We start from the raw sequence: 60,948 nt of genomic DNA on the forward strand, positions 1-60,948 counted from the left end.
AGAGGAGGGTCTTCCTGGGAGGGTGTCAGCTTGACAAATGCACCTGTGACAAAAATGCTGTCCATTTGTAGAGCAAGATACAGTTTCGTATATAATCACATCTTGATTCTCATAGCAACCCACCTTCTGGGTCCTAAGACAGTGATCTAAAGCAGGGCTTCTCTAACTATCCCTGGTGATGAATCACTTGATTTTTCTGTTTCCAATCCATTGTATATCAATACTTTTATAAAATAATGAATTATTTCTTCATTTTTATAATAAAAATGTACAAAGTATAAGCCCACACCTTTATTATTATATTCAACAGATATAAAAATAGGCTCAAATTGCTTTAAAAGTCTCTGAATATCTGCTGTTAAAATCTGGACTTGTCATATACCAGTAACGGTTGCAGACTGGTACCAGTCAGGGATAAACACTGAGTAGCAATGGTCTAAAAAGCATGCTGGAAAACCCCTTAGCACACCAGACAAACTCTCTTTCTCTTTCCCTCTGGGCACTCTGCTTGAGAAAAAAGTCATACACACAAGAAACACAAAATGCCTAAGGATTCATTTTTTAGAAGGGGATAAGAATATATTAATAAATCACATCGGTTTTATGACATGAATCCAGCTTGAATATCATGTGAGTTTCAGTGACCTACATCTGTCACTAAACGATCAAGGAAAGGTCAGTCCTTGGAATATGGGTGATTTGGTCTCTAGGGACATATTAACAATATATTTAGATCACCATACCAGGGATCATCACGGAGAGTGTGAACTTGTTTAATAGTGTCACATGCTTAAGTCCAAGGCAATTCCCAAAACAAAAGCATCCATCATTCCGAAAAGAACTCTGACCTTCCCCTGTTCCCCCTCCTGCTTTGCGTCTGAGACACTCTGGCCATTTCAAAGTTCACACCATGAACAGGAAAGATTTCATGTTCCCATCTATGCCAAAGATCCTGCAAACTGTTCAACATATTTTCCTTCCAAAGGTAGAAGAGCCAGGGCATAATTCCTAACCCACTGGCTTCTTCGAACACCTCTGTTCATCAAACGATTTTCTCTTCTTCTTGGACTAGTTTACATTCCTCCCTGCAGGATGGGACAATGGAACTTGGATAGAAGAGATGTGTATATTACTTCCGGTCCTGTCCAATAGACACCTGCCAAAGCCTGGTCCTTCACGCTCTTTTCCTCTTCCGGCAAGGTTGGAAGCTGCCTGCTGTAGATGAAGAAGCCACAAACCGAAGGAGCCAGAGTCCCTGAATCCGAGCTTAGAGAAGCCTCTCCCCAATCAGTAACATTCATTCCAGACACTGAGAGTGAATCTGAAATGGGGTTATGCCTTTGGGATTTGGGGGTTTGTACATTATAGCAGCAGATGTTGCCTTAGTTAATACGCCTTCATAGTCAAATATTTCAACTATTTTTCTCCATCATTGTGCAAATTGGCTGGTGAGTTAGAACTTCTTTATTCATCCACTGTTGTCGTGATCCATTCAATGGGCTTGTTCTGGATCTTTTCATTCAAAAATTATTTATTGAGCACCTACTATGTGTCTTCATTGGACACATTCAAAAATTATTTATTGAGCACTTACTTTGTGTCTTCATTGGGCACAATTATAAGTCTGGGTATTCCTCATTTGGTGTCACAGCCCTGAGACAGAGCTTAGCAGGAGAGCAAAAGGACCCAGAGTTTTAGAGCATATCTGAATGTGGCATTCCGATGTACAGAATTAAATGGGATTTACCTGTGCACCTTACTCCAGATTCAACTCCCAAGCAGGCGTGTTCCCTGTCCTGTTTCATCACGCATTTGCCTCCTAGCTAGATGTTCTGCAGCCTTTGCAGAAAGTCTGTTTCACATGGACCTTCCTACACAGCTGAGGGGCTCCCTCACAAGCCATCAGATTTGTTTACTTGAAATGGAAAGTAGGTGTTTGCAAATCTATTTTGATTTGAGTTTTTATAAGTAAAAAATGAAGTTTAGATGACTATAACCCAGTATATTTTTATTCTTTCCTGCCCCTTAAAACCAACCTATGGTCCTATTTCTCCAAGGAAAGAGTCTTTTATTGCCCCATTGTCCCATCCATACCACTCCCTACTTCACTGTATGTAAAAATACTGCTGGGAAATTAAAACAAGAAATGCTATTTTCCAAAGAAACCGAAGCATATCTGAGCTTAGGCAAATGATGCTGTTTTAAGTGATATTGGCAACTCAGAACCACGTCCTGTACCGTGTTTTGCCCTTTGTAAATGGTTAATTATGGTGATGGAAATTATGCAGACACCCACAGACTTATCAGGAAAAAGGAAAAGAAAGAAAGCCTCGGGTTTCCAGACTGCAGACCTAAATCAGGGACCAATGCTCGCTCAGAATACGGATTTCAGGAAACTTCCAATCACCCTCCATCTGCAGGATTTAAGCCCCCAAGGCCAGAACCTTCTATTTTTCATATTTGGGCTGTGACCTGGGCCTGAAATCAGATACCACCCCCCCTTCTCCTTACCACCCTCCCTTGTGCCTCAGTAACTCTGTTATTTCTCCTATTAATATCTCATCAACATCGGGCAGGTGCTTCCTGTACGGAGGTTCTTCATTAACGAGTTGTCAGTAGGACAAAGCCAGATCCCCACTGCTGAAGGAAGCTGGCGTGAGCCCTGGCAGGAGGAGGCCAGAGAACATCCTGCATGATGATGACACTTTCTATCGAGTCCATGTTTTCCTGTCACACTTAAATTTGGACTCATCTATCTGACTTCCAAAAACTTTCCTGGCACTTCCTCCTTAAGCAAACATTCGTTCTCAGATTAAATCTATTTAGATGCTCCATGTCATATCTGAATCAGCAGTTTTTAAATACTCGATATATCTTTAAATGCCAACAGACAAGTATAGCAGGTGTTTAATTGTGGTTTAAAGATCCACATTGTTCACATTTTACAATCACAATTAAAATTAAGCAATAACACCAAAGGAGTTCCGGTAGACAGCAATAATACTTACCCGTATAGTGAAACTGAAGGATCCAGATATAATGATGCCCATTGTAGTAACCCTGTGGTGACTGATTGCTATTCTGCCGTTAGGAAACAACCAAGAAATACTTTATTTTTTCAGAATTATCAATTTGTTTCTAGGGTATGTGAACAATGGAAACCTTAAGGGAGAATGCAATAGTTAGTGAGGTATTAAAACAGTTATATAACTAATAAAAACACTAAATCAACTTAGATATGCAGCAGTGTGTCATTTCCATTTTAATAAAAAAGTACATTATTCTCTTCCCGAAATTACAAAATTTTATTTTATTTTTTTACTCCGTGCCAACATACTTAGAAAGTTAAAAAGTCATAAATCTACAGTTTCTGGAATTGTCATTTATGTGATTCTCTAGTCCTTAAAAAAGATAAAAGAAAAACGGGCACTTTCATAAAACGATTGGTTTGAAAAATTATTTGCATTCGCTGCTTGCAATTTTTTTTTCTTTGGGAGGTTGGGACGGGGAGCACGGGGAGTTATAAATAAAACACACTTGATTTTCATAGCATCCCTGTATGCTGAGCGTTAAGATCTCTAGATGGGCCTGCTCAAACAGGCAGTGTGTGGAAATGCTTTATAGAGGGGAGCTTTCACATCCTTTGCAGTGCAGCCTGCGCGGTAACAAAGGCTCAGGCAGAAGGTCAGACTCTTGTTCAATTAAATCCAGGCACTGGCCAGATGGGAGACAATAGGGAAACTGAGCCAGAGGCAGCAGCAGCCTCTCATCTTTGCAGGCCTGAGGTGTCTTGGAACTCCCAGTTCCAAAACTGAGCCGAGCTGGCCAGACGTTCCACCAAGAAATTTAGACGTGGGACTTCCCTGGTGGTCCAGTGGCTAAGACTCCATGCTCCCAATGCAGGGGACCCAGGTTCAACCCCTGGTCAGGGAGCTAAGACCCCACATGCCGCAACTAAGAGTTTCCATGCCACAACTAAAGATCCCGCATGCTACAACTAAAGATCCCGCATGCTGCGACTAAAAAAGATCCTGCATGCCACAACTAAGACCCAGTGCAGCCAAATAAATAAATTAATTAATATTTTTTAAAAAAAGAAATTTAGATGCATGCATTTTTCTTCTCTGAAAACATAGAGACAAGCTTACCAGCAGGGGCTGCAGGATGGTTTCCAAGCACCCTTGACAATTCTCCTGAGTTTACTGCCTGAATTGTTGCGAAAACCCTCCCACAGGAAGAGCCGAAAGTAGCTGTTGAAAGACCTAGCTGTAGAACTGTAGGACTGCAAGATCGTTTGAGAAGAACTGAGCAAGAGGAAAAAGGTGAAAACTAGAAAGGACCTTTGAATTCATCCAGGGCACTGAGTCTCATATTTCCACCAAAATACCCCAGAACAGTTGTCTCTGCCTTGCCTGCACTTTAGTATCCCGTGGAGCGCTTTTAAATATGTACATATATTGATACACATTTAAAATATATACATAGATTCCAGGCCAGTTGAAGCCAAATCCCTTGGGAACAGAGCCTGGGTGATTCTGACACACACGCACATCACCAAGGAACTTGAGGGTGGATCCTCTTGCCTTAAAATGTGTGCACATTTTGTAATTCGACTCAATAAGGCATTTTTGTTTCATTAATTAGATAGGTTTTCTTTTCCACGAATATTCAAGTAAAATCAATGAACCAGGAAGGCGTGCCATATCTCCCCTGTGACTTGCCCTGCACCCGAGAGTGTTACAAATGCCAGGGAAGCAAGGGTCTAACTCACTGCATAAATGAAGAAACTGAGGCTTGGAGAGGTAAAGTCCTTTGGGATTTCTGATGACACTCTACCATCTGCTCCTTTGTACCATATGTAAAGGGCAACTTAGTGATGAAATACTCTGGATTCTATTCAAAAGAACATAAGAAAATATGAAATGGCTGGAAAGTCTGATAAGAGAACCCAATAACAAAGGCAGTTACGATTTACTGAGCCCTGCTAAATATCAGAAATTTGCATATTCATGCATTCATTCAACAAATTTTATTGAATATTATTATAGGAAAAGCACTGATCTGGACAGCTGAGGATACAACAGATATTAACATGAGATGTGATCCCTGATTTCCTGGAACTTCAGGCTACTGGGGGGAGACCAAGATTAAGCAAAAATCACAGTAATGAGGAAATAACTAGGACCTGTGATAAATGCTCTGTGGTTCCATGAGAACAACAAGAAAGACAATCGATGCAGGAGACTCAGGAAAGGAAGAGACCCCTGAGCTGACAGCCTGAAGGATGTAGTTCAACAAATGGTGGGAGATGACAGAGTGAGGAACAAGCATTCCTCACAGAGAGAACAGCGTGTGCAAAAGTCCTGTGGTGAGAGAAAGCAAAGCACTTCAGAAGATGTGAGGGAGGGTTAGAGTGGCTGGAATGGAGACAGCACGTAGAGCAGCAGACAGGAGAGGTGGGCAACAGCCAGGTCAATCTTTATAACCATCTTACATGGAGGATGTCTTGGTTCCAGAGTCTAAATAACACAAGCCAAGGTCACATCACTAGTAAGTGGCTGAATGGAAATGAAGCACATCTGCTTCCCTGAATTACCCCTTTTGCTGTCCTGCCACTGCTCATAAATGCTCCGAGGTTGCCTATCACACTTCCTGTGGACTTCATGCATCGCATAGTGAGCACCAGACTCAAGGACTTAGTCGGCAGGGTCTGCCAGTGCTGAATGGAGGACAAAGGAAGCTCATAGGACAAGACCCAACTTGGCCTCTGAATGACCCAGAGTCAAAGAGCAGTGAAACAAAGACAGAGAAGCTACAGAACAGCTGAGGCAGCCAGTGCCACCCTGAAATCTATGTGAAATGTTTATGTTCTTACAAACAACTTCTTTGGTATTATTTTGTATTTTTTTTTTCTGCACCCCACAGAAAACTCATCTTTAAATGATTTAAGCAATGAGGATAGTTTGTTGTTTCACATAACACGAGTTCCAAAGGAGGATAGCTCCAAGGATGATTTCTTCTGAGGCTCAGTGAAACCATCGAGGACCAAGCCTTTTCTGCTCTACCCTCCTTAGCTTGTCTGCTTTGTCCTCAATGAGCTTTCATCATGGTCACAAGATGGTTGCCACAACTTAAGTTTCACCTGTAGACAGGACAACCACCAGCCAGACGAGGGTCTGTTTCTTCCTTGTGTCTCCTTTTACAGAGTGAGGAAATATCTTTCCAAATGTCTCTGCACCAGAAGATTGATCCTCAGATCCCAGTAGCCAGAACTGGGTCCTATGCCCACCCCACACCGTTAACCGTCTAGAGCAATGAAAAGACCACACGAGGTTTAGACTAATCAGGATTTACTCCCAAGCTGGGGATACAGTCACCTGAAAGGCACTCATATGAACAAAACTGGAGTTCTTTCAGCGGAGAGGTAGGGGAACTTATTTGAGGTAAGGAACCAGTAGTATTCTTTCAACTCTGCTTGACCTGATCAGAAGAAGTCCCACCCTCTGGGCAGCAGGAATTGAATGATTTCAGGTAGATGACACCTTTAAGATCATTTAAAAATCTAAATGGAGTAACTGTGGTTCAGGCATCCGAAATGGAGCCACATGGCCGTTGTGGATGTGGTTTCTGACACATACCTGCATCACTGAGAACTTGAATTTTCTCTGAACTGTATCAAACTCAAGGACACCACCAGCCATTTTCAAAACAATATCTGCTAGTAGCTGCCAACTGCAACCTTTAAGTTTCAAAGACCACCCCCCACCCCGTGACTATGTAATCATTTCAGACCCCAGTTAATCCTTGCTTAGCAAGCATTCTTACTTCTTGCCAGCTCCAATCCTAATTCTTTTTTAAAAAATTGTATTGGGGCTTCCCTGGTAGCACAGTGGTTGAGAGTCCGCCTGCCGATGCAGAGGACGCGGGTTCGTGCCCCAGTCCGGGAAGATCCCACATGCCGTGGAGCGGCTGGGCCCGTGAGCCAAGGCCGCTGAGCCTGCGCGTCCGGGGCCTGTGCTCCGCAACGGGAGAGGCCACAACGGTGAGAGGCCCGCGTACCGCAAAAAAAAAAAAAAAAAAAAAAAAAAAAAAAAATTGTATTGAAGTATAGTTGATTCACAATGTTGTGTTAATTTCTGCTGTACAGCAAAGTGACTCAGTTATACATATTTTTTTCATATTCTTTTCCATTATGGTTTATCACAGGATGTTGAATACAGTTCCTTGCACTATACAGTAGGACCTTGTTGTTTATCAATACTATATATAATTGTTTGCATTTGCTAATCCCAAGCTCCCAATCCATCCCCCACCCCCTACCACCTTGGCAACCACAAGTCTGTTCTCTATATCTGTTGTATCTGTTTTCATTTCATAAATAGGTTCATTTGTGTTGTATTTTAGATTCCATATAAGTGGTATTATATGGCATTTGTCTTTCTCTTTCTGACTAACTTCACTTAGTATGATCATCTCTAGGTCCATCCATGTTGCTGCAAATAGCATTATTTCATTCTTTTTTATGGCTGAGTAATACTCCATTGTGTATATGTACCACATCTTCTTTATCCATTCATCTGTCAATGAACATTAAGGTTGTTTCCCCTTGGCTATTGTAAATAGTGCTGCTATGAACATAGGGGTGCATGTATCTTTTTTTTTTTTTTTTTTTTGCGGTACGCAGGCCTCTCACTGTTGTGGCCTCTCCCGTTGCGGAGCACAGGCTCCGGACGCGCAGGCTCAGCGGCCATGGCTCACGGGCCCAGCCGCTCAGCAGCATGTGGGATCTTCCCGGACCGGGTCACGAACCCATGTCCCCTGCATCGGCAGGCGGACTCTCAACCACTGCACCACCAGGGAAGCCTGCATGTATCTTTTTGAATTATAGTTTTGTCTGCGTATATGCCCAGGTGTGGAATTGCTGGATCATATGACAACTCTGTTTTTAGGTTTTTGAGGAACCTCCACACTGTTTTCCATAGTGGTTGCTTTACATTGCCACCAACAGTGTAAGAAGGTTCCCTTTTTCCCACACCCTCTCCAGCATTTATTTGTAGACTTTTTAATGATGGCCATTCTGACCGGTGTGAGACAGTACCTCATTGTAGGTTTTTTGTTGTTGTTTTGTTTTGTTTTTTTTGCGGTACTCGGGCCTCTCACTGCCGTGGCCTCTGCCGCCGCGGAGCACAGGCTCTGGACGTGCAGGCCCAGCAGCCATGGCCCACGGGCCCAGCTGCTCCGCGGCATGTGGGATTCTCCCAGACTGGGGCACAAACCTGCGTCCTCTGCATCGGCAGGCAGACCCTCAACCACTGTGCCACCAGGGAAGCCCCTCATTGTAGTTTGTACTTTCATTTCTCTAATAATTAGTGATGATAAGCATATTTTCATGTGCCTCTTGGCCATCTGTATGTCTTCTTATGTCCTTGTTGGTTGCATCATTTGCAAATATTTTCTCCCAGTCTGTAGGTTGTCTTTTCATTTTGTTTATGGTTTCCTTTGCTGTGCAAAAGCTTGTAAGTTTGATTAGGTACCATTTGTTTATTTTTGCTTTTATTTCTATTGCCTTGGGAGACTGACCTAAGAAAACATTGGTACGATTTATGTCAGAGAATGTTTTGCCTATGTTCTCTTTCAGGAGTTTTGTGGCGTCTTGTCTTATATTTAAGTCTTTAAGCCATTTTGAGTTTATTTTTGTGTATGGTGTGAGGGTGTTTTCTAGCTTCATTGATTGACATGCAGCTGTCCAACTTTCCCAGCACTACTTGCTGAAGAGACTGTCTTTTCCCCACAGTATATTCTTGCCTCCTTTGTCAAAGATTAATTGTCCATAAGTTGTGGGTTTATATCTGGGCTCTCTATTCTGTTCCATTGACCCGTGTGTCTGTTTCTGTACCAATACCATGCTGTTTTGATTACTGTAGCTTTGTAGGATTGTCTGAAGTCTGGGAGGATTATGCCTCCTGCTTTGTTCTTTTTCCCCAGGATTGCTTTGGAAATTCTGGGTCTTTCAAATTTTAGGATTATCTGTTCTAGTTCTGTGGAAAATGTCACAGGTACTTTGATAGGTATTGCATTAAATCTATAGATTGCTTTGGGTAGTATGGCCTTTTTAACAATATTAATTCTTCCAATCCAAGACCATGGGATATCTTTCCATTTCTTTGAGTTATCCTTAGTTTTCTTTATTAATGGTTTGTACTTCTCAGCATATAAGTCTTTTACCTCCTTAGTGAGGTTTATTCTCAAGTTTTGTTGGGTTTTTTTTGATGTGATTATAAAAGGGATTGTTTGTTTATATTCCCTTTCTGATATTTCATTGTTAGTGTAAAGAAATGCAACCAGTTTCTGTATGTTAATTCTGTATCCTGCTACCTTGCTGAATTCGTTTAACAAGTCCTTAAATCCCACAATGTGATATTTCTCACCACAATCACTCTTTAAAGCTTCAATCATACACTCAACACACATTTTGTGTGGAATCTTTAGGGTTTTCTATATATAGTATCATGTCATCTGTGTATAATGACTATTTTACCTCTTCCCTACCAATTCCTACCCTAATTCTTGACAAACAATTTATGTAACCTTGTGGTTTTTGCCTTTTTAAGCCTCCCGCATTTTGTATTCTGGTGGAACATAATTCAAGTGCTTCTTGAATCTGCATCTCCGGGCTGCAGTCCTTAACAGACCACAAATAAACACCTCTTATTTCCATCAGGTCTCTGTTTCTGAAATTTTGGTTAACAAAGTTCATTGACGGTGCTTCTAATCAGCTCAACCTGGTAGAAATAAAGCAGTAAACAATGGGCAAAAAAAAAAAAAAGACTGGGCTTCCCTGGTGGCACAGTGGTTGAGAATCTGCCTGCCAATGCAGGGGACACAGGTTCGAGCCCTGGTCTGGGAAGATCCCAGATGCCGTGGAGCAATTGGGCCCGTGAGCCACAGCTACTGAGCCTGCGCGTCTGGAGCCTGTGCTCCGCAACGAGAGGCCGAGACAGTGAGAGGTCCGCGAACCGCGATTAAGAGTGGCCCCCGCTTGCCACAACTAGAGAAGCCCTCGCACAGAAACAAAGACCCAACACAGCCAAGAGTAAATAAATAATTTTTTTTAAAAAAGACAGTCCAACTTTGAATCCTGGATCCCTTCAAGCTGGGAGGGAGAGAACTGGACCCAATTCTGGGCAAGGCCTGACTGTGGCAGCTGTGAAGAAGTTATCCAACCTGCAGCTGTATCTCATGCACTCCACTGCCCAAGTTAACCTGCTCACACGTGAGGGTCAGTAACACTTTCAGGCCGGCCAGCCCTAAAACCAAGGACAGAGTTTAGTTATCCTCAGAGCCTATTATCAATCAGGGGGATGAAAATCATGGTGCAATCATTTGGCACATCGCTCCCTCTGTTTCCATCTCAGTGGACCAGAGTGAGCTATAAACATTAATTAGGAAAGATCCGTGACCCTCCTGAGATGATAGCAAGGTTGGAATCACAGATGCCCATCACAATTAGCTCAGAGGACAAACAGGCAGTCCACCTAGCACCTTTCCTGGGACTCAGTGACAAATGATCTTAAGATTCAACAACTCGTGGGTGACTCAGAAACCACTGGAAGACATATTTTTAAAAAAGGTCTTATGCATCTGAGTTGCTAACAGGACCACCAGCAAACTTGAAGTTAGGGCTCTTCAGTAATGTCGCATCCCCTGTCCTCTGCAGACAACATCTCCCTATTCAAACACCCTTGATAATTCCGGGCTTTCTGATAGAGGAGGAGTCATGACATAGGTACACCAAGGAGTAGGATCAGACAGCCACAAGACATGTGGGATGGAAGGGACTCTCAGAAAACAAGGATCCTGGGATAAGAAGGTGACAGAGGTGAAAGATGTCTCAAAAGAGTGTAGAAAGACCTCCTCATACCACGCTCCAGGCGTCATGGAATCTCTTGGTTCCCCCAGAAATTTAGAAAGATTAATGCCACTAAAAAATTCTAGAGACCCACTCCATGGCTGCAATATTATAAACAAGCCCTTAAATCCCATGATGTGATTTTTCTCACAACCATCACTCTTTTTTATTTTATTTATTTATTTATTTTTTTGCACTGTGTCGGGTCTTTGTTGCGACCTGCGGGATCTTCGTTGCAGCATGTGGGATTTTCCGTTGCGACGCTCCTTGCAGTGCACAGGCTTCTCTCTAGTTGTGGCGTGCAGGTTTTCTTTCTCTTCGCTAGCTGTGGCGTGGGCTCCAGAGCGCATGGGCTCTGTAGTTTGTGGCACGCTGGCTCTCTAGTTGAGGCGCACGAACTCAGTAGTTGTGGTGCTCGGGCTTTGTTGCCCCGTGGCATGTGGGATCTTAGTTCCCCAACCAGGGATCGAACCCACATCCCCTGCATTGGAAGGTGGCTTCTTTACCACTGGACCACCAGGGTAGTCCCCACCATCACTCTTTAAAGCTTTCATTATGCACTCAACACACATTTATTGGGTACCTACTATGGGCCAGTAGCTGTAAAGGTGACTTTAAGGCCCCACACTTGGCATTTTGCATATGTAATTACCCTTCCTGGCCATGACCCTAAGGAGAAGCTACTACTTACCCCATTTTAAAAGGCTGGTATATTTCAAAACCATAGCTGGTGAGTTTCAGAGATCAGATTGGAATCCTAGCCTATCTGTGTAGTGCCACAAAAATGCTGCCAACAAACCACCCCAAATATCAGTAGATTAAACCTACGTTCATTTATCCTCAGTGATCTGGAGGTCGTCTGAGGGCCATTTGATCCAGGCCGGGCTTGATTCAGGGTGACTCCAGATGCCTCTCACTTTTCTGGGAGCATCAGACTGCCTCAGGTGTGCTGCTGTCAAGACCACAGTAAGCACCGTTCAGACTTGGTTACATGGTCCATGCCAACATTCCATTGGTCAAAGAAAGCTACATGGACAAACTCAGGTAAGGGCAGAGGAATATATTCTACCTTTTAGTGAGAGAAACTGCAAAGTTATATGGCAAAGGGGCCATTTAGGTAATCCACCACAGTCTAACTTCAAAACCTATGTACACTGCTGCCAGTCTCTCCAGATAAACAAATAAATAAAATATGTGTAATCAAAATGCATCTAAGATGCTGGGAAACTTTGGTGAAAGGGAAACCTCACTCAGCCCAGAGGGTCAGGGAGGAGGTGCAGCAAGACTGCTAAAAAGAAAGTAAATTAAGCTCAAATGGCTTCTGACTGAAGTCAGGGAGAGGCGCAGGAATGAAAATGTCAAGCTCTGGCCTCAGCAAGTTGGTCCCAGCAGGAAGCATCCTAGGGAGTGGAAGAGGTTTTGATGACTCAGATTAACCCAGGAGACAAGCACACTGGAACTGAAACTTTCTGTGGTTTACCTAAGCCAGGCATCAGCTTTCTGGAGAGATGGACGTTATGATCAGTTAAACAATTTCATCAAACTTCACACTGTAACCCTTGGGCAAAACCAGAAATGATTATTCACTGGTAGGATTTTAATAGCAAGAGGTGGGCAAATCAAAACTCTGACGGAAGAGTGGCATCCAGTGGCCAGGGGTTAATTTGCAAGGAGCCACAGATGCAGGCATACAGATACGGCAGTTGCTGGCTAACCACATCCCAGGGGAGGTTCAGCAGACCACGAGGAGTGGCAGGCACCAGCCTGGGGCCCGCAGAGGAGAGAATCCAGTGAACGACAAAGACAGATATGGTCCCCCTCCTCCTGGAAGAACTCAGGAACCTTCTGAATTTCCTTCACTCCTGGTGTTCCCATCCAATCAGTTCTACCAAGCAAACTGTATCTTATATACTAGAATGTAGGTTTAATTACCTCGCAATGCACATCTCTAGTCCTGGACCCATTAAATTTCTTAAGTAGCTAACATAAATTTTATCTCTGATTTTTCAGAATAGTTTGGTCTGCTTTTCCTTTCGTTGCTGTAAAACAAAACATACCACCCATACATCAAAACCTTTAAAAAAAGGACTTCTATGCAAGTGATCCGCCTTCTCACTCTGGAAAGGTACATGGCTATTGGAGACTGATTTTCCTTTATAGCTGGAGATAATATCTGAGGTCTCAATCAAACTTTAGCTAATTTAAAACATACAAGCATATTCTCTGACCATAATAGAATTAAAGTATAAATCAATAAAAGAAGAATAACAGGAAAATTTCCAAATACTTAGAAATTAAACAAAACACAGTTAAATCCATGGATAAAAAGGAAAAAATTTCCTTAGGGAAGTAGAAAATATTTTGAACTGAACAAAATCCTTAGAGAGAAATTCATAGCATGAAATGCTTCTATTTTTTTTTAAAAGAACATTCTCTAAGTTTCCACCTCAAGAAAATAGGAAAGAGCAAAATGAGCCCCATTTAAGTTGGAAAAGGCACTAATAAAGATAAGAGCAGAAATCAACAAAACTGAAAACAGAAAAACAATAGAGAAAATTGATGAAACAAAAAGATTTTTTGAAGATCAATAAAACGGACAAACCTCTAACAATACTGAAGAGTGCAGAGAGATGAAACAAATTATCAGTATCAGAAATGAGATAGAGGATCTCACTATACACCCTCAAAATATTAAAAGGATCATAACAAACGACTATGTACACAAACTCAAAAACTTGGATGAAATGAACCTACTCCTTGAAAACCACAAACTACTGAAACTCACCCAAAATAAAATAGATAACCTGAAAATTCTAAAAATATTAAAGAAATTGAATTTGTAGTTTAAAACATTCTGGAAAGGAAATCTCCACACCCAGATAGTTTCACTGGCAAATTCTACTATATGTGTAAAGAAGAAATTACACCAATGCTACACTTTCTCCTCCAGAAGGTAGAAATGGAGGAAATATGTCACAAGTAATTTTACAAGTCCAGCATTACCTTTACACCAAAACCAAAGACATTAAAAGAAAATGAAACTACAGACAAGTATCCCTCAGAAAGACATAAAAATTCTCAACAAAATATCAGCAAATCAAATCCAGCAATATATCGAAAGAATAATACAACACAACCAAGGAAGTTTATTCTGGGGAAGTGAGACTGGTTTAATATTCAGAAATCAGTATAATTCACCATATTAACAGCCTAGAGAAGAAAAGCCATGTGGTTATATTAATAGATTTAGAAAAAATATTTGACAAAATACAATACCCATTCATGATTTCTTAAAATCTCTCAGCAAACTAGGAATAAAAGGGAAGTTCCTCAAAATTATAAAGGACACTTACAAAAAAAAAATTGCAGCTAATATCATACTTAATAATAAAAGACTGAATTCTCCCCCTGTCAGTCAGAAACAAGACAAGGGTGTTAACTCTCATCACTCCTACTCAGTATTGTCCTGGAACTCCTAGCCACTGCAATAAGGCAAGAAAAAGAAAGAAAAGATATACAGATTGGAAAAGACAAACTGATTGTCTATGTGGAAAATTCTAACAAATCTATAAGAAAGAAAGAAGGAAGAAAGAAAGAAAGAAAGAAAGAAAGAAAGAAAGAAAGAAAGAAAGAAAGAAAGAAAGAAAGAAAGAAAGAAAAAGAAAGAAGAGAAAGAAAGAAGAGAAAGAAAGAAGACAAGAAAATCCTAGAATTAATAAGTGAACTTAGCAGGGGTGCACTATACAAGGTCAACACAGAAAAATCTATTATATATTTTTTAAGTCCCAGTTTACTAATCTGTAAAACAGGGAAAATAATAAATTTTGCCTGTAAGTTTGTTATGAGAATTAAACATTTAATATATGCAAACCACATAGCATAGTGTCTTGTACATTGTAAGTGCTTGATAAAAGTTAGCTATCACTTACTATTGTTAAGTATAGGAAGGTAGATATGGATGCACATGAAGCTGATATGAAAAAGATCTATGGGTTTCATGGACGAAAATCTAAATGAGGTCAGTGGATCTAGCTGCCCAAAACTGCTAAGGCAACCTTAGGACTGCATTCTGAGCTCTGCAAAATAAGGATATATTAAGGCAATATGAGACCTCCAACTTGAGTTCTGTGTTCAGTTTTGGGTGCCATATCTTAACAGGTACATTGGGAAAAGCACTGACTTCCTAACAGAGTATGAACAGAAGGATGAATGTGCGGGAAACCACGCCATGATCGCAGCAAAGAGGGATGTTTACAATGGAAACATAATGGTTAACGGTTGTAAGATAGCTGTCCACAAATATCTGTCACGTGGAATGGGGCTAGACATTCTCCAAAGCATTAACCTATGACCAGAAGGTAGACAATATACACTTATTTAACTATTATATTAGAAATAATATTTAAAGCCCCTCTCAGCTAAAACGAGTAACCTTGTGGGGTGAACAGGGATTATAATTTGATCCGCATACTTATAGATAAGGAAAATTAAGGCTAAAGCTAAAGTACTTGACCAAGATCTCAAAGCTAGCCCGTACAGAGTCATGATTTAAATCATGGCCTCTTGACTCTATCCAGGGATTTTCGTGGTCCTTCAGTAAATCAGAGAGGCTAGGACTGGAGTCTAGAGTCTTTGGCTCTGCTATTTGGTCAAGTGGCCTGGGACTCATGAGTGAGGCTGAAGATAATATTCAACTGTTTTGAAGCAACATTCTAACTATGCTGAAGTTAGACCATAGTGCTGAGTTTAAATACAGAAGGATGCAGAATCTAACCACTCAGCTAGCTACAACCATCCCCCAAATGAATGTGGGGTAGGGTGATGGGGTGTGAGCAGATGCTATTGATGGTTTTTGCTGAGTGTTTGAAAACCCACTGTGAATATTGATGCCAAGAGCTTGTTGCTGGCTCTTAGAAACAAACAGAAGATGGAACAGCCATTTTTTTCCTTCGATACAGGATACTGTTAGCCAAATGCAGAATTTCAGTTTGATTAAGAAACACAAGTCCACCATACATTTGCTCCTATTGTTAAATTGTTGTTGTTGATGCTTTGGGGAGTAGACTCTCCTGAAAGAATTATACTAACCACAGTGTACAGAGGCCAAGGCAACTATGCCATATGTGTGATGATGCCCTATCCTGACAGCCAGATCAGCCAATGAATGGATTTTTTAATGATTATTCAATCTCTTCCAACAGAACCTCATTAGCTCCAACCATTGTCACCCTCTATCCTGCCAATGAGTCGAGTTTTCAGTTCAGTGAAAGCTTAGAATTTTCCTACTCATGCAGGCAGATTAAAGCTCTCAACTAACTCAGGTGTAACTCATTTAATTCACCACCCAACTAATTACTGCAGATGCAGATAAACCAGGCTAAAGGGAAAGAATTCACCTCATAACACAAAACAAAGAGCAAGTAAGCATGTTTCTGAATACCCAGCAAAGGATGTGTCAGATGGCAGACATCTTAAAAAGCAAACAAATGTTCCAATGACTTCAAAACTCAATGAATTCTAAGAAGAAAAAAAATTATAGCACAGTCTTTGTGCATTTGGGGTCTACTTGGTTCAACCTTGAATGCCATCTAACAACAGAAATAAAATCAACTGTTTCAATCAAGTAAAATTTGAATTCATCAGGTTCTCACACAATTTCATATTAAACCATATAGTTTTCCTCCCCAGATTGGGCTTGATTAGCAGTGAATAAAGTATGGAGACTAAAATCAAGGACACTTTAAAATGTGAACTGTCTGTCCTTCGGAGAGGTTAACTTTGAAATATGAAATTAATTGAATGTCTTTTGCTCTAAAGAACATTAATTGGATGTATCTTATTCCGTTAAAAAAAATTGTGTTTCAAAGGGAAATAATTTTACAAGCCAGACTTTTGTTTTGACAGGTCATTTTCTCAAAAGGCATATTCAGGAAATCAGTTATTTGAGCATATACTTTGAAAACAATACAAAACCAATTTTAAACATCCCATTAGAATAATTCATTTTTTCATTTACAAAGGTTATGGACTGAATAAAATTTCAGTCTTGGCAGAGAGTGGTATTCTTACTTATGGAAGGAAATCTCCATACAATTCTTTCTGTTTAATAAGTAACTACTACATGGTAACATTATATTCATCATATTCCTACTAACCCATCCCTGTGAGATGTTTGGGGAAATATTTCATGGTGCCATTGGGCAAGAACTACAACCCATTCTGAGGAGAAGGGCCAAGGAGAACAGTCTGAGAATCAGACAATGTTCAAGTACCATCTCCATCATTCAGTGTGTGTGACCCTAGCAAATCCCTAACTCTCTGAACCTCAGTTTCTTCATCTGTAGAGTATCACAGCCTTGTAGTAACATGCAGCAAAACTGAACAGAAATGAGCCTGTCAGCCAAAATTTCATTAAAATGACCAGGTCATTGGAATCTTGACTCAAAATCAAACTGCAGAAACCCACTCAGTCTGAATTTCTATGTGCTATATGACAACACACAGGGAGTGTCTGAAATTAGCATTTGGGATGACTACAAAAGAATATGTTCAAAATAACTGACTTCTGTTTCTACAGCGAGAACTACAGATGACTTAACACATACAAGGAACCAGATACCAACCTCCAATTCTCTCTTTCCTTCTCTCTCTCTCCCTCCTTCCCTCTCTCCCTCCTTCACCTAAGTGCTCTGTGACTCTGTGTTTTCTTAAGCAGCAGGCTCCTTAGCCATGGGGCAGTGGGCGAGTTGTTTTTAAACTCTCTTTGATATTAATTTACTTCTAGCTTGGAGGAAAAAACCCATCAACAACCCATTGCTCTCAAACATGGGGGCCATGATTCTTTTTAACATCCTTTAAAATTTGCTCAGCAACCATAACTCAAGATTTTTCCCCAAATTTATTCTCCAGAGTCAAATCCCAAAAGATTCATTGAAAAAACACAGGTAAGGAAGCTCAATGACTAAATGTCTGGGAAACATTGCATACTTCACTTTGCTCTTGGAAATTCATTCTTCTTAGATTAAAGGAGCTAATATTTGCAGGAAATAAACCTGTTTAACTTTGTTTAACTTGGTATTTCCCAAACGTATTTGACCCTTTCCTCAAGGTAGCTAATTAGAAATCCCACTTTAATATTCTACCAAACTCATTTAGGTAATTCTGATCCAATCACTTGGTACCCAGTATCATGTGGACCAGGAACTTTTTTTAAGACAATAGGAAAGTCTCAAAAACCTAGAGTTTAAGCAACACTCTACTGAATAATCCCTGGATCAAAAAAAAAGTCTCAGAGGAAATTTTTCTTTATCCTGAACTTTAGAAAATTCACCAGACATGTTTATCAGTAATTGCTATTTCCAGGGAATTCCCTGGCAGTCCAGTGGTTGGGACTTGACACTTTCACTGCAGGGGGCCCGGGTTCCATCCCTGGTCCAGGACCTAGGATCCGGCAAGCCACACAGCGCAGGCAAAAAAAAAAAACAAATAAATTTTTAAAATAAATAATAATTGCTATTTCCATAATACCCAGTTCAGTCACTTTGCCTGAATTGTGGTAAACTCTTACAATCCATTGGCCTGGAGTTGTTTTGTTTTGTTTTTGATGCAAGTTTTCTTCTTACATTGTTTCTGCATGCTTGAATTATTATTTATCTGCTTTCTTCCCTCTAGTCAGTTTTATCATATTTTTTCCTCTGTGTTCTTAGAGAATATTGTCCTTTAACTCAATAAATCTGAGTGGGGGAGGGAGGTTTGCAATCAGTAATGTGCTTCTCTGCACACAATGCAAGTTTACATTACTATCTGCATCTTAGCCAGTTCCCCTTTTATCCCACCCGGCAACTTCATGGTGCACAGAAAGAGCCACCTGAGATAATGCAGATAATGCCCCTAGCATGGCATCAGAACAGCAAACATACAACAAAGGTCAGCTACTGTTGTAGCCATTATTCTCATTTATATAAATAGTTGAGTACCCACAAAAGAACTAAAGTAATGTTTTTGCAATAAAAAAGAGAGTATGCAAAACTAGATATAAAAAGCCATAAATGGATTCTTCCAGAAGACAAAAAAAATGATAGTCATTACGTTTCTTTACATTATTTAGATAGTAAAAACAATTTGCAGAAAAAATAATAAGAGGCAGGTGCAAGAATCACCATCCATCAACATTTCTGGAAGGTCCAAGGTCAGGGCACTCCTCTAACCTCTGCTCAACCCCCTACACTTTGTTCTCCTGTGATATCCAGTTAGTAAATAGTAAGTTACTTTGGCTCTAGCTTGCTGTTCATACCAGGAATAAATGATCAGAGAACTCTAGCTTTAAAAAATACACTTACTCAAAAGAAAGAAAGGGAAAAAGAAAGAAAGAGAGAGAGAGAGAGAGGGAGGGAGGGAGAGAGGGAGGGAGGGAGGGAGGGAGGGAGAAAGAAAGAAAGAAAGAAAGAAAGGAAGGAAGGAAGGAAGGAAGGAAGGAAGGAAGGAAGGAAGGAAGGAAGGAAGGAAGGAAGAAAGAAAGAAAGAAAGGAAGGAAGAAAGAAAGAGAGAGAGAGAAAACCATACCATAAAAAAACTGTTTTTCACAGCCACGTAACTGCAGCAATGGAGCAGTAATGGCTACTAAATACTACCCTAATCCTACAAGTGAGCAGATTATTGAAAATTTCAAAGTGGCAGCTTTGATTTGAAGATTCACCTCATTGACTATCTAATTCATTCCTAATGACATAATCATTGGTGAACAGTAAACGCAATTCAGAGGGTCAGAACTCTCCTATTAGTCATTAGCTTTTAAATCTAGAGTGCTGTTTTACTACTGAGCCTTGTATTTCACTATTTAAAAGAAGAAGAAAGTATCCCCATTTCCTAGGTGATGATTGTTAAACGGCTGCCACAAACTGCACATGGTTATTATAGCGCAAATAGAGAGCTGCTGGAGACATACAACAAAACACATTTAAATCTATTCCACCAAAAAAAAATTTTTCACAAATAAAAGTCAGCTAGAGAGAAATTAATTACCTTATTATGTTCCACAAGGAAAACAAGTGTTAGATACCCTGCTGCATTGTTTGTGGTAAGCAATCAATATTTTACTGTCTAACCATATTTAACTTTACGTGTATATCTAAATCCCTTTCTACCAAGAATTCTAATACAATACTCTAAGCATAACTCATGGCCATATTCAGGTAAATTAAAGATTCCCTGAAATACACCACACGAAGGAAGTCATATTTCATCCACATCTGTTTCTCTTATTCATTACCTAAGCCTTCAACCCCCAATTCTCTCCATGGTTCTTTATTCATTTAAACAAAATATGTTCAACTGGACTTTTCTTCGTAAGGCATAAATCTGTACACTTACCTATCATAGACCATTCACAAAGACCAAAAATTTTTATATACTAAGCACTATAACAAAATAGGTTTCTAAAATGTTCCGTGATTAATTAGAGGATTGTACTTGCTTGTACTGAGCATCTTTGAAAGGTTTGCTTTAGATACAACGGCCTGTAGCTCAAATATTGATCTGTTTCCTGGATTCTGAAGATGGATGGGACAAGACCATAATGTTTGGGTTTGCAATAGTTAACCTGAAAGCCTTTCATAGGTGCCTGAGAAATTGTTGAGTGGTGAATATCAAGAGCTCTTTAACCGCAGGGAATGTTTTCATACCTACTACTGTATGGGGTTTTCTTCTTATTTGAAATTTGTTATCAATGCCTCCATATTTTAAAATCCGAGATAGGGAATAATGTTTTGTAAAAAGAGATAGTGGTAAATAGAAAAAATGGATAAGGATGATGTTGGTTTTATTCCTGTGTGTTGTGATGAGTCGTAGGAGAGGGGAGGAGGGGAAACCTGTCTTTTTGTGCCAGCTTGAAGCTCCTGGACTTGATTTATTTTATTTTACAGTTTATAAGATGGTAATGCTCATTTTGACTTTACACTTAATGTTTAAATTTAATAAATGTTTTCATCTCCATGTCCATATGACTGCTACTTCCTTTTCTCTAAATTTCAAAAGTGAATATTCCCTTACTGCATATTTCTCAGTAGACTCTAAAATCTACACTAATATTGGGTATTTCCAAGGGCTGTCAACAAAGTCTTAGAGGAAATAATGGGTCAATAGCCTTTAACATATCCATCCCAATGTTCACAGAACCCTGTCCTACCTCATCTGGAAAGACAGCAAAGAAGTAAAAGGAAAGGTTTCCATCTAATGGGGTTGAGTGGAATCGGTACCCCTATATGAATGCATTCATTAATCCAATTACATTTATAAAAATGAACAAGTTGTTTGATAGGTGGATTGTATAGCTTTGAGCAATGCCCTCATATATATTAATGGTAGTATTTTGTAACCCACAGAGGCAAAGATGGGCCTATTCACCAATGGAAAGCTCTTTTGCAGATTTTTTTCCCAAGGGCATTAAGTTCTCAATCTAGTGCCTTTTCAAAAAGAAAATTTCAATGAAGATATTTTTATTAGAGGGGTTAGGGAGAAATGTGGAAGTTTTGCCAGAGCAAAATGTTACTCCTTTTCTCCCATGCCTCAAAAAAAAAAAATACAGGAGGTTCCTTAAAAATAGAACTACCATACGACCCAGCAATCCCACTACTGGGCATATACCCTAAGAAAACCATAATTCAAAAAGAGTCATGTACCACAATGTTCATTGCAGCTCTATTTACAACAGTCAGGACACGGAAGCAACCTAAGTGTCCATCATCAGATGAATGGATAAAGAAGATGTGGCACATATATACAATGGAATATTACTCAGCCATAAAGAGAAACAAAATTGAGCTATTTGTAGTGAGGTGGATGGACTTAAAGTCTGTCGTACAGAGTGAAGTAAGTCAGAAAGAGAAAAACAAATACCATATACTAACACATATATGTATGGAATCTAAAGAAAAAAAGGTCATGAAGAACCTAGGGGCAAGACGGGAATAAAGACACAGACCTACTAGAGAATAGACTTGAGGATACAGGGAGGGGGAAGGGTAAGTTGGGACAAAGTGAGAGAGAGGCATGGACATATACACATTACCAAACATAAAATAGATAGCTAGTGGGAAGCAGCCGCATAGCACAGGGAGATCAGCTCGGTGCTTTCTGATCACCTAGAGGGATGGGATAGGGAGGGTGGGAGGGAGGGAGACACAAGAGGGAAGAGATATGGGGACATATGTATATGTACAGCTGATTCACTTAGTTATAAACAGAAACTAACACACCACTGTAAAGCAAATATACTCCAATAAAGATGTTAAAAAAAAAAAATACAGTGAAGATTATGCCAAAAGCCTTCAGGAACAATTCAACCTCCAACTGAACCTGGGAAACACTTGCAAATAATCAGATTTTATAATGTAAAAATAACTGCAACATATTATGTGAAACTAAGTTCTTCTGAAGTCTTGATTAATCTAAAGTTTTTAGGAAGGAAGTGACTCACCAGCACTGTCATCTCATGACATTGGAAATGTTTTCTCAATCTTTCAACCTTTATTTACAGTAAATACTTATTTGTTTGCAACCACTTCAACAATGAAGATCGTGAATAAGAGAGAATACATATGTTAGATTGGACCGTCTCATCGTTCTTTGCCCAAAAAACCTCTAACAACTGACCAAATTCTATGGATTTCAACTAAAGTCCGCACCTTGCAATATAACTCCCTTTCTCTCTTATGGCTCCCTAATCTGTATGTAATGGCAGCTCTTAAGTTCCTCACTTTGAATAAATCCAATTAACTTTGGCCATTTTTCCTGTCCTGTCTACTTTAATTCCATCTTGCCAGTAAGTGAGACCCAGAAAATGTCAGAAAATTCATGATAAATCCCAAGAAATTCCAAGATAGTATTTTAACAAATTTTACATGAGATGCAGCTCATTTTCATCATGTTCATAAAGCTCAATAAAAGAATGTCACACCACAGTCAAAATGTATCAAAAGGGTATAACTTCAGTGCTCCATCTAGATTCCCATAGATCTCTCAGGAGCTTGCTTTGGAGAACTTCCTTCAAGCCACTGGACACACTCTTATGCATTCTAATGACTGAGAGATTCAGGAGTATGAAAGTCCAGCTTCCTTGCCATAGGTTTGGAAAAACTGCATTTGTAAAACAAGAATTGATTGTCATAAAAAGGAGCAAAGATAAGAGACTTTGGCAATTAAAACTACAATTGTCATAATAAATTTGACAGAAAAGATGAAAAAAAAGAAGAGTAGATCTCTCAAAACACTGAGGAGAATTACAAAGAAATGGAAAATATAGGGGGGGATCAGTTAAAGAGATTCATGAACAAGATACAAGAAGAAACTAAGAAAATGAAGTGAAAAAATAGTTGGAGACAAATTTCCTGAGCTGAGAAAAGACAGAGCCTATGAGATTGAAGGCAACCACAAAGCGCCTAACAGGATGAACTTAGGAAGACTCATCCTTAGTGATACTTTAATGAGATTTCAGACTACTGAAGATAATAATACAAAGATCCAAAATTGGCCACCAAAGAAGAACAGGTTACCTGCGAAGGAAGGAGAATCATAGAGACATCAGATTTCTCATCAGCAACATTAGCTGCTAGAAAAGATGGAATCATCCTTTAAAGTTATGAGTAGAAATTATTTTGAACCCAAAATTCTATTTCATAGAAAAATCCTGCATTTTTAGACAAAAAGTTTATCTCCACTAATCCTTTGTAAAAAGTAACTTGAGGCTGTAAACAGAAATACGAGGAAGACATGGAATCTAAGAAATATTATTTCTAGGACTTCCTTGGCAGTGCAGTGGTTAAGACTCCACACTCCCAATACAGAGGCACGGGTTCAATCCCTGGTCGGGGAAGATCCCGCATGCTGCGTGGCATGGCCAAATAAAAGAAATATTATTTCTAAAGCAGGAGTTCAATGAAAGCATATCCCAGGAGGAGAGCTGTGCAACAGAACTAGGAAACAGTTGTTCCAAAATAGAATGGGAGGTAAGGGAATCCAAGAAAATTATGTCTAAGAAAAAGGTGTAGGGATTTCCCTGGTAGTCCAGTGGCTAAGACTCCAAGCTCCCAATGCAAGGGCCCCGGGTTTGATTCTTGTTCAGGGAACTAGATCCCACATGCTGCAACTAAAAGATCCCACATGCCACAACAAAGAGCCCGCATGCGACAACAAAGATCCTGTGTGACGCAACTAAGACCCGAAGCAGCCAAATAAACAAATAATTTTTTCTAATTTTTTTAAAAAAGAAAAAAGTGTATCCCATTCCATTCTTTTTTTTTTTTTTTTTTTTTTTTTTTTTTTTTTTTGCAGTATGCGGGCCTCTCACTATTGTGGCCTCTCCCGTTGCAGAGCACAAGCTCCGGACGCGCAGGCTCAGTGGCCATGGCTCACGGACCCAGCCGCTCCGCGGCATGTGGGATCTTCCCGGACCGGGGCACGAACCCGCGTCCCCTGCATCGGCAGGCGGACTCTCACCCACTGCGCCACCAGGGAAGCCCTCCATTCATTTTTTAAAAAACTTTGATTGGAGTATAGTTGATTTACAATATTGTGTTAGTTTCAGGGGTACAGAAAAGTGATTCAGTTATACATATACATATATTCATTCTTTTTCAGATTCTTTACCCATATAGGTTATTACAGAATATTGAGTTCCCTGTGCTATACAGTAGGTCCTTGTTGGTTATCTATTTTATATATAGCAGTGTGTATATGTTAATTCAAAGGTCCTAATTTATCCCTCTCCCCACCATGTTTCCACTCTGGTAACCATAAGTTTGTCTTCGAAATATGTGTCTGTTTCTGTTTTGTAAATAAGTTCATTTGTATCATTTTTTAAAATTAGATTCCACATAAGAGTGATATCATATATTTGTCTTTCTCTGTCTGACTTACTTTACTTAGTATGATCATCTTTAGGTCCATCCATGTTGCTGCAAACGGCATTATTTCGTTCATTTTAAGGCTGAGTAATATTCGATTGTATATATGTACCACATCTTCTTTACCTATTCTTTTGTCAATGCCATTCCACTCTTTTCTTTTTTTAATTTTATTTATTTTTGGCTGCGTTGGGTCTTCGTTGCTGCATGCGGGCTTTCTCCAGTTGCAGCTAGCGGGGCCTACTCTTTGCTGCGGCGCGCGTGTTTCTCATTGACCGGCTTCTCTTGTTGCAGAGCACAGGCTCTAGGCGCGCGGGCTTCAGTAGTTGCAGCACGTGGACTCAGTAGTTGTGGCTCACGGGCTCTAGAGCTCAGGTTCAGTAGTTGTGGTGCACGGGCTTAGTTGCTCCGCGGCATGTGGGATCTTCCCGGACCAGGGCTCGAACCCGTGTCCCCTGCATTGGCAGGTGGATTCTTAACCACTGCGCCACCAGGGAAGTCCCCACTCTTTTTTTTTTTTTTTTTTGCGTTACATGGGCCTCTCACTGCTGTGGCCTCTCCCGTTGCGGAGCACAGGCTCCGGACGCGCGGGCTCCGTGGCCATGGCTCACGGGCCGAGCCGCTCCGCGGCATGTGGGATCCTCCCGGACCGGGGCACGAACCCGTGTCCCCTGCATCGGCAGGCAGACTCTCAACCACTGTGCCACCAGGGAAGCCCCCCACTCATTTTAAATAGAGAAGCAAGTTGAGCTTAGCAGTTAGATTAAAACATATGTTTATTTTGTCATGGTGGGGAGGGTCAAAATATCAATTAGAAAGTCCAAGAAAAATTAGTTGTATAAGACAAAAAATGACTTAAATATAAAAGAAACTAACATATGGCATGATTCTGAGCGATTAAGCTGGGTAAGAACACTAAAGTGGAAGGAAAATATGTATAATGGATACTTTGGTATTCCACCTGTGCCCTTCCTCAGGGCTGACTCACCCATTCCTGCAGTTGCTGGTAATATCAAATGCTGGCTGCTCACATCTTCGTTCCTCACTGGCAATTGCCCTCAGCCTCAGAGAACTGTCTTGCCCAGGGTTACATTCTCTGTAGGACTGTCTGAAACCTCAGTTGCAACCACACTGCACATCAGCTTCTCCCAATGCCCGATCCTGCTTTCCTCGCTTCTTTGTGAGTGAATCTCCCAAGAGCACTCCCTATGCAGTTCTCCATCTCAGAGCCTGTTTCCAGGGAGCCCAATGTAAGACGCATTGCAAAGTCACAAAGGTAAAAGGGCGAGTGGGGAATTCAGAAAATTGCACGTGATTCTCCCTCTATAACTGGCACATAGCTTTCACGTGGAGAGATGGAGAGGGGAAGAGAGGAAATTAACAGAGATATGTGGAGGCCAGAGAGTAAAGAGATCTGGATGCTACACTATGGAGTCTGCACGGGAAGTCAAAGCTGTATGACCCTGGGCTGTGGTGAGAAAAATGAGACACTGTCTCTGAAAATGCTTTGTGATGAGATTCAAATGTAAATGATTAACAGACTTCAGCCTATGATGTTTGAGCGTGCCCACAGGCCTGATAAACCAGGCCAACTACAAGTCTATTTACAACAAGAACTAAGAGAATCCTACCCTATGGGGAAAAGGCATCAGATAGAAAAGCTGGTCTAATAACAGTGGTTATTGGAAGACGGCACGATTCTGAGTTACGAAGTGTCACTTGGATTTGTCCACCCTGCCCTCACTGCCCTCCAGCTCCAGCCCCAATGAACTTTGTGGCAATGGAGGATGGAGAGAAGGAGAGAGGACAGAGGAAGAATCATGAAGGAGAAGCGATGAATAGCAACAGGAAGAACTGGGGCGGTAGAGCTCTGTAAGACAGGTGGCACAAATAGCCCTGCTTCATCATGTGACCCCAAATTGGGAGAGACATATATTATCTACTTCTGCCAGGAATACAGTGTGGCTCTGGCATCCTGAGAACTCGAAAAAGTGCTATGCACAGTTGCCACCAAAGGAATCCCAAACATCTGCGGCAGTGATGCTCAGAAGAAGAGGAAGATCCCATGGAGAGCAGCTCAGCCCCGGGCCCCAGAGGCAGGGAAGTGTCCCATAACTGGAGACCTACACAGAAGGAAGCCAGAGCAGCAGGGGGAAAAAATGGGGGCCATAAACGGTACCCAGCAGAACCCATGTGGGACTCCCAGCAATAAATGCTGGACTCTTTTCCAGAAGCAGAGGTCCCACAGTTATAGACGAGAGTCAGAGAAATCTGTGTTGCTACTGTTAATGTCATCCCATTTCAACAAGGATTTATGTAGCCTGGGGAAGCATAGTAATAATTGCTATTATTATTTACCAGATAATAGCAATCTTTATAAGAAAAAATTGCCTTTCATTTCTTATTAATCACTGCCTAGCCTAATTCCCTACAAACAGGTGCTGAATAAATGTTGACTAAATGAATAAATAAATGCATGACTACTTTATTATCTCAGGTTTCCCTGAAATTGGAACATAAAAGATATTATGTTAAGGTGTAAAGAATGGCACATCAGGCTCATAATCAAAGGACGACTAGTGAATGACATCAAAGGCCACAGATTCTGGGATGTTGCAGAAGCACTAAAACTTCCATGAGTGTATCATCTGTAGTCTGAAGACTCCTCTGGAATTGATCATCTTTTCCATCTGCAACAACTCCTTGGGGTGGTAAATGTCATATGCTATTACCTCCTGGGTAAATAGCATATCATTCTCTGTGCCTGTCTAAAACTCTAAGGAGAGTTATTTGTCATCAAGTGTGTCTTTCCACTGGGCAAAAGCTGGGTCCTCAGTGTTTGCTTATCATTCAGAGTGTGTCTTGAGCTGTACCAAAACCTGGATCAGTTTCTCCTGCTCAGTAGTGGTGAGTTACAGATGCGGTCCTACCTTCTTCTTGGCATTGCCAACAGCAATGTGCTTTGACCTCTATCAATAAGAATTTAGAACACAGTTCCGCCTTTTCAACTAAAATCTTTGTCCCAAGTAAAACTTCTGCCAGCTAGACCTCATCTGAATTCTTCTGTGCTAGGCCCCAGGACTCATTTGGGTTTGAACCCAGTCTGTTCAGAAACCACAAGTTGAACATAAATAAATAAATATTTAGAGTATGGGGGTGTTCAAATAATTGTATGAACCAAAAATATTTTTAAACAAAATACTCTACCTCTTATCTTTCTTTTTTTTAACCTGTAACTATTTATTCCCTCCCCTTTAACACACCTTGGCAGGGAGAGCCTAACAGGTTTCATCCAATAAACATGGCCCAACCCATTTTTCTTATCAGATTTCTCTCTCCTGAAAAGTTTTCTGAAGTGAGGAACGATATTATTGCCCTCAACTGTAACATGATCTATTTCTCTGGTCTCCTTTAAGCTGTTTATCATTTGCTTCACTATTTCAGATGGAATTAATCTTTGAAAAACAGATAACACTCTAAGATGTTTTATGGCTAAAAGTTCCATCAAGACTTTTTCACAACTTGTTAATGGAACAGAAAGCAGCCAGGTAACTGCACTGCGGGTGCTGTAATAAATGCTTACTACTGCATTCGCTAAAGCCGTCAGCTTTGCTTCACAGACATGGAGGAAACCTCTTTGGTTCATAAATCATTGAAATATTTCAGGCCCTTTTGCATGAGCCAGAGATATTCTCAGAGAGCTGAGCATCAATAACAATGAAACCGACATGACAACATGCAACAGCAATCTGAAACATTGTATGGGGAGTTCCAGCCTGCCTTTCATTGGAGGAATACTAAAAATAAGTACATTTCACCACCCCTCCCCCAACGCCCGCGAGCACGCCACTTAGACAACTTACTACTTCTAGGGCTAATTAAGCCTTTTTTTCTTAATAGAGACACTATAACCAGACTTAATACATGACGGAAATTTTAAATTTCAATCTACTTATACGGAATGAATCTAAAATATATAAATTAGTTGAACATATTAAGCATTATCGGTGAACTCGACTTGCAATATTTTACAATAGAGAATCCTGCTCAGGGACAGCTTCTTTTTTTCTATTAATTTCTAGTGGAGTATAGTTTCTGTACAATGTTGTGTCAGTTTCTGCTGTACAGCAAAGTGAATCAGTTATACGCATACATATATCCCCTCTTTTTTGGATTTCCTTCCCATTTAGGTCACCACAGAGCATTGAATAGAGTTCCCTGTGCTATACAGTAGGTTCTCATTAGTTATCTATTTTATACATAGTAGTGTAATATGTCAATCCCAATCTCCCAATTCATCCCACCCTCCCTTCCCCCCTTGGTATCCATACGTTTGTCAGAGACAGCTTCTTATTGGCAAAATAGGTAAGTCCCACCAAAAGAAATGAACTTGGTCTTTTTGAGACTCATTCTCTTTTCCAGTTGCTCAGGCCAAAACTCTTAGAATCATCCTTGATTTCTCTTTCTTTGACACCCCACTTCCAACGCTGAGCGAACCCCAACAGTCCTAATTTTACATAACTGGAATCCAGCATCTCAGCACCTCCACAGTCGCCGCCTGACGTAAGCGTCTCCAAGCTGGTTTTCCAGCTTCCTCCTTCACCCCTCTATAATCTATTCTCCACCAGAAGGCATAAGATCCTTTAAAAATGTAAGTCACATCCCATCACTCCTTGGCTTCCATCTCACTGAGAGTAAAAGCCAAAGACCGACCAAGGTTTAGAAAGCCCTCCGCTGAGGGCTCTCCGCTAATTATGCATTTCACCGATAATGCATAATATGTTCAACTAATTTATATATTTTAGATTCATTCCGTATAAGTAGATTGAAATTTAAAGCTTTCTGAGCTCATCCCCACCATTTGCCCTCAATTATTCCCGTCTAGCCAGTCTGGCTTCCTCCTGCCCTTCACCTTCTGCTCTTGCCTGAAGAAGGTCTTTGCACTTGATATGCCCTCTGTCTAGAATCAATTTCTGCAAGATATCCACGTGGTTGGCTCTCTCACTTGCTTCAGAACTCTGCTCAAACAGTACCTTATTGGGGAGGTTTGGCCATCGTACATAAAAGAGCTCATGGACTGGATCCAATTTATGTGCCTCTGCAGATTTGTTCTGTTCCACCTGTCCCCAGGCATCACCAGTTTGCCCTGCTTCCCAGGTAGAGGAGCCCCAGTAAATACAGTGCATGTGATCAAAACCCTGATGTCATCTCTTACCTTTGCTGGCTGATTCAACTCTTCCTTCTGGGAGAGAGTCAGCCCTCGGCAGCTCCTGAATCCGGGGTCAACCCAGCTGGACCCATGAAGATTCCAGCCACCCCAGTAGCTGCCCAGAGAGTCCAGATAACACAAACCAGAAATGAATTTGATCAGTGAGAGACCAGAAATAGAAGGAAATCAACATAAGTTGCTCTCCTTCTCTTGTTAGTTCCCCCAAGTACGAAGCTCCATATGGACTCTCTGGGAATGTCCTGAGTGACCCACCTGTTTCTTCTGAGGCTGTGACCAGTTAAAAAATGCACCACCTTTTATTTGTTTTCCTGATTGCTCTGTTTTGCATTCCTTTCTCCCTCATCTTTACTGGTCTGAGATTGCTCCTCCCAAAAGTATTACGATGTAAGCTTTGTCTCAGGTTCTGTGTCCTAGGGAATCTAAGATATGCATACACGCGCGCTCTCACACACACACACACACACACACACACACACAGAGAGAGAGAGAGAGAGAGAGAGAGAGAGAGAGAGAGCTATACTGCAAACCCTGATCCTGCTATATTTCACTTCACTGCTTGTAGTCAACTATCTTTACGTCTATCTCCCACTGTGAAATAGAAACCGCATGAGATCACTAACTTGGTTTCTTTTGTTTGATGCAGTATTCCCAGTAGCTAGAACAGTGCCTAGCACCTATAGGCATTTAATAAAAGTTTAGAAAATAAATAAATGAGAAGTTTGTTTGCAAGTGTGGAATTTAGCTCCAAAAACACAGAAACTAGAGAAGTTCAGGTTTTTATACGTGACCTGCCTTTTGATGTTAAAACTCCCATCTGGAAGTTTTCCTATTCTTCCTCTCCTAATTTCACCAAACCTCACTGGCCACCTCTCAACTCAAAACTTAACTTCCAAAACTCCCTTCCCCCACTTAGGCTCACTTCTGATATAACCATTTCCATAATCATACTAATCGTTTTTTTTTCAGTGCCCCTAGATGGGGCACATACATACCTAAGGTGTACTTTATGCATCTTACCCATTCTCACACAACTACATAATATCCTAAAGTAGATTCAGCCTGTCTTTATCCACCACACACCCCCTCATAGACATGCACAGGGATGTTCCCTCCCCACATGCAAGCCCCTCATGCTCATTCTGCATTAATAATGACTACTCATTACTGAGTGCATACGATGTGCCAGGCATGGTGGTGGACATTTAGTCCTCACAACAACCCTGAAAAGTGTGAAAATATCTTAAAACTCATTCATACTAAAATGTTTGGGACCTAACTACTGTATGTTCCCCTCAGAGTTATTTGCCTGGAGGAAGCTGACATAGTCAATGGCAATGAATCCCTCTGTTACAAGTTCGTGCATCAGGAAGCAAGGACTCCATGGGGAAAGCAAGGCTCCTTCCTTCCTCATACTCTTGAATTTACAGTCCTGTCCAAAGTAATGATTCTCTGCTTTGTAACTGTCCTGAAATTGCATCGTGAGACTATGTTCCATCTCTTTATGTCATTGAAAGCTCCTTGAGATCAGACATGGCTTTTATTTCTTAGGTGTTCCTGGAAAACTGCATTTGTCTCTTATCCTAGCCTCCCATCTCCCTCTGCTCTAGCCTGTCTGTACTTCCACCAACTGATTCATTCTCCCAGACCGTGGTCTCCAAAGTAGGAGTGCACAGATCCAGGTAATGAACAAGATGATTTTGGGGGTTTGCAGAAACATATATTTATTATGTGTGTGTATGTGTGTGTGTGTGTGTGTGTGTGTATATATATATATATATATATATATAAAAAATATAGATTTAAAAAATAAAAAATTACATAAGCTTTATTACATTTCATATACATAGACTCATACTGCTGTCTTCCCCTGGTCTATATGTAAGAATGTCAAGGGTACATAACATACATGAGACACCTAAACACAGAGCAGATGACCAGGACCCTGCTGCCGCTCTTGCATATTTAGTGCTTTACAGTTTAGGTATATCCAGGTAACAGTGAGGTTACAAACTATATAACTGAGTTTTAACTAACTCTGGGAAATGGACACCTGGCTTTAAAATTCCTGCAAAGAAACCATCTATGGACAAGAATACCAATTTTGCAAGCTCAAATGAACAAGAAAATGACAGCATTAACACATTTACCCCAGTACAGATTTTTCATCTAACACGTTATAATATAAAATCAGTGACAAGAAAGTGGCTAAAAAAATTCAAAGCTATCCAGAAGACCATTTAAAACATAGATTTACATTTATTTTCATTAACAGTGAACTTCATCCTATATATATATGTATATATGTGTGTGTGTGTATATGTATATGTGTGTGTATAGTATCTTGACATATTGGTTAATGACTTTGATATGCATATGTAGAATTGTGCTTTGAAGTAAAAGTTAATGATAATTCAAACCAGTCACAATTCACAAGACATTTTTTAAAATAAGCATCCGAAACAAAGAGACAAGCCACTGCAATTTTTGGAAAGATGTTTAAATTAGGCATTACTCAATCCACCGTCTTACAAAATTTCAGGAAACATGTAATTTCCTTTTAACAGTGAGAAACAAAAGGCTATGCGCAATTACAGATATCCTTTTTTTTTTTTTTTTTTGCTTTGGTGAGTGCTGAAATAATACATACAAAATTATATGGTACAAACCAACATGGACACCTTTGTCAGAAAATACAGGACTTTTTAACCAGATTAAAACTCTTCCAAACAAAGAATTTCAGTGGAATCTGAACCCATTTTGATAAGATACATGGAAAACATTGCTGAAATTTTGTTTTTTCATCTTTCTATTTTATTAGATTAAAAAACACAAACAAAACCAGTAGGAACTAAGGGAAAAGATGGGGAAAGAAATACAGGAAAGGGCTAGACAAAAATCAGCGATGACAGGAGAAGCGGAAGGTGAGGGGGTGGGGGGAGACATTAAGAGCCCCAAGTCAGAGCAGGAAAGAGGTTTCTGAGGACAAGACATTGCTTCATTTGATGACAATTTTCTGGCGCATGGCTCAGGGCCCAGAGCCTTAGAGGGGCGCAGGAGGTGATGGACCAGGTTCCCAGGGCTGAGGCAGTGGGCAGAAGCCCATGGACAGTGATGTACCTTTGGTAGGCCTCAGGGATGATCTTGAAGCTGGAGCAGTGACGTGGCAGATGTCTGTAACAGGGTCCTGGGCAGACCTCTCCAGCAGGGACCTTTGGGGACCACCCTTGGAGAAACCATTCCTCAAATGTCCCCTCATCCCTAAAAGTGATGGAGGCACGTGGACCGCCAGCAGGAGGGAGGACGGGTCCAGGGCCAGCGCCGGGAGTCCCTGCAGAAGCTGTGGGAGCAGGATCGAGTCCTTTTCTTTAGGGCCTGGCTCCCCAACAAGTGGCACTGTCACTGAATGGGAGGTGGCGACGGACCCCGGGCACTTCCACCTCTTGGGAACCTGCTTCTTTCCGTCAGCCTCGGGCCACTCATGTGTCTCCAGTGAATGTCAGTCAAGCTCCTCTGTGATTTTGGCCTCCCCGAGCAGCTTCTCCACTCCCAGTGGGGCCCCTCTCGCCCCTGTGGCTGGCCCTGCTTCTCCTGTACCTGAAGGAATGTGGTGTGTGCACAGCTGTAGATGGACGCGGGAACTTCCCACGGCTAGAGGCACTGTCCTATAGCTCTGGCGGGAGCAGTGCCTTCTCTTCTCGGTTTTTCTGAGCGCTACCAGCCCAGGTGCTGCTGACATTTTGAGGCCTCAAGCTCTTGAGAGGCTCCTTATCCCTTTTTTTTTTTTTTTTAATAACTGTATTTATTTTATTTATTTATTTTTGGCTGTGTTGGTTGCACGTTGCTGCACGTGGGCTTTCTCTAGTTGCAGCGAGCAGGGGCTACTCTTCGTTGCAGTGCACGGGTTTCTCATTACAGTGGCTTCTCTTGTTGTGGAGCATGGGCTCTAGGCGCGCAGGCTTCAGTAGTTGTGGCACATGGCTCAGTAGTTGTGGTCCATGGGCTCAGTAGTTGTGGCACACGGGCTCAGTAGTTGTGGCACACGGGCTCTAGAGCACAGGCTCAGTAGTTGTGGCGCACAGGCTCTAGAGCGCAGGCTCAGTAGTTGTGGCACACGGGCTTAGTTCCTCCGTGACATGTGGGATCTTCCTGGACCAGGGCTTGAACCCGTGTCCCCTGCATTGGCAGGTGGATTCTTAACCACTGCGCCACCAGGGAAGCCCTTCTTATCCTCCTTGATGGCAGCTCCATGCTTCCTTCTCGGTTATTCTCCATCACCGGAGTGTTCAGTCCCCTTCTCCACGTCAAAGTCAGAGTCTACTACATCCTGTGTCTGACTGGTCCCCTTGGTCCTCATCATCTCCTGGGTCCTCTGTGAAACCCCATAAGCTATCTGGTAGAGCTCATCCTCCCCCATTGCTGGCACCCTGAGGTCTTCTGAGGGCCCGGCCCCCAAAACTCCAACCGCTCGTGGACCCTGCACCTCCTCCAGCCGCTGCTCACACAGCATGGTCCTCGGAGCTCAGAGCCCACGCCACTACCTGCAGGCCGCCGGCAGCCTGGAAATTATTTTTAAATCAAGAATTGGGACAAATTACACAGTGTTATGTTTGATATATAATGAAAGTATCCCTATTTCTATTTTATCAAGTCTCAGCATATGGTTTTTGCTTGGTTGTGTTTCAGTAATAAAATACATGAAGAATTTCTTTTTTTTTCGAACCGTCAAAGGTAAAATATAGACATGAGATATATTCTCAACAGTAAATTACTTCTTTAATGGTAAAGCTGTGTAAGTAATGGGACCACTCCTTTTACCAACTGTTTTAAAGGATTTTGGCTAAGATTACTGAGGCAGATCATACGTGACATTCATTCACCTTGCTCTGCTCTACACAGGCAAGCACAGAACACCATCAGTGTGGTAAATTTAAGTTTACTTTTTTTAATCTTTAAAATATGTTTGACTCTTTAGGAACAAATTGAAATGGGAAGTAACCATGAACATATTTTCTACAACACAGAGATTTGCTTATGGCAAAGTACTCAAAAGGGCTAGAAACATATATTTACAGAAAGACAAGTGCTCCAGACATGCTAAGCTTTTCTATGATGACAAGCAGGCTATCAATAACATGCTACCTATCAAGTATTTTTTAAAAGACAATAACAATAACATTAATAACACAATCTGTCCCTTCAAGGTGGAAGTAATGTTTCAATAGTAAATAAGAAGGAACTACCTTTTCTTCTGAAATAGAAAAAAAGAGGGCTTCCCTGGTGGCTCAGTGGTTGAGGGTCCGCCTGCTGATGCAGGGGACGCGGGTTCGTGCCCCGGTCCGGGAAGATCCCACATGCTGCGGAGTGGCTGGGCCCGTGAGCCATGACCGCTAAGCCTGCACGTCCGGAGCCTGTGCTCCACAACGGGTGAGGCCACAGCAGTGAGAGGCCCGCGTACCGCAAAAAAGAAAAAAAGAGAGAAACTCAAGCTACTGACGGAGCACATTGGAAAAGGATATTAGAAAGATGTCCATTGTTATGTAATTTGGATACAAAACTAGACTAATAAATATATCATCTATTTTTTTTAAATCTCATATCAGCACATTCTAAAACCTTGGAAATAAGATTTTTGTAACCAGTTTTAACTCTTCCAAACAAAGAATTGCAGTGGAATTTTGATAACAATGAAAAATGATAAAACCTATTTATTGCTTTGCAAGAACCACTGATTGACATCAGAGAAGATGAAAACCTACTAGCCACATTTTAACAAAAACCTTTCCATAATTGGTGAATGGAATTTATTTAAAACAGCCAATAAAGGAAAATTTTCCCTTTGGATTTATGTGCCTTTGTGAGACATAGTTCTCAACTGCAAAAACCACTACAACAAAGTACTGAAAAAAAGTGAATTAAGAAAGACATTTAAATAGTTGTATCAGAAAAATTTTGAGTTTCAGAAAACAATGAAGCATATTCAAATTTAACAGTAATTTCAGTGAGAGCAAAAAGACTTTTGTGCCATTACTAATTAAAATAAAAATAAAACAATAATTGCTTATTTCATCATGAGCTCAGCCTCTTTGGGTTATAATGGTATAGACTTTATGATATGCATAACAGGTACTGACACAGTAGTTTGTCTATAATTTGGAAATAAATAAATATACATATAGTGAGGATGTATACTGGACTTTTTTTTACTAATAAGGACCTGCAAATAAAACATTTTGGAAGGCCATGTGCCCTATGTCAGGGCTATTCAGTGTGTTCTGTGAACCCACCACATCAGTGTGACATGTGAGATCATTGGAAATGCAAATTCTAAGGCTCCATCCCAGACCTACTGAATCAGAATCTTTGGGTAGGGTGTCAGGAATATGTGTTTTAACAAAACCTTCAAGTGATTCTCTGATGCACATCAGATCTGTTCAAGACCTTGCTCTTTCAGCGTTGCCTGTTGGATACTAAATTAAGGCCAAACTTCTCACCATATCATTCAAAGGCTCTCCAAATACAGCCAAGCCTCCTTTAATGGTCTATTTCCATGACCCCCCACCATCTTGGATGTCCCAGGTGTTCTTGGATGCCCCCTTCTTCCTTCCTCTCTGCCTTGTTTATGTTCTTTTCTCCACTGGATTCATCTCCAGCCCTATTATGTCTGCTTAACCAAAATCTCCACAACCTTCAATACCTGCCTCAAAAGTTACCTATTCTAAGAAGATTTGCATGATTTTAGAAGAAGGGGGAAAATACTTACCTACATGTTCTCTCTCCCTTTTTTTTTTAATGCCCAGAGCATCTTGTTTGTTTATTTGCCCTGGCACTGACTGTGTTGCATCATGCATTTTAGTCATGCAGGCACTTATCTCATTCCCTCTGTAGATTGCAGGCTCCTTGATAGAGAGACTTTATTCATCTTCCTTTATCCCCTAGTTTAACACAGTCCTAGCAGACTCTCAATAGTTTGCTACAGAGTCGAAATAAAGTCCCATAACTGAGCTCTACCCACACTGTGGGCTTCCTTCATCATGCTGTTGGGGACATTGCCTCACCATGGAGAACCTGGATTTCCCATGGACTTTTCTGTATACACTGACTGTCTCTTGCCCTCACGTTGCAATTCTGAGCTGGAAGAGCCTTCCTTCTCACTTGGTCATGACTGGAGTTCAACACTGAGCCACAAATGATGATCAAAACCAAAAATGGTTATCATGTTTGAGGCTTACCAGTGTCAGACACTCTACCACATATGACTATCTCCTTCTGCCCTGGTGATGACTCTATTTGGTGGGCATGTTACAACTCCCATTTTACCAGGTGAGGAGACTAAAATGCAGAGAGGCTAAGGATTAAGTAACTGGCTCAAGGTCACAGGGCTAACAAAGTGGTAGAGCCAGGACTGGAATTCAGGTTGGCTGGCTCGAGCCTTCAGAGTTAACCTCTCCATTACCCTACTAACCACAGAAGACAACATTGCTCCAGGGTCTTCCTTACATCATCCCCAAGTCACCAGCACTCATAACCACATGAAAGAGCCACGTGCACTAGATTCAATCTCGATGACAATATAAAAACTATGATTTTACTATAAAATTTCAACTTAAATCTAGATCAAAGATATCTAAATTACTCTTCATTTGGGCTATAATCTCATATTCCAAAACTTAAATGCTTAAAAAGAAAGCTTTGTCTAAGTTAAGATTACTAGCTCAAAGTTTATTTGAGAGTTAATACTACTTTTCCTCTAAAGTAATCAGTACAAAGAGTCCTTTTCTTCTTATAGTAAAATATGTCATAGAACTCGAACTAGTAGGCAATCACTATCTTTTCTTCATAAGAAAAAAAAGCCTTTGAAATATGTACCATAACCTCTGAAAAATACAATTATCTTCCCTAAGAATTGAGGCATTTTTTTCTGACAAAAACAATGGGCAACTGATCTATAGTTCTTTTCTTCCTCAAAAAAATTATTGTATATTGTGTAATGATCATTATAATTAAAAATTAAGATGGCTTGCAATAATTTCACCATTATTTGATTCAAAATCTTTATAAAATATTGGCATTTTCTAACATTTATTTTTCCTGTCTATGTTCCACTTAAGGCCAAATTTTCAAACCCAGCTGCCAAATTACACATATAATTACTGCATTTGAGCACAAAAATGTGATAATTGCTTACACAATTTCAGAGGCCAGCTTGAGGCTCCTTTCCAAATTTGTTTTACATGTACAGTGTGGTGTATGTAGTTTTATGTGAAAATGGGGGAAAGTAGAATTCATGTTTTGTCTGGGTAATACATGAAAATAGGTACAAAATAAAGCCTTTCTATAAATGTCTAGGTCTGTCTTCACATTTTCTCCCCATAGACCTTTATAGAAGAAAAGTCTTATAGAGCAGCTCAAACTTGAGCTGGAGTTGGAGTCATGGCAATGGAAGGGGATGGTGGTTGGTATGATGCCATGAACAGAACAGATGCCTATTTTGTGGGTGGTTGACATGTTGTCATGAGGCATTCATCTGTCTATGAACTGCTTCTGTCAACCTGGCTAAGAAAAGATAAAGACAATATAAGGCCCACAAATGTACAGTCAGCCAAGACAACACCAACCTCAGTAGAGCAGAGTGGCTGAGCACTGGAGACTGGGGGTTTACCCTTCCAGCTTTGCCTGATGGTTGACATAATGTTGGGCAAATATCCACCATGGACATGGCTCACAATGGCTACTCTTAGTGGAAGGTTTGGTTCAAGAGAAAGAAAAGAAACAAGATCTAGGTAGTCATACACATTAGTGAAATGATCTGAGATACTTTTGTTTCTGCACAAATAGGATAGAAAATTATGCCCAGTTCCACATAAGCTAATACCTAGGCTCAAAAAATATACTTGCCAAGCTCAAGGACTATGAATCTGATCTCTGACTAGCAGACATCTGACTGTGGAACTTACCAGAAGCAATTAGGCCAGAAGTCCACTAAACAATGAAGGAAGCTCTATTGTCAAAGAAACCTTCAGAAAGATCATCCTCCCCAAGGCCTACCTGGAATCATCATAACATGTCTTGAGCACTTGATGTATGTGAAGCAATGTTCTAAGCATTTTGCATGCAATCATTCCCTCTTTACATGCTTACTAATCCTAAAAGACGAGAATTATTATTAACCCCATTTTACATCTGAGGAGACTGAAGTGCAAAGAGTTTAAGAAATTTGCCCAAGTTCAGACAATTAGAAAGTAGAAAAGCCAGTTATTAGAACCCAGGCATTCTGACTCCAAAGCCTTTACTCTTAACCACCAATACCATGTTGCTTATCAGATAAAGCCAAGGAAAATAATGGACAAGGGATAGCCTCCCAAAGAGAAGACCTTGGGCAGCCAACATGGCCCTCCATAGAATTCACTATTGGAATGCAGTTCTCACCATTTCTGTCCGGCAGGAATGATATCATTGTGGACTAATAACTATTATGTGTTGTTTCTCATTCTTCACTTTTCCAGTTATCCTATTCTTTCTTCATCATGGGGTTTCTATGGGTTGTGTTGTACATGGATAACATATTATTACCAATAGTCCTATACCAATAGACTATGAGAAGTTTCACCCAGATGTGATGGTGTGGACCCCACATCACCCAAAAAATCAAAACTTGGAGCTAATGCACCAAATTTTGGGTTGTCTCTACTGGGGAAACATGGGTGTTTCTGAGAGGATGAATGGAAAGAAGGGTATGCATGGGTGCTGGGTAGCCAGTGGACATTCACTGATAACTTAACCAGGATCCACTCCCCCTTTCCAGGTTCATGGGCTCCTCATACCATTCATGGGCTTTGGGAGCCATAAATTTCATCCCCAGTCACAGAAGTGAGTGAGTCCTGATTAATGCCCAAATCAGAATAATCCTTCTCCACCTCCACATCAACCTGGATATGACAATTGGTTTAGGAATGATCAGTAATCCAACTGTAAACCAATCAGTACGTAGCATCTATTCACCATTATTGGTTCAGTTTAGTCCAAACAATGCAAAGAACAAGGTTTTTGTTCACTGGTTAGGGGTAAAGGTACCTCCTCCTCTATCCGGATGTGAAAGTGGAAACATGTCACCTTGATGACCACTGGCAGCCACCTTACAACCACAAAGAAAGTCAGTCATGGAATGAAGCTAGAACTGGATAGTAGAGTGAAAGAGGGAAGAAAACACACTAAAACTAGGTCTTTGATAATATCACTGAACTGGATCAACCAACAGTGAAACTCACCCAACTCGTGAACTTCAAATTACATGAGCCAATAAGTCTCCTTTTCTACTTAAGCCAGGCTGAGTTTTGTTTTCTGCTACTTGATGTATCTTCTAAGGTTATTTGCATAGTTTTCAGAAATAATAGCCTAGAAAGATCTGATTTCTCTGTAGCCTCCTAAGAAGTTTAGGCTGATACCTGGAATATCTGCTCCAATTCCAGTGGTGCAGACTTCTTGTACCATGAAATTCAACAAGTTCTAACTGGTTTAGGAGGCTCTAAGGCAGTGTACAGCAATGGAAAACACATAGGACTTGGTTGAGCTCAAATCCCAGCTCTTTCACTTACTAGTTGGATCAGGTGACCATATAATTTATTAACCAAATCAGGATATTTGTGAGGAAAGGGAGTGTCAAAATAATGTCTCTGGAAAAGAGTCATAAACTGGAATAGTGCCAGGAAAACAGGTGTGAACTGTCCATCTATATCTGGGTTGCTTTGGATAAATCTTTGAGTGCCAATTCACATATCTGTAAAATGGGGCTAACGGTATTTTTCTCTCATGGTTGTTAGAGGATTCAAAGAGATACGACACATAATAGGTGTTGGGAGACAATTAAAAGGCCATTGCACTTTTTTATTCTAAATGCTTCTATACTGATAATTGTTAAAAAAAAAAACTTACTCATGGGAATTCCCTGGTGGTCCAGTGGTTAGGACTTGGGGCTTTCACTGCCAGGGCCCGGGTTCCATCCCTGTTCGGGGAACCAAGATCCCGCAAGCTGCTCGGCACGACCCTAATTAATTAATTAGTTAATTAATTAAACATAGTCACATATTTACTGGGTGATTTAGAGATTTTTCTTTAGACTATAAATATTAATGAAAAGAAATGAATACAAATATGAATCTATGAAAACCTCACGAACTTTAATAACACGAAAACCAGGGCCAATTTTGCACATAGGTATGGTAGGTTACCACCCTTTAGACAATTTTCAGGGGTGCAGGAAAATTCCCCTTCCTCCCAATAAACTTTTTTTGGTGATGCCTAAAATTCTCCAACTATTGAAAATGATTGGCCCTTACATTTCTACAGCATGCAACAGTTTAGAGTTTGCTACAGCATGAAATTACAGAGTAATCAGTCAGTCTCATAGCAGTGACCGTAGAGCTGGGAGCAGCTCCTAAAGAAGCGACAGCACAGGGTACCCTGCCTTGAGTTTTTTCACCCTCTTCCCAATATGCCCAACCCTGAATGTTGCAGTCCTACAGACTTTCAAAGGATTTTGTCATTCTTATCCATTCTATCATCAATCCAAACTTTTCCTTGCTAGCATGTGAATGGATCTTACAAAGTCAAAAGAATTATTTTTCAGCACCCCCATTTGATCTTTACATCATGAATTTGAGGTCACATCAGTGTTAGCAAGACACTTCTCTGAGGCCTGAATGTGGAACATGTATCAGTCAGAATCTACTCTGAAGGTAAAAACGACACCAGTTATTCAAACAGAAATTTTAATATATTTGTTAACTGACTAAAAGTTAGAAAGAACTCTAAGGTATCTTGGAGGTAACAACTTCGGGAAACAGCTACTGCCCCTAGGACTGAGGGAATAAAGAGAAGAGACTGAAATTATTAAAACTCAAATTATTAAAACTGACTTCGAAAAGGGGCTCCATGGAATTGAAGCTCAGGCCTCGGAGGAGGCGGCACTGCTCACCTGTTCCTGGTGCCCCTGAGTTCAGAGGAGGGTCCTGGTGGCTGGGACCCAGACTTCTGAGGAGGGCACTCCAGCCAAGCGGCACTGGTGTCTCTGAAAAGAGCACAGTGAAGGTTTTAAAAGTGCTAGAGAAACGGCAAACTAGATTCTGATGCTGCTCTAGGAAGGAATTGCCCCTACCTGGGTAAACAAGCAGGGCTGGGGTTACAGTCACAGGAACAGGATGGACCTTGCCGTCTTCCTCTAGTGCCCCCATTGACAGAGCCTACATGCAGTCAGTTTACAAAGCTGCATGTGTTTTGCAGAGCCCCGGCTTCAGGATCACAAAGCAAAGGACAGGTTTGGAGCTTAGAGATAATACCTTAATGACTAACACAGAACAGCAAATTTTTACTGTGTGGAGCAGGAACCCATAATCTGACTCTCAGGATAAAAATACCCAACTCCGGGCTTCCCTGGTGGCACAGTGGTTGAGAGTCCGCCTGCCGATGCAGGGGACACGGGTTCGTGCCCTGGTCTGGGAAGATCCCACATGTCGCGGAGCAGCTGGGCCCGTGAGCCATGGCCGCTGAGCCTGCGCGTCCGGAGCTTGTGCTCCGCAACGGGAGAGGCCACAGCAGTGAGAGGCCCGCGTACCGAAAAAAAAAAAAATACCCAGCTCCTTCAAGACATTTCCCATGCCTTCTACACCACCACCAATGAAAGTATTTTGAAAACTGTGAAGTATCATTGAAAGAAAAGTGTATAGTTATTATTTCTTCTAGAAGACAGATCTGAATAGTCAATCCGTAACAGTTTGGGTATCAAGAGCTGACTTGTTGACATCTTAGTGACCATTTTTGTCATATGAACTATTACCAGCCAGAGACATCATAGTATTTCTGTTCCTACAGAAATTGTGAGGATGCTTTTTTCCCCAGGAAGCATCTTAGACATTGTGATTATTCTCTGTAGATATTCATGGAGACATGATTTGAATATCTCTATTTTCTCGGGGAGCTGAAGGAGAGAATATTGATTATGGAATATTCTGAAAGTCACACAGTATAAAGCTAATAAAAAGGCACATTGTGGTCATGGTAGAATTTTCAAAGAGGTAATGATCATGGCTTCACTGTGCCTACCTGTTTGGCAATTCTTCTTTTGTATAAAGTGTCATTCATTATATTGTCTAGGTCTTTGTTGACTGAGCTTGGACAGATTTAACAAGACAGGAAAATCTGTATTCTTATACCAACTTTTGACAACCTTAATAGACATAAAAACCCTTCTGATGTCTTTCCTGGGGCAGTACAATGAGTGGCCAACCACAAACGTGTTCAGAAACTTCCTTTAACTGGCAGATTGGAAGACTGGCCTTAGACCAGTGCTTTGAACTCCAGTATTCCTAAATGAGACCTAAAAGATACATATAACTTGAACACAGTTTGTTCTGGGAATCTCCTTCCAGATCCATGGGGGCAGAGCAGGGCAGAGAAGGAGAATGACAATTGTCTTAGGCTTTCAAAGGCCTTAAAGAGCCATAAAAGTTAGACAAAAAGACAAGAAAGAGGCCAGATCTAAGGGTTAATCTAAACCCCTCCCCAGAATGGAGGGATAACGTCATGTGGTAAATGCAGCTCCAGCACTTAGCAGTCATATCATATATCAAATCATATCCTACGTATGAGTAGTTCACAGAATGGAAACATATAATAAATGTCTGAAAATTAAGATGTTTTCATCGCAGCCACTGCCTAAATGGCTCGTGTTTGGTTGAGAGGTCACTAAAAACAACATAATAATTTAAAATGTGGTCTCTGGAACCACGCTGTCTAAATGCAAAACAAGGTACCTCTTATTAATTAGCTACACAATCATGGGCAAGCTACTTAACTACCTATACCTACCTAAAATTAATTGGGGTAAATAAGGTATCACAAAAGTACAATGGCTTAAAGATTATAGATATATTATTAATATTATATTCACTATGACTCTTATAACTAACCATGTTTCCATCTTTATATTGGCTGCCAGGGAACTCAGAGTCAAATTTATAATACTCTCTCAGCAACTACATAGTAATGACATAAGCATTTGTGTCATAACCAAATCTTTATCAGAATTCCATTCCCACTTTTACTCTTTACTTTATTTTCCAATCTCTGTATGTTTTTTTCCTGTATTGTTATAAATATCTTTATAGGTGTCCTCAGAATCATTTTGAAACACACACACACACACACACACACATGCAAAAATGAATATTTTTGTCTTTTTAAAGTTGTCCTCAGACTCCTTTTGTAACATAAAGTGTAAATTAAGTAAGTGATAGTATTTTCCCAGACAAGACTATGAATTCCTCAAACACAAAGGGCCCATTTATCTGACTAGCAAACATTCAAAAGTATGATAACACTCTCTATTGGTAAGGCTGAGGGAAAACAGGCAATTCAGTAATAGTTATCAAAATCACAAATTCATGAAACTACTGACCCAGCGTTTTCTCATCTAGGCATTTATCCTACAGATATACTAGTACCCAGACAAAATGACATATGTACAAAGTTACTCACTTCAGCCTTATTTCTAACAACAAGAGACTAGAAACAAAATAAATGTCCATCAATAAACAGCTGGGTAAATAAATTATTTATTTCACTCCTCAAACATTTGTATAGATCTTTGGAATGCTCACGGTCTTGGACACTCAGCCTATGATGTCTGGTGATTAAATTGATCCCAACAGAGCAAGTAAGCATCAATCTTCATCCTACTTTACCACAATGCCTTATATTGCCAGGCCAGTTTTTTACTGCCTATAAGGGTCATTGAGGGTAAATGAATTCCTAGTACACAGATAGCACATTGTTTTCATTTATGCATTCAGTCTCATATATTACCTACAGGAATGTAAGTTAAACTCTTACAGAAGGCACTGGTGTATTAAATTCCAATGCAGAACCTTAGAAAGAGACTTGGACTACTAATATTAGGCCAGACACTCTGTCTTTCTTCCAATATCTGAGCATTTTACATAACACAATCAAAAATAACAACCACCACGACACTCTACACGCTGTGATAAACCAAAACCAAAAGGCTCATTGTATTAGTTTTCTATTGCTGCATAACAAATTACCCCCAAACTTAGCAGCTTAAAACAATCAACACTTATCATCTCACATAGTTCCTTGGGTCAGAGATCCAGGAGGGGCTTAGATGAGTGGTTCAGCATCAGGGTCTTTCATGAGGTTGCAGTTAATGTCGTCTAGGGCTGCAGTCATCCGAAGGCCTAACTGAGGCAGGAGGATCTGCCTTCAAGGTGGCTCACTCATGCCCGACAAGTTAGTGCTGGTAGGAGGTCTCAGTTTCTCACCACATGGACCCTCCCATTGGGGTTCTGTGAGTGTCCCCATGACATGACAGCTGGCTTCCCCCAGAGAAGGTGATCCAAGAACAAGCAAGGTGGACATTGCAATGCCTTTAATGACTTAATTTCGAAAGCTACACACCATCTCTTCTCCCACATCCTGTTCTTTAGAAGCAATTCATTGTCTGGCTCACAATCAAGTAAAGAAGAATTAGGCTCTACTTTTTGAAGGGATAGTTCCAAAAAATTTGTAGACCTATTTTAAAACCATCAAGATCATCTTGTTTGCTTCTAGTCCCCCAAATAAAAAATCCATGAGTATTTCCTGTAAACTCTGCAACAAAAACAATTTTATCCCCAACTTTGGCTAAGCTGGTGTCTGAAGATGTATCATGACCTTCATGGATATGATAATCATGTGAGCAAGTTGCTGTTTTCACCATGAATAGATTAATTTTGCAGTTTTTCCTTAAATACTAGTTATGTTTTTGATAGACCAGTGAGTCTTTCTGAAGTCTGCCTCCTTTGCACTCTTTGCAAGTGAATTTTTCTCTCTTTTTCTAAATACCTCTGAGCATCTCTTTGATAATGTCTGAGTAGGACCTCCTACCTTATTCACTAATTCTTCCATCTAACCTCACAGAGGAAGAATATTGTAGAAAAAATGGGAAATAAACTTGCCCAAGCAAGATCAGAGACCAGCAGGAGCACACAAAGGGGGAATCAACATATGTTTCTACTTGCCGTCCTACACTTCTGCCATTGCTGTGAGAAACACTTTCCCCAGGTAGGCCCTGCTCCATCAGCCTGGGTCCCAGAATGAAAATGCATTGAACAGAGCCATCCCAGGAATCTGCAGATCTGAAGCATGAAGCAGAGAAGTCCAGCCAACACTCAGACTCTTGAAGAAAAATAAACATTTATTTTAAGACATCATATTTTGATGTAATTTGTTAGACAGCATAAGCTAGCTGATACACCCAGTTTTATTTAGATGGCCACTTCCACACCAATAATCTGTGACCAGCAAGTTTGTCCGTGAAAGAAAACTACATCTTCTGCACATGTTTGAAAGAGAAGGGGGAAATGGTTCTCAGAAGAAGGTTTTGGCAGGGAGTGGGGAGAGCGCAGGGCACACAGATCAATAGAGATGCACCAGAGTCTGGAATTCCCTAACCTCCATCTGTGTTCTCATTCCTTTATTCAACAAGCATTCTATCCAGTGAATTCTTTATTTTTTTTCTCACTTAAAACTCTTCTGCTACATTTAACAAAAATGCCTTTCTGGAGTTGGTGTGATTCAAAAGAAGACTGAGAAAGAAGAAGACTGGTTTCAAGCAAAGGGCTCAGCAGCATGCATGGGAAAGTGGAACCAAGAGGTGAGGTGTTGGAGAGGATAGAAACCAAAGAGGCTGGGGTAAGTGATGGATTGTATGCAAACACCTGACCCTGACCCAAGGAAGCACACGTGAGGCTGGTCTAATCTTTCTCACCTCAGCTGCATCCTGGGGAGCACACTGGCAGGGTTCTTTGAGGAAGAGTGTTGGCGAAGCCATTGAAAGTGGTGCCGGGAGAAAGCCAGAGAACTGAGGGGCACAAAATGACAGCCATCGTGGCATTTTCCCTTGCTCCTATAAACCACGTTTCTGTCATTCCTTCTTTCTTGCCCCGCACACCACCGCCAACAGAAGTACCTGGAAGTTACAAAATGAATATTTGAAGCCCCCCATTAGTGCTATCCCTCAGTTATTAGAGTAGCTTGTTCTTTAAACTAGAACTTTCCTGTAACATATCCCTGATCATTTGGGGCTTTGATTCCTCTGTTTGAAGGGTGTCACATGTCCTGTCAAAATAACTTCTTATAGCTCCCTAACAACTGTGGGTGGCCTGTGATCACCTTGTCAAAGTGTCTTTTACACCCAGAGCTGGTTGCCAGATTCCACGTGACTTACTTGCTGGCTCCCCCTCCCTGCAACGTATGCTCCAAATATCATCTCCTTCCTCGTTTTTTTTGTTTGTTTGTTTTTTGTTTTTGTATTGTTTGTTTGTTTGTTTTGCTGGCAGTTGCTGGGGCCGAACAGCAATTTGCAGTTATTTATGCAGCTTAAACCCTATTGTCAACATCCTTATCCTCAATACACAGCCATTCCAGGGGTGTGAGCTGAGCTTTTCGGGTGTCACCGTGAGAAGGGGAGGGAGATGGGCTGAGGTTCACAGAAGCAAGGTTTCCTGAGGTCCTCAGCCAAAGCACACATTGTTGCCGAGCTGCTTTTTCTCCTTCTCGCCTCTATTTGGGGTGGATTTTCATTTGGAATTATAAACAGATCACAGCTTGCTGTTTGTTTGCTATTGTCAGGTCAGACCCAGCACTCAGGGAGAGGGTGGTATCACGGAATTTTCTTGGCCATTTAACAGGGATGATGGAATTTGCCTGCATTTGTATAGCTCCTTCTCTCCCGGACTCTCAAAGGCCTCCTCAAACAGAACTTAATCCTCTCCAACGTCAGGTGTGGATGGAACATTTTCCCCTTCCTCCCTCAAGCCCATTTCAGAGGGTATAGTTCAAGGAGAACAGGTGAAAGCAAATAGGAGGAGGGGGATGAAGGCTGACACGTCCTTAGAGAACCACAGGTGTGGCCTTTGCACTGCGTACACAGAAGTACCCCTTCTGGGTGGACATCTTTCCAAAAGGCATGCTTCTGTCTACACTGATGCAGTCCCATGCCAGGGCACAGCTTGGTGAGTGGACTATAAACTGGATTAGGCACCCTTGTCCCCTCAGCCAAGCGTTTTTGTACATGGCACAACTGTACAGGTCAGCCCTGAGTTCTTACACCCAATGAAGTGAATTAGGTTTTTGTACTTAGGGTGAGAATTTTGTCCCAGAAATTCACTATATACCCATTACACTGTTGACCAATTGAAGAGACCATCAGTGCCTTAACATCTAAGTTGAAAATTACTGTTCAGAGACCTCTAGGAGTTTTTGCAAGCGTCATCTCATTTATTCGGTAAATATTTATTAAGCCCTTATGTACTAAGCACAAGCCCCCTCCAGGAGCCTAAAGCTCTTTGGAAAGACCACAAACACTATGATAAATCACTGTCGCTGTGGTAGGCAGCTTCTGACACGGTCCCCAGTGATCCTCACCTCCTGGTATTAATGCGCTTGTGTGAGCTCCTCCCCTTGAAAATGAGCCAGACCTATGGCTAAAGGATTCTAACACATTCTAAAGAGCAGTCTATAGCAAAAGTGATGGCCTGTTGCTTCCCTGATAAGGTCACAAAAGGCTGACTTCCACCTTGCCAGTGTTCTCTCACTTGCTCACTCCGGTAGAGCCATCCACCATATTGTAGATGCTCTATGGGGAGACCCATATGGCAAAGATCCGAGACCTCCAGCCAACGGCTTGTGAGGAACCAAGGCCTCAGTCCAACAACCCATGAGGAACTGAATTCCGCCAACAACCATGTGACTGAGCGAGGAAGTGGATCCTTCCCAGTCAAGCCTTGATATTAACGCTACCTTGTGAGAGACCCCAAGCCAGACAGGACCCAGATGCCTCAACCACACAAACTGTGAAATAATGCATGTATGTTATTTTATTTGGGAGTAATTTGTTATGCAGCACAAAGCTATAATCACAGGGTGTCAGGCAGGACCGTGGTCATCTCCAGGCTCCACTTCCTTGAGTAGGGAAGGATTCACTTCCACATCCACTCACAAGATCATTGACAGAATTCAGTTATTCAAAGGCTGTTGGGCTGAGGGCCTCAGTTCCTTGCTGGCTCTTGGCTGGGGACCACCCTTAGGTCTTTACCACATTAGTCTATGGGCTAGCTCACAACATGGAAGTTGTCTTCCATCAGAGTGAGCAAAAGAGGGCAAGCAAGGCAGAAGCCAGGGTCTTTTTGTAACCTAATCTCGGAAGTAACATCCCATCACATTTGCCATTTTCTATGGGTTAGAAGCCCACACTCAAGGGGATGAGATTACACAAAGTCAGGAACTCCAGGATGTGGAGCTCATGGGAGGCCATCTTTGAAGCAACGCACTGCATCTTCTCTGTCATTTCCTCACCCCATCCCTTCCCCAGGCCCTCACAAGGCCTGGGAGATTCTCTCTGCCCCACTGTCTCTCCATTCTCCCATCACCACGTTAATTTGTACACAGCCTTTGCAACTATGTAGATTCTGGCCAAGCCTCCTGATGAGCCCACCTACCTTCTTTCTACTCTCCCAACTGGTACTCAGAAAACTGATTACAATTTTCAAGACATCACATTGTATCACATAATTTTTCTATTTGAAAATGGTCACTGGCTCCCAAATTCCTCTTCTATCAGTAAAGACTTTTCTCAGTCTAACTCAATCACTGTTCCAGTAACAATTTTCTTTTCTTTTCCAGTAACACTCCCCTCCAACCATACAGGAATACTTATTGTCCCTAGATCACAGCCAGCCAACCTCCCTTTCCATGGCTTTGCGTGCTGTTCCCCTCCCTTAAATATTCTCCCCCTGCTCTCCAGCTATCTGAATTCTCCCCCAAATTGCATGACTCAGCTCAAGTCTGTCTCCTTTCTGAAGCTTTAAAACTTATGACAGAGTGTCTGGACATAGCTTGTCAAGTAATCTATGTGTTAGCGTAGTTTGGTTCATTCTGGAGCCAAATGGCCTCTTCCTCCTCCTGATTCTTGAATTACCCCTCACTCACTGAACCTCTGGTGTGACACTTATCACAGGCTTCCATTAGTTTGCAGTTCAGTAGAATAATAATAAGCTATCTATAGCTGCATATTAATTGAGGGTGTGAAACAAGTTTGGAGAGAATAGAACCTACCATCAACCTTGACCATAGTCACGATGTGTTCTAGAGCTGTCCTATCAACCTTCATAGGATTCTATTGCTTATTATCCTGTTTTCAGGGATTCATCATTAGCCCAGAGACTGTACAGCAATTTACATTCATAAGCATGAAATTCTTGGAGTTCTCAGACACTATTTCTTAGCTTCACCTATAATGTAGTATAACAATCTAACAGAAAACAAAAACTAATAATTAGTGTCACTTACTAAATACCCTAGATTATGTTGTTCTATCTAATCCTGACAACAGCCCATTTTACAATAGAGAAAATGGAGACCCAGAGAAGTTAAGTAATTTGCCAAAGGTAAATTACTTTTGGTGACTGGTGAGACCAAGATTCCAACACCAATCTGACTGATTCCAAATCCCATGCAACTCCCTCTTCTGGACACCATAACTGGGAGCTATGGCCTCATGCATGTTTAGGAGAAATCATATTTATTTTGCATGGTTATCGTTGGATGGAAGGCAGCCTATACCATTCTCCCTGAAATGATTTTATCAGCTTTTAGCAGCTGTGCCAATCCAATCTGTACCTGTAGGAAAATCATCTTTCTCTACGAACTCCAGATGAAATGATGTGCAGACTAGACAACCCACCAAGAAAATTTAATTGTAGAGAGGGATGGATGGTGGAAGTTGATGGAATCATCCCATGCCACACCAGGTCCTATAATGTCATATTCTTATTGGTCTTGGAAAAAAACAAATAGGTTTTTTTTTTTTTTACCCCAGAAATAAGTTGCCTTCAGATCCTATCTTCTAAAAGAGCTTGCCTGGGGAGATATCAGCATAATATATTTTAAAAAACAAACACACAAATGTGTTTCCCAGAAATGGAAAGGGATATAAGGTACAGCTTCATTTCAAATTAGCAAACCTTATCCCAAAGATATCTCAGGAAACTGCTTGATTAGTACTCTTTCCTGGGCTCTCCAGAGCCATCCATTCAGAGACTGTCAAATGACAGTGTCTAATGTTGACATTAGCTGAGACCATCCATCTGACAAAGCTGAGGGTGCAGAAAGAGTCAGGGGGATGCTAAAACTCGATTGATCGAGGTCTGGGAAACATCTCTCTGGGAACCATGAGTGTGGCCCGTGGACAGAGGGGGGCAGCAGAGAGCTGCTGGAGAGGTAAGCTCATCAGGGAGCTTCCAAGGGGGCAGGTGGTTCTGGTCACCATGGAGACCTTGGCTGGAACATCCGGCCCCAGGGTCAGTAACCCAGCTGAAGAATTAGTCCTGTTGAGATTCCCGGCTGGGATTCACACGTAGGACACTCCATTTTCCACACTGTGGCCAGAGATCTTCATAAACCTGCCCCTGATCGTGTCATTCTCCTGCTAAAAAGGCACTTTAACCAATCTCCCCATTGCTTAAAACAAGTTCTCAAGCTTTAGTGTGTATCAACATGACTTAGAGGACGTGGTACAACATAAATCACTAGGGCCCCGCTCTCAGAATTTCTGATAGGCTAGGTCTGGGACGGGACCCGAGATTTTGCATCTCTGACAAGGTCCAGGTGATACTGATGTTGCTGGTCCCCACTGGTCCAGGGACCACACCTTCAAACCACCAGCTTAGAAGATGCTGAGCCGCCATTCCCCTCCTGCCTAATTCCTCTTGTATCCACTCACTTCCACCCTCACACACAATGCTCTACCCGGGGACTTCCTTCAGCTCCCCAAGGGAGCCGTGGCTCCCCACACCTCTTGGCCTGTTCATATCTGCCCTCTCCGCTGATACGCTCACCCTCCATCTCTTCACCTGGCGGAGACTTGCTTGTCTTAGGTCCCTAGTTAGACGCCTCGCGCTTAGGATCTCCCATAGCGCCCTGTGCTTCACCTCCTACACTGTGTTGCAAACAACTGTGTGTGTGTGTGTGTGTCTATCAGCCTTGTGAGAGCAGGGGCTCACCACCACACCTGCCACGCTCAATCCACCATCACCCCTCTCATCTGGATTCTCACAGTAACCGTGCTACATTTCTCTGACCATCTTCCTTTTCTGTTCTCAATGACTATTTCAAACAATCTTCATTCCCTTCAGATCTCTAACCTTCACACCTCCTCTATCACACTAGACAGATGGCCTTGCCTACTCCCTCATGGAGAAAATAGAAGCCACCAAACAGAAACCTCACAACTTGCCACCACCAAACTGACAAACCCACCAGCATCTGTACCCACCGCATCCCCCTGACCTCCTGTTACAACAGAGGAACTGCCTGTACTTTCTAAGTCTGTCTAAAGCCAGACTCTCCATCTATGCAGTGGTCTCCCCTCTCCTACTACCTCAAAAAAACCCCACTATCAACACACCTTCTCCACGTTTCTTCAACCTCTTCCTCTCCCCTGATTTTCTGCCTGCTATTTTCAGAACTCGCTGACCTTTCTCTTCTATAAATAACCATCCTCCTTAGGCTCCATGTCATGATTTCCGTTTCCTCATTTCCCATTCACTCCACAAGCCATTTTTCCTCAGAAACTGTACTAAGGTCGTGAAGGAACTTTCTTTAGCTGAATCCAAGGATGCTTTCAGTTCCCATCATCCTTGCCCCAGGTGACTCGTTCTTCCCTTAGCTTCCATGAAATCCCAGCCAGGTTTTCTACCCATCCGCCCGTTCCTCCTGTACTTCACTTGTAAATGCTGGTATTCTGTTGGGTAAATCCTAGGACCTCTTGTCTGAAGTCTGCCTGGATAGCATGTCCATTACCGTCAATTCAGTTACTACACACATACCAGCCACTCCCTTTACGGGAGAGGTCTCCAGCTCTCTGACGTCCAGATTCAGAAAACAAATTGCCCGTTCTATGTATTTTTCTTTGGTGTTCAGAGGTCCCTCATACTTAACTGAACTTATGATCTGCCCCCACAGATGCTCCTTCTAGGTGCTTGTTATTGAAGGAAATGGCCCCAGGCACGTGGCCTTGACACCTCCCTCTGCCTACTACTCCCTGCTCACCATATCCACAATTCCTCAATTCTACTAGACTCTCTCCCTCTCCCCCACTACCACAGCCCCAGCTACCATCCCATCTCTCACAACTACAGCCATCAGGCTCCTTGAAATATCTCTGGCCCCGTCCAATCAATTTCTCCCACTTTGCTGGAGAGGTCCTTCTAAAAACAAATGTCACCTCTTTGTTTAAACCCCATGATGGATATCCATCACTGGCGGGATACTTCAGTCTTGTTTTGACCCCATACCCCAGCCACCAAGCACGCAGCCCGTACTCACCTCAGGGTCTTTACACATTCTGTTCTCTCTCTGGACTCCGGCTCTCACATCCATCCTTGCCTAGTAAACTCCCACTCATCCTTTAGGGCTCAGCTTTAGATTCCCTGAGGGAAGTTTCATTGACCTTCCATCAGCGCCCACTACCCTCTCCGCCTACACACTCTCCCTGCATCTCTTCGCCTGGCTGGGTTAAGTTTACCAGTTAAACACTCTCACAGCACGCTGTACTTTGCCTTCATAGCACTCAGCACAGTTGTGGTCCATCAATTATTTGTGAAAATATTTTTTAATGCCTCTTTCTCTTCACCTAAGGATCACACAGCCGAGGATCAGATCCTCCTTATTCTCTGCTGTATCTCCACTACCTTTTATGATGCCTGGCTTGTACTGAGCTGACAACAAATCCTTGTTGAAGAAATAATGAATGATTAGAGAAAAATATGCCATAATTTGAGATTCAACACCTCCTGGACTGATGCTTTGCTGATTCTCTACATTGCGCAGTTTCCTCTGTATTCAGCAGATAATAAATAATAGCTCATATTTCTTCGGAGCTTTCTATTTGTCTGTCGCTGTCCTAAGTGTATTACATTCTTACAAAATTCCTGTGAGCTAGATACTATTATTATCTTCATTCTATAGTAGCAGAAACTAAGGCACAGAAAAGTGAAGAAACTTACCCAAGGAAACAGAGCTGATCAGTAATAAGCTGGGCTATAAATCAAGATAGTCTGGCCTGCATCCTGTGTTCTTCAACACTATGATATACTGTCTCTCAAAATCTTTGTGCTACATACAAGGAAGACCTCTGTTGAGTGTGGAGACTTTTGCATTAATAAGGGTGCTGTTACAGAGAAAGGAAGACAAAAACATTTTGATACATCAGTGGTTGTCAGAATTTAATGTGCATTACAATTGCCTAGAGAGATTGTTAAAATACAGATGCCCCAGCCCCAGGTGCACCTGGTCTGAGGGGGGAGGCCCAAGAATTTGCATTTCTAACAAGTTTCCAGGAGACGCTGATGCACTCGGTCCAGGAGCACACTTTGAGGACTACTGCAGGACAGAAAGGATTTTCACAAGCTTTCTCAATCTTTAAAAATGCTTGGTACCCTTCCTCTGCAATCTACAACTTCTTTGAAGTTGGTTGCTATTGATTTCAAATGTATAGTGAAAAAACTCAAGATTTTGAATCAAAGAATCATTAGAACCTCTCTAAGAAGTATACAGCCCCCCAAAATAACCACGGAATGGTTTGTATTTCCTGAGCCACCAGACATGCCACATCTCCTCATCCTCCTGGTGTGGTTGAGGAAGCCTTTTAGAATTCCCTGCAGGGCTGGGAATTGAGGCCATCCATCCCCCAGGACTAATCACAAATATTTTATAAAGATGAAGTTTCGTTATATCTTTGTTCTTTGTATCTTGGCTTTTGTTAGCGCATTTTAATTAGGATCTGGTATCTGCAATAAACAGTAAACATAAAGAGCTTTGCAAAAATGTATTAGACTGTTTGTTTTCACACTCTAATGCATATTTGCACAATTTTACCATGAAAAAAGGAAAACATGCTAAGCTCTTGGGCTCTATCCCAAATGTCCTGGAATAGAATCCGGAAATTACTAAAAATGCATCATATTCCAGCAATTAACCTAAGAAACGAGACTCCATTCTCTGTGTGAAAAAAGAACATTTTTGAGGGGAGAAGTCTGTGGAGGAGAAGGCTTCTCGATAACACGTGTATCGCATTCTCCAAACTGGTTTTGAAATTTGGACTATTTCCCTTTCATGCTAAAAGAGCTTAATAAACAAATTAAGTTGAGTAATGTTTTGTTTTTCTCTTTCAGAGTGTTAAGAAAGCCGCTTCTACTAAACGAAGACGGGAAGGACTGCTAAGCATGAAACGAGGGATAAAATAATCACATGTGGTCTCATTTTTAAAAGTTGCTGGGGATTAATAATTTTCTTGCTAAATAGTTATTCGCTAGAATGAATTATTATTAAAACGGTAGAATCATGGTGAATGCTGATGACAAACGATAGTTTGGGGGATTATATTTGAACATATCCTAATCAAAAAGTAGCAAAAACTTTAAAAATCTCCAAATGTGGCTCTTGTGTACAATTGTTATTGATAGGACACCTTGACAGTGTTCGAATACGATGCAAAAACCATAAAAGTGTGAGCAATTCAGAGGCAATAAAGTGATTTTCCTTCTGTATCAATCCCTTAATATGTTTCCAAATAAAACACAGGATTAAGTAATTTATTTTGTTGCATGATTTATTTATGGATTGAAACACAGTAAACAATAGATAAAAGGCATAGTCCCAGGCATCAATTTAAAGTATAAAAATCATTATATTTTATTAGAAGGAGGTACATAAAAATGCCAACGTGATCTGTAAAGAAAGGAAAAGTGTTAGCTCATTGGTCCCAAGTCTAAGTTAGACTTGGTTTTTCTAAATCCCCTTTAGGGGAATGATATGGCTGAATTTAATTAGAAATCTGTTTTTGTAAGCTTAAAGTTGTGAAAAAAGTTGCAAAAATAAAAATGGCTGTAAGGATCTTAGGGAATTTGAACTGGTAAACTTAGATTTTATTTCCTGCCAACTGTTTGCAGGAGGATTAAGAGATGTACAGGAATTATTAGTTTTCAGTAAAAGCCAGCATTTTATAAAGCAATTAATTTTTCATTAGTTCCACATAATTTTGGCAAAATATAGTTTTGTTCCAATAAAGCTATTACATTTCAAGAGGTTACTCTAAACTCTAGCCATTAACTTTACATTAATTCACCAGATTTATAATAGGCTAAACTACAGGCAGGAAAGTAGTAAAAAAAATTTTCAGAATATATTAGAATTAAAAGGAAAAAATTAAGATGAAAAATATTAAAAAACAGGTCATAAAACTTCTAAATTTCTAAGCGTGGTTATGCATTTATTTAAAAGACATTTTCCTATAATGTTTCTTAAGCATATAAAATGAATTGTACAAAGTTCACCTTAAGTTTTTGCATGAGGTTATCTTGGAAGTATCAGATATTTTATTACAATACATGTATGTTATAATTACAATAAATGTATGTTATAATACAATAATAAAACATACTTTAAGAATTAAGAAAAATACTTATTAGTACTGAAAATCTATTCACAGAGCCATAAACTACCCTTCTCAATGCTAGAACTACTTCAACGCATCCACAAAATTCCACTCAGATGGCCCCTTCACCCAGATAACTGGAGTGTCTCCCCTCCAGTTTGAGGTCTTTAAACTTTACCAGAATTACAAAGAAGCCTAGTTGAGTGAGGATAAGAGAACTCAAAGTCCCAGCAGGAGAATGTTTCTTAACTGTTTACCTCCAATTAGGCCTCAATGGACAACACACTCATCTCTACCACCAACCTGCTCCAGGCCAGAACCCCCTTGATCCAGCTCACTGCAGTATTCTCCTACCAACTCCCGCAAATCCCATTCTTGTTCCCCATCTCAACTCAGCTTCCATACTGTGGTCAGAAAGACCTTGTAAAAAATGTAAGTCATGGAAGCAACCTAAATGCCCATCAACAGATGAATGGATAAAGAAGATGTGGTATGTGTGTTTATATATATATATATATATATATATATAAACACACAATGGAATACTAATCAGCCATAAAAAAATGAACTAATGCCATTTGCAGCAACATGGATGGACCTAGAGATGACCATACTAAGTGAAGTAAGTCAGACAGAGAAAGGCAAATATCATATATATGTGGAATCTAAAAAAATGATACAAATGAACTTATTTACAAAACAGAAACAGACTCACAGACATAGAAAACAAACTTATGGTTACCAAAGGAGAAAGGTGGGGAAGGATAAATTAGGAGTTTGGGGTTAACAGGTACACACTACTATACATAAAATAGAAAAACCACAAGGTCCTACTGTACAGCACAGGGAACTATACTCAATACCTTGTAATAACCTATAATGGAAAAGAATCTGAAAAAGAGTAGATATATATTTATACCTGTATAACTGAATCACTTTGCTGGACACTTGAAATATTGTAAATTGACTATACTTCAATAAAAAATTAAAAATAAAAAAGTGTTTAAAAAGTAAGCTAGACCGTGTCTTTCCTAAACTGAAAACCCTCCTCTGGTTTCCCTTGCCCCTTGACTAGAATCTCGCTCCTACAGAACCCTTGACTTCTGTTTCTCTCCTCTGAGTAACACTTTCCTTGGCAGTCAGTGCAGCCCAACCCTGTGAGGTTCCTTCAAGGATTCTGTCCCCACTCCTATCCTTGGTCATGCACAGGCACCAGATAAATGCTGAGTTCCTATGTTACCACCACTTTGGTTCTAAGACATTTGTCCCAGCATGTTCTTGATGAGAATTTCTCTCCATCCAGTTTTCAGATTTGTTGACTGGTTTTGTGCCTCTTTTTGCCCTTTGGACGGGGCAACCAATACACTCCTTCACATAGGATCCTGACCCCCTCTCAAACATCACCTTTTTACAAACCCAGCCTTGTTCAGTGTAGGCCCAGCATCTTCTTCATGAGTCCTGCTCAAATGCGAGGTACCTTTCATTAGGTTATACCAGCACCACGTGGGTCCAGGGAAGAACCTCACAATCTAGTATTAATCTATTCTCTAATGACTGCACGTGTGCTCATATTGTCTCCCCCCGCCCCCCAGTAGCTCATTAGGTCTTTGAGGGTAAGCTATGTACTTAATTATTTACATTATGTTAGTGGAGTGCTGAGGACTTAGCAGATGTCATACCCACCATGCGCTCAGCTCAGGGCATGATGGGTCTTCACAATGAGCTGGCTCCCAGACAGCCATGAAGGCAGGACTGAGGAATCCAAACTAGGAGTGGGCCGATCACTCATTCACTCAATTACCATCCACCCAGAAACCTTTATATCCTGATAGCTACGCTAGTTGAGGCCGAGAAAGAAATGAGTGAAACATAGCTACTTTTCATTTCTTTCCAAATTCTTGAATCTCCATCAGCACGCACATGGTACATTCACAACACACATGCACACATATATACATTTTTGCTTCTCTGCTCAGTATCTTTTAGACTGCTTTACTAAGAATAGTGGATCATTGTATATGCAGGAAATCTAAGAGGTAAAATGGAAAACAATGAAAACTAATAATAGAGTTCACTTAAGTGGTAAATTGGTGGATAAATGTACAAAAATCAATTTCCTATATACAAACAATAATCAAGTAGAAATTTTTCCCATTTGCAACACCAATGAAAAGTATAAAATAGTTAATAATAAACCTAATAAGAAGTATGTATAAAGAAAACTCTATAAATTTTTGAGGCACATAAAAGAAGTCTTGTGTGATTTTAATGGAATACAACGTTTCTGTATCAGAAAACTCATTACATGAGATGTCATTTGACCCCCAAATGATTTAGAAATATTATTCAATGTCAATTAAAATCCTCTAAAAATTTTGGAATAAGGCAAAATGATGTTCTTGTGAAAGGATAAATGGGAAAAATGCAAAAAAGAAAAAAGAAAAGAATAATTGTGTTAGCTGTCTACAGCTGCATTAAAACTTACCTCAAAGTTTAAAACAACAAACTTTTTATTATGTTAGCTCCTGTGAATCAGGACACCAAAGTGGTTTAGCTGGGTGCCTCGGGCTCGAGTTCTCTCCCAATGTTGCAGTCAAGGTCTCAGCTGGGATTGTCATTAACTGTCATCTCCTCTAATGGCTCCACTGGGGTAGGATCCACTTCCCAGCTTACATAAGTGGTTGTTGGCAGGATTTGATTCCTCCTGAGCTATATAGGACTGAGCACCTCAGTTCCTCACTGGCTGTCATCAGGAGACCCCCTTCAGGTCCTTGCCACTTGGCCATCTCCACAGGGCAGCTCACAATGAAGCAGCTGGCTTCTCTCAAAGCAAGTGAGAAAACAAGAAAATATCCAAGATGGAAACCACAACCTTCTTGTAACCAGAAGTGACGTAACATTACCTTTACCACATTTTATTCACCAGGGAGTCACTAAATCCAGCCCACACTCAAGCAAAGGAGAATAACCAAGGGCATGAATACAAGGAAGCAGAAATCATAGAAGCCCGTCTTAGAGGCTGCTTACCAAATAATCAAGGGGAACTTGTACTGCCAGCATCAGAATATACCATGAAGCTATAATAACTAAAACAGCACATTACTGATGGCAGAATAGACATTATTCAATGGTGCAAGATAGAAACCTTCAAACAAATAAAAGTATATGTAAGCATTTAGTACATTAAAATAGTGATCTTGGGCTTCCCTGGTGGCACAGTGGTTGAGAGTCCGCCTGCCAATGCAGGGGATGTGGGTTCGTGCCCTGGTCCAGGAAGATCCCACAGGCCGCGGAGCAGCTGGGCCCATGAGCCATGCCGCTGAGCCTGCGCGTCAGGAGCCTGTGCTCCGCAATGGGAGAGGCCACAACAGTGAGAGGCCCGCATACCGCCAAAAAAAAAAAATAGAGATCTTTAAATAAATGGGAAATCTCAAATCACGTTGAGAAAATTTGTTATCCATTTGGGAAAAAAAATATTATATTGGATCTTTGCCTCACTGTATGACCAAGATTAGTTCCAGGTGTTTGAATAGTTAAATATATACTTTTGAGGAGGGACTTAAATGGATATTCAGTTCTATCAGTAACATTTTATTTCTTAAGCTAGGTGGAGTATATGGATATTTGTTATATAATAGCAAAACTTGTAGCTCACTACACATCAGGCACTGTTATAAGTACTACACATATGTTAATTTACTTAAATTTCAGATCTATCTTACAAAGAAAATTCTACTATTTCCCCATTTTAAAATAAGAAAACTAAGGCACAAAATCTCATACCTTGAAGATTCATGCCTATTGTATTAGTCATCTATTTTTACATGACAAATTATCCCCAAACTTAGCAGTCTTCAACAACTAACATTTATTATTTCATACAGATTCTGAAAGTCAGAAATCTAGGAGTAGCTTGGCTAATTCTGCACCAGGGACTCTCATGATATTGTAACCAATGGGTCACCTGGGGCTGTAATCATCTGAAGGCATTATGGGGCTGAAAGATCACTTCCAACTCTACTCATGTAACTGTTGGCCTGAAGCCTCCATTATCTTCCTCACTGGCTACTGGTAGAGGGCCTCAGTTCCCCATCACGTGGACCTCTTCATAGAGTTGATTGAGTGAACTCATGGCATGGCAGCTAACTTCCCCCAGAGCGAGAAACCTGAGAAGGGGAAAGAGAGAGAGAGAGAGAAATAGAGAGAGAAGCCTCAATGTCTAATATGACCTAATGTCTGAAGACACACTCCATCATTTGTACAATATCTACTCATTAGAAGTGGGTCATTAAGTTTGCCCCGTACTCCAGAGGAAGGAATTTTTTTGGTTGTATTGGGGCTTTGTTGCTGCACGTGGGCTTTCTCT

The 60,948-nt window shown here is 41.0% G+C and overlaps 1 pseudogene; it reads right to left on the bottom strand.

Moving 5' to 3' along the window:
- Positions 1-32,889: 32,889 nt before the first annotated feature.
- On the bottom strand, positions 32,890-42,264 carry LOC101285442 (vacuolar protein sorting-associated protein 72 homolog; annotated as a pseudogene).
- Between the last annotated feature and the right edge of the window lie 18,684 nt (positions 42,265-60,948).

This window comes from Orcinus orca, chromosome 5 (genome assembly GCF_937001465.1).
Source record: "Orcinus orca chromosome 5, mOrcOrc1.1, whole genome shotgun sequence".
NCBI lineage: Eukaryota > Metazoa > Chordata > Mammalia > Artiodactyla > Delphinidae > Orcinus > Orcinus orca.